The sequence below is a fragment of the Cryptomeria japonica genome, chromosome 7 (assembly GCF_030272615.1).
Source record: "Cryptomeria japonica chromosome 7, Sugi_1.0, whole genome shotgun sequence".
Lineage (NCBI taxonomy): Eukaryota > Viridiplantae > Streptophyta > Pinopsida > Cupressales > Cupressaceae > Cryptomeria > Cryptomeria japonica.
In genome coordinates, this window is record NC_081411.1 from 731,763,903 (window position 1) to 731,818,317 (window position 54,415).

The 54,415-nt window shown below is 34.0% G+C and overlaps 1 long non-coding RNA gene across 1 annotated transcript; it reads right to left on the reverse strand.

Annotated features, from left to right (window-relative positions):
* Positions 1 to 3,559: 3,559 nt before the first annotated feature.
* LOC131074600 (uncharacterized) lies at positions 3,560 to 33,593 on the reverse strand. Its single transcript, XR_009113080.2, has 4 exons — positions 33,474 to 33,593; positions 33,125 to 33,244; positions 28,942 to 29,054; positions 3,560 to 3,945 (listed from the first exon to the last, which is right to left on the reverse strand). It is a non-coding gene; the product is annotated as an uncharacterized LOC131074600 (long non-coding RNA).
* Between the last annotated feature and the right edge of the window lie 20,822 nt (positions 33,594 to 54,415).

The window sequence follows — 54,415 nt, forward strand, 5'->3', positions numbered from 1 at the left end:
TGGAGATTATTGAGCTCTCATCTTTTGGTGTATATTTTTCCTATGTATTTTTTCCTTCTGTGATTTGCTTCATTACTTCTCCTTGTAACAGGTTTTTCAGCTTGCAGAGATTATTTGGGCTCCTGTGGTGTTGTATTTTTTCAACTCCTATACATACAACATACTGACCCCAAGAAAAGTGAAACTACCTCATGTTTTGTGTTCATTATCCTTGGGTTTATTCCTCGACTAGGGGCTAAATCCTTGCAATAACGTGCTCCCTCTCTTCTCTCTCTCTTGGGTGTATCCTACCTTAAAGCAATCACTCCCGATAAGGCATGCAATCACTTCATGATACTTAAAATTATTTAGTGAACTTGGCTTTTCTTCATAATTTTGGTATCTTTTTCATGTCTCATAGTGAGGGTAACCTTGCTAGTTGTAGTCATGGTTTTCCCTTCTTGATCTTCCCTTTTACTTTGTCAATCGATGTCGTAAGATCCTTAGACCACTGGGGGCTTGGTGCATCTTGCCTCTTTGACATGGTAGAAGTCTATCAATATTGTTTCCTTGTACTTTACCGACAGTATTGGCATACGCTTATACTCTCGCTAAAGTGGGGGCTAAATGTATTGTCATAAAATTATGACCCTTGCAATTTGCGACCATATTAGGGTCTTCATGTTGGCGATTTGAATCCCCAAGCTTGATCGGAGACATGAGACTTGCTCAACCTCTGGAAACTGCCTTGTTCTGCCCTCCACACTACCTGAACTTGCTTCCTATCCTAAGAACAGGGGCATGTCGCCCTTGTCCTTGCCCTATTTTGGGGGCCCCTGTGTCCTATCCTTGCATTGGACTTTGCATAAAGCAGGAAAAAATTTCCTTGTGTCGATCTGTGACAAAAAAATTAGTCAATTAACCCTAATTGAAGTATATAAGTCACATTTGTCCTCTCATTTGCATGAAGTTGGATGAGTGGGAAGTTTACATGAGTTCAAGCAAATCAAACATTCAAGCATTCCTTTCCAGCATTGAGCATTCTCAAGTTTCCCTTCAAGGCTAGGTGTTGCATTCAAGTCAAGGATTCAACCATTGAAGATGAGATCCTTTTCAACATTCATTTCCATACAAGAAACCATATCTACAACCTCTCTTGAGGTGAATTACATTTCAGTCTTTTAGTTACATTTACTTGCAAGTACTTTTCTTTCATCATTTGGTTAATTCCAAAACTAGGGTTTGACCTGAAGACAAACCCCCATTCCCAACCCCTTTTCCTATTTTTTCTCTGTGTAGGTTGTAGGTGCACAACTGTGTTTGCAGATTCAGACTCCATTTGCAGAGGCGGAAAAAGGCAGCTTCTCCCGATAACTTTTCCTCAAATTCGCAGGGTAGCTTCGTCTCAACATATTGTATCAAGATCCAAATGGACAACTTCATCTCATGCTTATATCTTGAGTTATAATCAGTTCTTTGCTACTTTTACACTTAGTCTTATAACACATAATTCAATCATCTTCCATTCTAAAAGAAGGGTTAGCTTGTCATTTCTATCTCATTATCAATTCATTTATTATTCAATCTCTTCCCTAAGAGATTGGACTTAGTGAATTTCCCCCTCTTTTAAATGTAATTTGGATAAAGTGTTTGAAGGGAAATCCACAGTGAAACTTTCATCTCTCCTCAGAGGGAAGAAAAACTTTCCTCTTGATCTCTCCATCATTCACCTTTTCCACCATGACAACCTTTTGACTCTAGCTTGAAAAGTGTGTATGAGGGATTTCAAATGAGTGAAAATGATTGACAAAACAGTGATAAAAAAAGATTGACTAAAAATGAAGCCCTAGGAGAGGTGACCTTAGAAGCTTTTTTGATCTTAAAGCACAAGTGCATTTTTTTATTTATTGATACTGACAGTTTTCAGTTTTATGAAACACTTGATGGCAATAACAATGCAAGAAAACTGAGAAGGGGGGGGGGTTGAATCAGTTTTCCCCAAACTTAACAAATTAACCTCAAATTTAGATCACATCAAGAACAACAATAAAAAAGATAAACACCACATCAACAACATACATAACACACACTTATCATTTTGTGTTATCAAACCATTTCAGACATGAGAAAAGGGTATTCCTACCCTACTATCTCTTCAAGTCCCTTTCAAGGTCTCTCAATAAAAACAGTAAGAATCCCTCGAATTCGATGCTCCATTGTAGGTTTTTGCTGCTCATTTATGAGGACTGTAAAACCCTTGCCATGCTGGAAAACAAGAGGTTATCCGCTTCTCCAGGGAAAGGCAAGAGAAAGCTGGAGGGAGGGGAACCCAGCAAGGAGGAGGCAACCTTTAGTAAAAAAAGTAAGAGTGCCTCTGGGATGGAAGCCCATGAAGAAAAGAATGATACAGAGGAAATTGGAAAAGATGGCAGTGAAATGGATACAGATGAGTTTGAGTGTGAGGACAGCTGGAAAGATGAGGATGTGGGTGCAAAGGATGAAGAAGGTGGGAATGAGTCCGACAATGATAGCCCAATCCACAGTGCTAGCCCTGGCAATGACAACAACCAACCTATGGTGGATGTGGACGACAAGGATAATGAGGAAAAAGATGTGAATTATAAGAGGGAGAAGAAAAGGAACCTGAGAAGGATATGGCTAAGGACAATTTAAGTGAGGATAAGGAAAGTGCTGAAAAAGGGTTATTCTTGGAAAAACTTAAAAAACTCATTGAAGCTAGATTGGATTATGACAGATGGACATATGAACTTTTGAAGAACCTGGAAAAAAATGGGAAACAGATGGATGAGAAAAGGAAAGATTATGACAGGGATCAGATACAATGGAAGCAGGACATGGAGGAGAAAGTTAAATCACTGGAAGAAGGGAATGTGGCAATGAAAAATTTGCTGGGCATTATCCCGAATATCCTATCTGCTGTCACTAAAAACCTCAAGGATATTTCTAAAGTCCTTGATAATTCTAGATCTCCTAAACTGGTGGTGGACCTCGACATGGATGAAGATACTATCGAGATTGGTAGTGGTGAAGCTACTCCAGGTGGAGTTGCAAAGAGGACCATGGCGAGTGTCAAGAAAGTTGCTGCTGCTTCTGCTAAGGATATCCCTAATCTTAGGGAAAATATCAAAGACCTGTATGGGATTAGCAATAACCTGGCTAATGCCTTGAAAAATATTAATTAGTTTCTTCTTTCGAGTCTGGCTGGTTTTCGCTGGTTTTTTGGGGCTTTTGCTAGTTTTCTCTGGTTTTTTGCTGGCTTTTCATTGGTTTGTTCCTTTCGGTTTCTTAATGCTATTATCTTTTAAGGTCCTATTGTAAAGGGTTTTGGGGCCCCTTCAAAACCTATTTTTACCTTAATAAAAAACACACATAACACACAAATTTTTGACGTGGAAAACCCGGTCAAGGGAAAAAACATGGTGGGATCCTACCCAAAATATGATGATAATCTGCAGTAGAATTTATAAATATTACAATGGGGAATGCACATGCATTCATGTACATTACTCAAAAATAACAAAGGGCTACAACCCTAGGAAGACTCACTGCCTTACAAAGATCGGACAACAATCCAGATTACATGAATTGAAAGAATAACATCTCCAAATGCTTGATCACAGTTTTGGTTAAGCACATATACTCAAAGTCTTCTATTCACACTTCTACGCACTCTTTCACACTTCTTTTCTTTTCTCCTCTGCTACTGAAGGATCAAAACAATATTCGCACACGTAGATTACCTTTTTCAAATGAGTATTACATGTATTTATACAATTCATCAACCTATATTTCAAAGTTGGTTCAACACATAAGACCCAATTACAAAATTTCATCACACGATAGATAAATCAATATATAGACCAATACAATGTTGGCAAGCACATGGCATGGACCCAAATGAAATCCTCGAACATGCAACATCACTGAATATGACACCAAGATCATCTGCAACACGCAAGAACCATTGTGTCGGTCAGAAAGATCATATAACACGAAGAATACCACCAGACCAATGAAATATTCAATAACACACACAATGAATAACACGAACCAACAAAATGCATAGAACACAATCGAAGAACATCAACAAGCAATGTGAATTCCTCCGCAACAACTGCAACAACTCAAATAACTAGAATCGTCATCATTTCATCACCGGAGCTCAAGAACACCAACAACAAACTGAAAGATACGCTTGTGAAGTTCCAAATCATGAACCACCTTAACTGAGGACACACATGAATATCTTGAACAGTCTCCAAAATCCACACAAAATAAAGAATCAATTCTAGAGCAATACAAATCTGAAATCACAACTATGTAATACAGAATCAATAAAAAAACCAATCATCACACCAGATTACATAACTCGATCAAATCAGCTTCCAGAACACTGAAACTCATACTCAATGAACTAGAGATAAGTATCTTAAAACCCATTAATCTGCACTAGCATATCTACAACCAAACCAAATCTTTGTAACACTAAAGCACAATAAACACAGGAATATGTTGACATCAATGACAACAACACATTCCAACAAACCTAATATCCAACAATCTCCCTCTTTGGCATTGATGGCAACATATGAATATGAAAAAAAAATCAATGCAAAGAAATAAATCAATTCCAGCAATCTCTCCCTGAGATCATGCACACATAGCTCTCTATCTTAGATAGATAAGACAATTTTTCACATGCATCTCTCCCCCTTTGACATCAATGCTAAAGGCATATACAAATCATTATTATCTCCCTCTTAGAACAAACTTACAAATCTGAACAACTGAATCAAACACTGACTACTCCCCCTGAGTAGCAGCACCCACTCATCAATCCAGATATCAGGATAAGACTATGAAGTCCACTAGATTGACCCATCTCAATGCATCTAGTTCACACGAGGAGGCACAATCACCCCTAACTTCTCTCTTAAATATACAAATGTATATGCAGGCAAAGGTTTCATGAAAATATATGCAATTTGTTCCTTTGTAGATACATACTCCAATTTGACCTCTTTCTCAATCACCTTCTCTCTTAAGAAATGAAATTTGATTGATATATGTTGTCTTAGAATGCAACACCGAATTCTTAGAAATATTGATAGCAATTGAACTGTTGCAATATATAACAGTAGGCTCATTATAAACAACTCTAATATCTTTCAACATCTACTTCATCCAAATTACTTGAGTACAATTGCTAGCAGCAGCAATGTATTCAGCTTCTACAGTAGATAAAGAAATAGCATCTTGCTTCTTACTTGCCCAAGAAATCAACTTCTTCCCCAAAAAGAAGCTCCATGGGTAGTACTCTTCTGGTCATCAACATCACGTGCCCAATCAACATCTATATAAAGACTCAAAATGAAATCATCATTCTTTGGATACCACAAACCATAATCAATTGTTCTCTTCAAATATCTGAATATCCTCTTCATAGTAGTAACATGACTTTCCTTAGGATCAACCTAAAATATTGCAACAAGACATATAACATTCATAATGTCAGGTCTAGTCTGAGTCAGATATAGTAGTCCACCAGTCATAGATCTATATAGGGTCTGGTTAGCCTTCAGAGATCCGTTATCTTTTGTCATCTTGCATCCAACTACCATAGGAGTTCCAACAGGTTTGGAATCATCTAACCCAAACTTCTTCAGTAATTCTTTCACATACTTTGATTGAGATATGAAAATGTCTTTGTTAGTTTGTGAAATTTGCAATCCCAATAAGAATTTCATCTCTCCTATCATAGACATCTCAAAATCTTTTTGCATATCATCAACAAATTTCTTATTTAAATCATCATCTCCTCCAAAAATAATGTCATCAACAAAGATTTCAATAATCAAAATATTATCATTATCAATCTTGAAGCATAAGTTACTCTCAATAGTACCTTTACAGAATCTCAACTTCATCAAATACATGTCCAATCTAGCGTACCAACCTCTAGGGGCTTGTTTAAGTCCATACAATACTTTCTTCAATCTGCATACCATGTCTTCTTTATTTGTCAATGAAAATCTATTTGGTTGCTCAATGTAGACTTCCCCTTCCAATTCACCATTCAAAAAGGCTGACTTCACATCCATTTGATATACCTTGAATTTCTTATCAGCAGCATATGAAAGAAATAATCTAACAACTTCAATTCTAGCTACCAGAGCAAAAGTCTCCTCAAAACCAATACCTTCCATTTTTTGAATATCCCTTTCATACCATTCTTGCTTTGTTTATAACAATTTATCCATCTTCATTCAATTTATTTTGAAACACCCATTTAGTACCAATTACATTCTCATCTTTAGGTCTCAGACCAAGTTCCCATGTATTATTTTTCTCAATTTGATTTAACTCTTCTTCTATGACTTTTACCCAATTTTCATCTTTACAAGCTTCAACAACATCTTTAGGCTCAATTTTGGAAATCAAACATGTCTCTTCATCAACAATTCTTCTCCTAGTCATCACAACTTTATTTTCATCACCAATAATCTGATTCTCTAAATGATTTAATATTACATACATGGGGTCTTCAATTTGTTTTGATTTTTAGTCTCTTGAACTTCTTCACCACCAACAACATCTGGATTTACTGACTCTTCCAAATCACTTTGTTTCATTCTTGGAGTCTGCACTTGCTTTGAAGTAGAACCCCAATCATTAGATTCATATCCACATGTTCTGATTTGTTTCTCAGGACTCTCATCAACCTTCACATTCACACTTTCCACTATTTTTCTCAGTCTTTTGTTGTAACACTGGTAGGCCTTGCTCTTAGTAGAATATCCCAAAAAGATTCTTTCATCACATCTTGCATCAAATTTTCCTATAACCTCATCTCTTTTGATATAACATTTGCTTCCAAAGATTCTAAAATATCTAATTGTAGGAACATGACCAAACCATAACTCATAAGAAGTCTTACCAGAATCACCTTTTATATGCACCTGGTTGAATTTGTACACAACAATGCTAACAACTTCTCTCCAATATGCAGAACATTTCCTTCAATCATCATAGCAACATCCAAAACAGTTATGTTCTTCCTTTCAACAACTCCATTCTGTTGAGGCATTCATGGAGCAAACAACTGTCTCTAGATTCCATGCTCTTCACAAAAGGAATTAAACTCACCAGAAGTGAATTATCCTCCTCTATCAAATCTTAGATACTTCAGCTTCAATCATGTCTATGTGTCCACTCTACCTTTGAATATTTTGAATGTCTCCAGTGCTTCATATTTCTCCCTTAAAAAAGTGACCCACATCATTCTGAAATAGTCATCAATCAACAACATAAAGTATTTGTCGCCCTACAAGCTTCTCACCCTAGAAGATCCACATAAATCAGTATGCACAAGATCTAATAACCCATTATATGTATATAGTTTGCTCTTGAATGAACTTTTTGTTTGCTTTCCCAATTGACATTCTTTACACACCAGATTAGTAGGCTTCACTATCTTAGGTAAATCTCTAACATCTTGGGTATAACTTATCTTAATCATGTAGTCAAAGTTAACATGACACATTCTTGTATGCCAGAACCAACTTTCATCAATTTGAGCAATTAAACAACTTTTCTCACTGACATTCAAATGAAAGATATTACCTTTAGTTTTAGTTCTTGATGCAATTTCTATATCAGAGCTATTTAAGATCTTACATTTCCCATTCTTGAATTGTAAATCATATCCTTTATCAACCATCTATCCAACACTCAGAAGATTATGCTTCAAACCTTCAACATATAAAACAACATCAGTATTATGCTTACCATCAAGATAAATACAACTTTTACCACGAATTACATAAGCTTTGTTGTCTCCAAATTTTACTATACCGTCATCATACTTCTCCATATTCACAAATTTACCTTTACCACCTGTCATGTAATGTGAACAACCACTTTCAATCATCCATTCATCTTTCTCTTCAACCTTAGTAGCCAAGGCTTTCTCTTTAATAATGCAACTTTTAGAATCAATAGGTACCAGATCATCTTCCTTGATAGCAATGAACTCAAATTCATCTTCTGAATTCCCTTTCTCAGACTCATCATCTGTCACACCTTCATCAATGACATAATAACATTTCTTCTGATATCTATACTTGCGATTAGGATTGTAATGCTTATCATATGTTTGACACTCTTTCTTCTCTTTCAAGACACTTAGAAGCAAAATGTCTTATCTTATTGCATGAAAAACATTTCAAAGGTAACTTCCCTTCATACTTACTGGCCCCCTTAGGCAATCTTATGGTAATAAGTGCTTCAATCTCTTCCAATTATCTTTCATGTTCTTCCATCTCTCTCATTTCCTTTTCATATCTAGAAACCGTAATTGAATTCTCTCTCGGATCATACTTTTGCTTCCCGAATACAATAGTTTTAAATGTAGTCTCAACTTTGCCTTGTGATTTACCAAGTTCGCTCAATTCAAAAGCAGCAATAGCATCAACTTTGTGTTTATAAGCAAGAGGCAAGGATCTCAACCCTTTAGTTACAATCTCATCTTCTTCAAGGACTCCATCGACACATCTGATATGGGTGGGTGCAAGAAGTTGGGTCCCAATTCCGTGGAAGTCTGCGAGCAAAAAACTTTGTTGCTAGAAACAAGTGCCCTCTTTTTAAGAAACAGACCCCCGTTTAGCTTTGGGCCCCTGACCCATAAAAATAAAATGGGTGCACGTTTTGAAAAATGGGTGCCCGTTTAAGATCAGACCACCACAGAGAAACAAGTGCACAATTTTCAGAAATGGGCACCCGTTTCTCAAAATGGGTACACGTTTCCCGTTTCTAAAAATGTGTACACATTTCTAAAAACAGGCACACATTTCTTAAAATTCTACAAATTTCAAAACGTGTGCTCGTTTTTTGAATTTTAAATAATGGGTGCCCGTTTCATAAAACATGGACCAGGAAACACACCTATGCCTCGGTTTTGGTTTCGGGTTAGGCTTGGTGGGACCAAGCCTATGCTTGGAACTCCAAAAAATGGCTAAGGCACTGGAATACTAGATTTATGCCTTGCCGTTATTTTTTGAAGGTCTTCCTGATCGTATTTTTTGATGACACAAAACCCCATTAGAGTTCTCACTGTCCTGATTTAAAAAATCTAAATTTCATAGTGATATGATTACTTTTACTATTTTTGCATTATTTATTAATCAAAAGTGTTATCTAAATGTAAAATAGTGAGGTTCAGTAAAACTTTAATAACTTTTTTGTTTTTAGGTTTTTTGGAAAATAAATTATATGACATCAATCTACATACAATTCTTTTGAAAACTAAAAAAAATTAAAAATAGGAAATTTTCATCAAATTATGGTGGTCATACACCAAATGTTTTGAAAATGTACTTTATAGTCAATTAAAAATTAATTCAAAAAATATATATTCAATTAAAAAAAATAAAATAAAAATATTCTCATCAATATTTGGTGTCTTAGGTATCTTTTCCCTGAACAATTTGCAAAATTTCATTTACCTACATCAAAATATGGTAGTCGTACACATGTGTGGTATGGTCCTGAAACATGCATTTTGAAAAAGTGGTTTTTAAACATGCCTACTAAAAAGAAATTTCTACCATGTGGGTATTGAAATAAATTACATATTTGAAAATTAGACTCCGAGCACTATATTTTCTATTATTGAAGTTTTTTCAGATTCAATATCTAAGTGCCTCAAATTTTGACATCAATTGAAAGAAAATTTGAAAAATAAGGAAAACACTTCCACTTTTTGCCCAAAAGTGGGACTCAACTTCTTGCAGCCACCCATATTCAGTACAAGATCATTCACTTTAGCCATAAAGGATGAAATATTCTCATCTTCTCCCATTCTCAACAACTCATACTTTCCTTTCAAGCTCTGTAATTTAGTAACTTTCACATGTTTATCTCCTTCATATAGGGTTTCTAACTTCTTCCAAATCTCATGAGCAATTTGTAATCCCATCACATTAGTCATCTCTGCATCAGTTAGGGCACTTAGCTCTTATATTATGTTCAATATCCTTGATCTCAATTGTAGTAACATGACCATTCTGAGGAACATTGTAGGCATTCTTTGTGATCCAATAATCTTCTCCAAGCCATTTCAAGTGACATTCCATCTGGTCCTTCCATATAGTATAATTAGTTCCGTCAAATCTCAAACTCTCCTTTTTAAAAATAATAGTTGGCATCCCGGATCTCCTCATGCGATTAAGTTTCTTCCAGAGAATCTAGCTTTGATACCAATTGATGACAACAACAATGTAAGAAAACTAAGGGGGGGTTGAATCAGTTTTTCCCAAACTTAAACAAATTAACCTCAACTTCAAATCAGATCAAGAACAACAATAACAAAGATAAACACGACATCAACAACACATATAACACACAAATTTTTGTCTTGGAAAACCCAATCAAGGGAAAAACCATGGTGGGATCCTACCCACAATATGATGATACTATACATTAGTATGTGTAAATATTACAATGGGAAATGCATATTCATTCAAGCACACTGCCTAGAGCTCACTTATTAAAAACAACAAAGGGCTACAACTCTAGGAAGGCTCACTGCCTTCAAAGATCAGACAACAATCCAGATTACATGAAGTAAAAGAATAACATCTCCAAATGCCTGATCACAGTTACAGTTAACCACATATATTCAAAGCCTTCTCTTCACACTTCTGCACACTCTTTCACACTTCTTCGCTTTTATCTTCTACTACTGAAGGATCAAAACAATGTTCGCACACGCACATTGCCTTTTTCAAATAAATATTACATGTATTTATACGATTTGTCAGCCTATATTTCAAGGTCAACTCAACACATAAGACCTAATTACAAAATTACATCACACGATACATAAATCAATATGTGAACTAAAATAATGTTGGCAAAGACATAACATGGACCCAAATCAAATCCTTGAACACGCAACACCACCAAATATCACTTCAAGATCATCTGAAACACAATACATAAATCAATATGTGGACTAATACAATGTCGGCAAGGACATAACATGGACCCAAATCAAATCCTCGAACACACAACACCACCAAATATCACGCCAAGATCATCCGTAACACACAAGAACCATCGGGTTGGCCAGAAAGGTCGTATAACATGAAAAATACCATCAAACTAATAAAATCTTCAATATTGCGCACAATGAACAATGTGAACTAGCAAAACGCATAGAAGACAATCAAATAACATCAATAAACAACGTGAATTACTCTGTAACAACTAAAATAACTAGAATCATCATCATTTCATCACCAGAGCTCAAGAACACCAACATCAAATTGAAAGATACGCTTGTGAAGTTCCAAATCATGAACCACCTAAACTGAGGACACACGTGAATGTCTTATACACTCTTTGAAATCTGCACAACATAAAGAATCAATTTTGGAGCAATACAAACCTAAAATCATAATTCTACAATACAAAATCAATGGAAAAACCAATCATCACATCAGATTACATAACTCGATCAAATCACCTTCTAGAACACTTAAACTCATATTGAATCAACTAGAGATAGTATCTCAAAATCCATTAATTTGCAACCAAACCAACTCTCTGCAACACCGAAGCATAAGGAACATATGAATATGTTGACATCAATGACAACAACACATTCCAACAACTCTAATATCTAACGTCAGAGATGCGAATTTGATGAATTTGCAAAATGTTGTCCAAGTTTTCCAATTGTTGAGTGTGACCAAATCTTAATATTGAATGTCTTGTGGCAAGAAAACACAACAAATAATGAAGACACAATGTTTGAAGGTGTTTTTATCAAATTTTGATTGAATTGTGTGTCCAATAGGTCGAATCAACCCAATTTCCATGGGTCTAGCACAATTGAAGACACATCAAACATTTTTTTAACCTAAGGTCAATGTTCTCATGGTGGTAACTTCAACCCACAACTTGGAATCTCCGTCGACTCAAGTGTAGGGACACTTTGATGGGTGTATTCACTAATTTTGCCTTTTTCATGAGTGGACAACTAGGGGCCTCTAGGACTGGAAGGATGACCCTATCACCCTCTCCCCGAAAAGCTACATGTAGCTTATGCTTAGCCAAGGATTTTTTTCTCATCTCACGAGAGTTTTATGGTGAGTATCTTGGGGGGGAAACCAGCTATCCCCTTACACTAAAATTATCGCGATGTTAAATAAAAAAGGGTGGGCGACTACTCTAAAGGTGTCTAATTATATTTAGGCCATCTGGTGGTTATACATGCAACATTTCACTCAAATTAATGAGGACTCCCAACCCTTGTAGGTTTTACTCACCGCTATGGGTACATGAGGAGACAAACGTCGATACAACACATCGACACCAGGTGATAAAAGACTTTCATCTAAAACCATAATCTTTTACATAGCGGATCAAAATAAAATACCGCTTGGGTTGTTCCATCTCACAGGATGGGAGGCAGGCCCTCTAAAAGATAACAATTTTTCTTACACCCAAGGTCCAATGGAAGGCAAGGGGAGAGGATACTTTTGTTATCACCTTTAGGGTTCTAATCTAAATACAAGCATACCAAATGCACAAGACACTTCAAGCAAGGTTAATTATGTTAGATAGTTCAATAACCAAAAGACAACTGAGAGGGGGGTGAATCAGTTGTCATAGATTATCAACATTATTAGCAATTTAAAAATTTAATATCGAAACCCAAAATATTAATACCAGAATAGCAGTTAAACCAATTAAGCATAATCAATAATCACATAATAAAAACCATCCACATGACACCAAGATTTATACGTGGAAAACCCAATAAAAGGAAAAACCACGGTGGGAAGCATACCCACAGTCAGATAATACTTATGTAATAAGTATGTGAATTACAATTGAGGGGCATGCACTTGCAAAAAGACCAACAGCCTAGAGCGCACTGTTCATCACAAAAGGAGCCTCACTGACTACATAGAAATCTAAATTACAATCCAGAGAAGTGTTGAACTGCAAAAGATAACATCTCCTATGCCTGAGTACAGTTTCAGTTAAGCTCAAAACCAGGGGACTAAATCCTCTTACATAGACCCAATTCAATCTCCAATGATCGACCAAATCCTCTTTTTGAATGATATTACATTATTCGCACATTACATTACTTGACCATGACCTTTTTTTTTTAACAATGATGATCTACAATGAGATCTTACATCTATATATACAAACCTTCGACCGTAAACAATTAGCTAGGTCGGCTACTAGATAATAAATCAATTACATAATTACAAACCATGTCGACCTGAGACCAAACAAATAATATCCAACACATAAGAGATCCTAGAAATACATTGAGAGGTCCAATCCATACGTTACATTAAAGTCGGTCCATAACCTAGATCAATCAGAACCCAGTATAGATCCACATGTTACAACAATGATCTCCATCCGCCAAGTCTCGAACATGATCAACAACAACATTCTAAAACTCCACCAAAAGCTGCACCAACACCACTTATGCAATTCAACAAAGCTATTCATCAAAAGCTCTATCGGTGAAATCCTCACCGGAACCAGAAACTAAGCTTCCAAGCAAACAGGATAGCATCCGATCACCAGACCAAAACCAACTTATTGAATATGTGCATGATCATCATGAACATGCCAATTCCATCACCAAACTATACCAGAGCCTATCAGATTATATCAAATCCAAATCAACCAGAAACCACTCAACCTACTGGGACCAGAAGGGTGTCGGTAAAACATCCAAACTGCTAGTGTTGGAATCAATGATAAAACATCACATAATCAATTCCACCTAATGACCAACAATCTCCCCCTTTGGCATTGATGACAACACTAGATGTGAAAAACATCTAAGTACCAAGAAATGCCAAACAAGTCTCCCCCAATGGAAAATAACCAACAATCTCCCACATACAACTCTGAATGTCAATATATATCCCCTTTAGTTTTGTTATTCATATCTTTCCCTTTGACTTTTTTTTTCTTTTTTTTCTATCTTTTTTACATCAATATCTCTCCCCCTTTGACATCAATGCCAGAAATTTGACAAAAAATATTAAAGCAAAAACATAAACCACTGAATCACAAAGCTGAGTACTCCCCCTGAGCAGTAGCATCCCACATCGGTGTCAGAATGAATAGTATCTCTGATAATGCATGCTAGACTGATGCCAAATCATATCAATCAAGTCTCTACCGGAGGGGCAAAAACTTCCAATTTGTCTTGTAGGTACTCAAATGATTCCTTGGGCAAAAGTTTAGTGAAAATATCTACAATCTGCTCTTTAGTGTTGACATAAACCAGTCTAACTTCATTTGCTTCCACCTTTTCCTTCAAAAAGTTATACTTGATAGATACGTGCTTTGTTTTAGAATGAAATACCAGATTATTTGATATATAAATAGTAGCAGAGTTATCACAGTGAATAACTACCAGTGCATCATAATCCACCTTTATATCCTTCAACATTTGCTTCATCCATAAAACTTGTGTACAATTAGTAGCAACAACAATATACTCAACTTTAGCAGTAGATAAAGAAGTAGATGACTATTTCTTGTTGATCCATGAAACCAACTTCTTTTCAAGAAAGAAAGCTCCACCGAAAGTACTTTGTCAGCATCTGTATATGTACATAAAGTAAAGTTATCATCCTTAGGGCACCACAAGCCAAATTCTAATGTACCTTGCAAGTATCTACAAATCCTTTTCATCGCAATCTCATGATTCTCTCTATGATCACTCTGAAATATTGAAACAATACAAACAACATTCATAATGTCAAGCCTAGTCCAAGTCAAATAAAACAGACCTGCAATCATAGATTTGTATCTTGTAGGATTTATCGGTGCAGAAACATATTTTCTTGTCAATTTCTCACTTGTAACCATAGGAGTATTTACCGATTTAGAATCTCCCATACCAAATTTCTTCAACAATTCCTTAGCATATTTAGTTTGATAGATGAAAATACCTTTGTCAGTTTGAGCAATCTACAAACCTAAGAAGTTTTTTATCTCACCAATCATAGACATTTCAAATTCTTTCTCCATATTCTTAAAAAATTCTTATTACATACAAAATATTTAAAAGGTGCTTTTCCTTCATACTTACTTCCTATCGGTCCTTTAGATACTCTTCTAGCAAATAGTGCTTCAAGTTACTCAAACTCATCATCTTCTCTCTTCATATCTTCCAATTCCTTTGCATACAAAGCTTTCCAGTCTTCCTTACCAGTTGGAGATGTAGATGCATGAAAAACAGGTTCAAACTTCAGAGCTCTAGAAGGTCCAAATTCTTCAAGCTCAAAAGCAAATAGTTTCCCAACCAAAGTATCTCTATTGACAGATGTATTAGCCATTATTCTCAACTCATTAATAGAAGTAGCCTTCATTTTGTAAACCAGTGGTAGGGCTCTAAAGACTTTAGAAACAATTTCATCTTCACTCAGAGTTCCACCACAACATTGAATTCCCATAACAATCCCATTTACCCTTTCTATGAATGCAGTAATCCTTTCATCTTCTTCCATCTTCAGGTTTTCATACAGATAACCATCAAGTTTAACAATCTTCACTGTAGGGTCACCTTCATTAAGAGTCTCCAACTTATCCCATATAACCTTTCTAGATGATTTATTGGTTAATCCCATTATTTGCTTATCAGAAAGTGCATACAAGAGGGCTTCTCTTTCTCTACAATCGTTCTCAAGCTCCTTGTCTAGGTTTGCCGGAGGAGGATTGCCAGATCTCAGATTATAAGGTGTAACACCATTCTGTGTAATCTCCCAAATCTCCTTGCCAAGACATCTCAGATGAGTCTCCATCTGAATCTTCCATACTGTGTAATTTAATCCATCAAGCTTCGGAATATCCATCTGAAAGATAGCTCCAGAAGAACTGGATGAACTTGCACTGTTAGTCACCATAGGATCTTCCTCAAGCGGTTAAACTTTCTGCAGAGAGGAGTAAAGCTCTGATACTAATTGTTAGATAGTTCAATAACCAAAAAATAATTGAGAGGGGGGGTGAATCAGTTGTCATAGATTACCAAAACTATTAGCAATTTAAAACTTTAATATCAGAACCAAAAATATTAATACCGGAATAACAGTTAAACTAATTAAGCATAAACAATAATCACAGAATAAAAACCATCTACATGACACCGAGATTTATACGTGAAAAACCTGGTAAAGGGAAAAACCATGGTGGGAAGCCTACCCACAGTCAAATAATACTTCTGTAGTAAGTATGTGAATTACAATTAAGGGGCCTGCACTTGCAGGAAGGCCAACATCCTAGAGTGCACTGCTCATCACAAAAGGAGCTTCACTAACTACATAGAAATCCAGATTACAATCCAGAGAAGTGTTGAACTGCAAAAGATAGCATCTCTTATGCCTGAGTACAATTTTGGTTAAGCTCAATAGTGGAGGACTAAATCCTTTTACATAGACCCAATTTGATCTCCAATGATCGACCAAATCCTTTGTTTGAATGATATTATATTATTCACATATTACATTCCTTGACCATGACTTTTTTTTTTAACCATGATGATCTACAATGAGATCTTACATCTATATATACAAACCCTCGACCGTAAACAATTAGGTTGACTACTAGATACTAAATCAATTACATAATTACAAACCATGTCGACCTTAGACCAAACAAATAATATCCAACACATAAGATATCCCATAAATATATCGAGAGGTCCAATCCACGCGTTACATTAAAGTCTATCCATAACCTAGATCAACCGGGACCCAGTATAGGTCCACACGTTACAACAATGATCTCCATCCGCTAAGTCTCGAACATGATTACCAGCAACAACCTAAAACTACATCACAAGCTGCACCAACACCATTTATGCAATTCAACAAAGATCTTCATCAAAAGCTCTATCGATGAAACCCTCGTCGGAATTAAAAACTAAGCTTCCAAGCGAACATCATAGCATCTGATCACTAGAGAAAAACTAACTTACTGAATATGAGCATGAGTATCATGAACAAACCAATTCCATCACCAAACTATACTAGAGCCTACCGGATCATGTTAGATCCAAATCAACTAGAAACCACTCAATCTTGTGGGACCAGAAGGGTGTCGATAAAGCATCAAAACTGCTAGTGTTGGCATTAATGACAAAACATCAATGCAACACAATCAATTCCACCAAATGGCCAACAAATTAACCATCAACAAACAAAGAAAAAGATTAATGAAAATGTGTGAGCCTAATTAGACTAGGAATTGAAATGCGAAGACACACGCTAAGATTACCCCTGCAACAAATGATAAGTAGTTTTTGATAAATTACCCCCACTTAGAAGCACACTGCCTTCGACAAAATGATTTTTTTAGAAGCTTCAATTTTAAAAGAATCTTAAAAAAAAACACAACAAAAATATACAAAATGAAAAACTATTAGGACCTAAAACGCAAAAAAATGTTAGGATAAAAAAAACACAAAAAGCCTTTTGCAGACGTGACATAAAATAAAAATGCAACAAAAATCTGCAAAATAGAAAACTATTAGCATCAAAAGTGCATAAAACCTTATGCAGACGCAACAAAAAATAAAAACACAAAAGAAATCTACAAAACAAAAAACTATTAGGATCAAAAGTGCAAAAAACCTTTTGCAGATGCGACAAAAAATAAAAACACAAATGAAATCTGCAAAACAAAAAACTGTTAGGATCAAAAGCGAAGAAAACCTTATGCGGATGTGACGAAAATAAAAAAAATCTGAAATTTGCAAAATAAAAAATTGTTAGAATTAAAAGTGCAAAAAACATTCTATGGACGCAACAAAAAATAAAAACACAAAAGAAATATACAAAACAAAAAACTATCAGGATCAAAAGTGCAGAAAACCTTCTATGGATGCGATGGAAAATAAAAATGCAACTGAAATCTACACAATAGAAAATTGTTAGGATTTAAAGCGTAGAAAACTTTCTACAGGTGCGACAGAAAATTAAAAAATGCAATAGAAAGCTATTAGGATCACAAGCGCATAAAACCTTTGGCGGATGCGATGAAAAATAAAACATGCAACCGAAATTTACAAAATGAAAAACTGTTAGAATCAAAAGCATAGAAAACCTTCTTGAGATGCGACAAAAAATAAAAATGTAAAAGAAATTTGCAAACCAAAAAACTGTTAGGATAAAAAGTGTAAAAAACCTTATGCGGATGCGATGGAAGATAAAAACGCAACAAAAATCTGCAAAATAGAAAACTGTTAAGATCAAAAGTGCATAAAACTTTCTGTAGATGCGATAGAAAATAAAAATGCAAAAAAATCTGTAAAACAGAAAACTGTTAGGATCAAAAGCGTAGAACGCCTTCCGTAGATGTGATGAAAAATAAAAACGCAAAGGAAATCTGTATAGCAGAAAACTGTTAGATTAAAAAAAACATAAAAACTTTCTGCAGATGCGACAAAAATTGTTAGGATCAAAAGCGCATAAAACCTTCTACAGTTGCGATAGAAAATAAAAAAACAAAAGAAATATGTGAAACAAAAAACTGTTAGGATCAAAAACGTAGAACACCTTCTGTAGATGTGATAAAAAATAAAAACGCAAAGGTGATGAAAAATAAAAACGCAAAGGAAATCTGCAAAGCAGAAAATTGTTAGAATAAAAAAAACACAAAAACTTTCTGCGGATGCGATAAAAGCTGTTAGGATCAAAAGTGCATAAAACCTTCTGAAGATGCGATAGAAAATAAAAATGCAAAAAAAATCTATAAAACATAAGTTGTTAGGATCAAAAGCGTAGAACACATTTTGCAGATGTGATAAAAAATTAAAACGCAAAAGAACCTTGTAAAGCAGAAAACTGTTAGAATAAAAAAAATCTGCCAAATAAAAAACTGTTAGGATCAAAAGCGCATAAACCTTCTGCAGATGCGATAGAAAATAAAAATGCAAAAGAAATTTGTAAAAAAAAACTGTTAAGATTAAAAACGTAGAACACCTTCTGTAGATGTGATGAAAAATAAAAATACAAAGGAAATCTGCAAAGTAGAAAACTGTCAGAATAAAAAAAATACAAAAACTTTGTGCGGATGCAACAAAAATTGATAGGATCAAAAGCGCATAAAACCTTTTGCAGATGCGATAGAAAATAAAAACGCAAAAGAAATCTATAAAACATAAAACTGTTAGGATCAAAAGCATTGAATGCCTTTTGTAGATCTGATGAAAAATAGAAACGCAAAGGAAATCTGCATAGCAGAAAACATAAAAACTTTTTGCGGATGCGACAAACTGTTAGGATAAAAAATGCATAAAGCCTTCTGCAAATGCGATAGAAAATTAAAAAACAAAAGAAATCTGTAAAACATAAAACTGTTAGGATCAAAAGCGTAGAACACTTTCTGTAAATGTGATAAAAAATAAAAACGCAAAGGTGATGAAAAATAAAAACGCAAAGAAAATCTGCAAAGCAAAAAACTATTAGAATAAAAAAACACAAAAACTTTCTGAGGATGTGACAAAAACTGTTAGGATCACAAGTGCATAAAAAATTCTGTAGATGCGATAGAAAATAAAAATGCAAAAGAAATCTGTAAAACATAAGTTGTTAGGATCAAAAGGGTAGAACACATTTTGTAGACGTGATAAAAAATAAAAACTCAAGGGAAATCTGTAAAGCAGAAAACTGTTAGGATCAAAAGCGTATAAACCTTCTGCAGATGCGATAGAAAATAAAAACGCAAAAGAAATTTGTAAAAAAAAAAACTGTTAGGATCAAAAGTGTAGAACACCTTCCGTAGATGTGATGAAAAATCAAAACGCAAAAGAAATCTGCAAAGCAGAAAACTGTCAAAATTAAAAAAAACACAATTTTTTTGCGGATGCAACAAAATTTGTTAGGATCAAAAGCGCATAAAACCTTCTGCAAATGCGATAGAAAATAAAAACGCAAAAGAAATTTGTAAAACAAAAAACTGTTACGATCAAAAGCGTAGAACACCTTTCGTAGATGTGATGAAAAAAAAATGCAAAGGAAATCTACAAAGCAAAAAATGGTTAGAATAAAAAAACACAAACTTTTTGCGGATGCAACAAAAACTGTTAGGATCAAAATCGCATAAAACGTTCTGCAGATGCGATAGAAAATAAAAACGCAAAAGAAATTTGTAAAACAGAAAACTATTAGGATCAAAAGCGTAGAACATCTTCTGTAGATGTGATAAAAAATAAAAATGCAAAAGAAATCTGCAAAGCAAAAAACTGTTAGAATAAAAAAAATCTGCAAAATAAAAAACTATTAGGATAAAAAACGCATAAAACCTTCTGCAGATGTGATAGAAAATAAAAATGCAAAAGAAATCTGTAAAATAGAAAACTGTTAAGATCAAAAGCGTAGAACACCTTCCGTAGATGTGATGAAAAATAAAAAACGCAAAGGAAATCTGCAAAGCAGAAAACTGCTAGTGTAGACACCTAAAAATGGTCAACGCTTGCGGAGTCATACTTTAACATTTGCGCATTGCCTCATTTTAGGTTTTTGCGTCACATTAACATTTCTCCTATGATTCGCACTTGGTCTTTATCATTTGCGAACATCGAGTCATTCTTCTACATTCTTCATTCGTCTCGTTCTCAAATTTGGTCTCGTCGACAACACTCTCCAGTCATGATTTTGATCGATCTTATCCTATCGCATCAATGTGCCTGCTTATTTGTCATCATTTTGGACATCGTCAATCCTAATTAGGGTTTTGTCCTCTTGTCAATCTTGCGATCGATTTGTCATTGATCACTGTCCTCTTATCAATCTTGTCGTTTTGTCATCAATCCTTATCATTTTCAATCTTGTCGTTTTGCGATCGATTTGTCATCGGTCGTTGTCATGTTTGATTTTGTCATTTTGCGATCGATTTGTCATTGATCGTGGTCATTTTCAATCTTGTCGTCTTGCAACCTATTTTGTCATCGATCCTTGTCCTCTTGTCAATTTTGTCATTTTGCGATCGATTTGTCATCGATCGTTGTCTGTCTCAATTATGTCAATTTGCATCAATTTGTCATTGTTCCTCGTCAATTGACGATTTTATCAATCAAATCATTTAATCAGAATCATGATCGATATCAATTATCTTCAATCAAGACCTAATTGTCATTCTCGCATTGCTAATTTATCTTCTAGGGTTTTGTGATTTAATCATTTAACCTTGTGTGTCATTTCTTCCTCTAGGATTAAATAATTTATTTATTTATCCTAAGTCTTCTTCTCACAATTAAATATTCATTTAATTGGCTAATTATTCCTCTTTGTGAATTAATTAATAAATGATAAATTATTAATTAATTTACCTAATTCCTAATTCCTCTTTTTCCTCTTTTTCTAATTTCTTAATTCTTAATTTCAATTTCCTTCTATTTCTCTCTTAAATTCATGGGAATGACATAGAAATTTGTCATAAATTGTCATAAAATTCTTGACATAGAATTTGTCATAAATTGTCATAAAATTCTTAACATAGAATTTGTCATAAATTGTCATAAATTGTCATAAATCCTTGCATAGCAATTTGTCATAGACATGTCATAATTTTGCTATTCTTGATTTGAATTTCCATTCGAATCACTATCATGCTAATCTTGTCATTTCTCCAATTTATCTATAAATTGGATGATCTTCATCAATCAAGGCTAATAATTGCTAATCAGACTATTGAATTTCTAATCACTTTCTCAAATCACGCTTCTAGTATTCTTGTATCAATGTCAATCTTGCTTTCTCAATTAGGTTTATGCACTTGAAGGTGAGATCTACAACAAAACTATTTGGAGAAGAAAGAAGAACAATGGAGCCGCATGAAGGGAACATCTGGTTTGCATAATCTTTTTAAATGTTTTATCTTCATGTCTCTATTGAGTGTTGTTTAAGATAGATCATTGCAATGAATGCTTTTGTGATTGAGATAATGATTAGTTTTTATATTGTTTGTGATGATTCCTAATTTCCTAGCTACAGTTAGAATAAAAAAAAACACAAACTTTTTGCAGATGCGACAAAAACTGTTAGGATAAAAAAACGCATAAAACCTTTTGCAGATGCGATAGAAAATAAAAACGCAAAAGAAATCTGTAAAACAGAAAACTGTTAGGATCAAAAACGTAGAACACCTTCTGTAGATGTGATAAAAAATAAAAACGCAAAGGAAATCTGCAAAGCAGAAAACAGTTAGAATAAAAAAAATCTGCAAAATAAAAAATTGTTAGGATAAAAAACACAAAGGAAATCTGCAAAGCAAAAAACTGTTAGAATAAAAAAACACAAAAACTTTCTACGGATGCGACAAAAACTGATGAAAAACACGGCAAAAATCTAATTCGTCGCAAATTTTGGATTTTCAAATCTAAAACACTAAAATGTTAGAAAATAGGGACTAGAGCTCCACCGGACATGCCAAAATGTGTGTGGTGAAAAATGATGATGACAAACTATTGCAAAACCATAAAGATCGAACTACAAACAATCTTAGGACCACAATAAAACATTCACCATACACCAATGAAGAAACCTAAGAACATGCAAATCAATAAATGAAACAATAATACCATTCACATGCCAAGGAGGGTTCGATCTCCATTTCTCTTGTCTCCATTAATCTTTTTTGATATATTTGTTCTCAGATTTTGTATTGTGCACAAGAGCTCAACAAAAAATTTATTGTGGTTGTAAAGTTGTTTGATCACTTAAAGGTTGATTAACTGATTAGGTTAGGTCATTGATTAGAATTGAAAGGATGAAAGAAATCTCTTATATAAAAAATGGAGGGATAAAATTAAAAGGTAAAAAAATAAATGGTCAGTCAAGATTGAAGGGTAGGTAAGAAAAATAATAAAATATGAAGGGGATAGGTAGAAGAAAATTAAAAGATAAATGACATGTGTCATAGAGGGAAAAAGTTAATGAATTAATTAAATAAATAAAGATTTATTTAATTAATAGAGGAAGTGAGACCAATTAAATAAACAAAATATTTATTTAATTTAATAATATTTAGATAAATAAAAATATTCATTTAAATAGGGAAAGGGCTAGAAGAAGATAAGTGAATTAATTAAATAAATAAGAATTTCTTTAATAAATAAAAGATTTAATATAAAATAATTAAACAAATAAAATAAATAATTATTTAATTAAACAGGACAATTTTAGGTGTCTACATCAAGCACTGTGATTACTAATAGAATGCAGAATAACATGCATTTGGTTTAAATCACCTTGTGTAAATAAATAAAATTGAATTCCATCCAATAAATTGTGCAAACAAGGAATAAGTGTGGCAAGATAATTTTAGTCAAGACCAAATATATGCACAAGACACTTGATCTGTTAGACAAAAATCCTCTAACATAGCATAGATTTTTCTACTAGAGTATATAACTATTCATGAAATTGTATCACAATGTATAAATAAATCAATAAATGATGTCGAAATTCATGTAAATCTAGAATGATATTTTTCATTCAAACTAAGAGGGGAAAGACATGAAAACTTCAAGCAAAATAAATTTGACACAAATAAACTTTACCATTATTTACATTGGTTTTGATGATAGGTAGATGCAAGGTCGATAATGGATGAGATGGAAATACAAGCTAAGATAAATGCAAGTTTTATTTACACCTCTAAAAGGTCTTTCTAAAGCCGATGTTCTATTTATGCGATTAAAACTCAGGTAAATAATTATTTAGCTCCTTTAAAAATATAAAGATTCACCCATCCATTTGTCAATTAAGCAAGTTGAAAGTATACTCAGGGTTTGATACCTAACCTAGCAATTTAAGATCATTGTAGAAGAAGATTTGGGTTATGACAAAAAATTCTAATAAATGAATAGAATAAGAATTAAGTAAATTATTTTAAACCTTGTTGATATTAATTAAAAGAATTCACATGTTCTACTAAGGGATGGAGTTATGACATCTACAACAATTTTGGTGAAAGATGGATAACCATGCGACAAAAATATCAAGATGTTTCACCTTAAATAAGTAAACCAATTAACTAATCTAATAAAAAATATCTTCTTTTAACATAAACCACTATCAATTTTGGTTGAAATTTTTCTTCTTTTGACATAAATCACTAAAAAACATCTTTTAACATAGTCACTATCAATTTAGGTTGAAATTTTTCTTCTTTTGACATAAATCACTAAAAAACATCTTCTAACATAATCACTATCAAATAGCAGCCATATGAGCAATATGATGTTAACATATTTAGCAACTGATAAAACACATAAAGATTTACTCCCAATTTAATTAAATTGGCACTGAGAGATATTCTAGGGTGATTCCTTAATAAAATAATCTAATTTGCAATCCATCATATACTATCTAAAATGCCTAATCTAAACACCTTCACACCATGTGAAGTTAATATTATACTATTTTTTTACTATGAAGTGATTTAAAGGATTTCAAAGTTCTAAATTGATTCAAATTGAGATTAAGCCAACCACAACAATGGATGGTTATTTGTATTGCATTGTCATCATTTGTGTTTGTGGTGTAGGTCTCCAAAAAAATCTTAGAATTTTTTTTATGTTAATTTTAGTAAGAATGTTGTTGGAAGAATAAAAAATACAAATTACAAAATAATATGATAATTGATAACATATTTAATAAAAATAAGTTAAATATGACTATAGACAAAATATGACTATAGTTAAATATGACTATAGACAAAAGGATAGGAAAGTTCCTACAATGATAAGATAAAATAAAGATTCTTTTAATAAAAGCAATTTACATTGGCTAGGACAATATAATAAAATCATACTTTTATATATATATATATATATATATATATATATATATTTGCTTAAGCTATTGTTCATAAAAAAATTAAATACCCAATGAAAATTCAAATTGAATGCTACACATTTGATTCATGAAAGCACAAACTACACTATTAGAGTAGGTAGTCACTCCTAAGAAGAGATTTTATTCATACCTTGATTATCCTTAACAAAGTTCTGTTGCACCTTCTCTTTCAAGTAATCAATCTCTTGGGAGAAATAAAACTCGAGAGGTCGATGCTCAGCTATATTGGCATCAGACACATAGCAAGAAACTCTTTACACAGCTACAATGGACAGAACAGTATTGGCAGTAACGAAAGGAATCTTATTTCAATGGACCCATTGTACTCACAAAGAAGTCCACTGCCGAAATCTCGCAAGCCTCTCCTGATTTTTCATATCTTATCAGGAACTAAAAAACACATTAAAATCTTATTTCTACTGTCTAGTATGGAATACTTCAGGTATAAATTCTAGAGATTACAGCTAGTATTACCGCAATAATGGCCTGGTCTCTCTATTGGTGGGAGCGAATATAGGAGAAAGCGAACTAGATTTCATAGACAATTCTTTTAGCAGAACATGGAAAAGGCTTCTCTCCTCCTCATGAGCTTAGATCAAGACAACATTTCATTGGACTAGCTTTTGACTCTTCTGCAAATGAAACGAGAAATAGAGAAAAACAGGGGAGACAAAAACGAAAAGAAGAGGAGGATTTAGTGAGCATGATTCTGTCAATGTTTTATCTGGTTTAGGAGCCAAGAGGTATGACAGCACACAGAGTGTCACAAATTTAATTCAAACACAATGTAATTGTATACAAAGGTACTCTTCTAAGAACGACCTTCAGGAATAATTATTCTAGCATAAGATTGATTCTTAGGAAGTTTATATACTCATAAGAAGAGAAAAAACAAAATCGATTGATTCTTAGGAAGTTTATATACTCATAAGAAGAGAAAAAACAAAATCTGGGGTCAATATATTTGAAACTCTATATGTCATATATCAAACATGGGATTCTTAGGAAGTTTATATACTCATAAGAAGAGAAAAACCAAAATCTCGGGTCAATATATTTGAAACTATATATGCCATATATCAAATATGGGATTAGAGTATGGGAAATAAGATGGGTGTATATACAGGGGATATTCCTTGTTATATACTAAGTGAGAAAGGTATACAGGTGAGAAGGGTACTACTGGAGGCGTTAGATTGGAGAAGCACGTGGATGAATGCAGATGTGTTTGAACAGGGCATTTTTCTTAAGTGTACCCATGTTCATTAAATCTTTTGCTATTGCACAACATTCCCAGAGAGGACTGCACCCCGTTGCAAATTTTTGTAGTTTATGATTTCGGTTTTAATTTTATTATGGTTCTTCTTTCCACTTTGTATACAACTAAATGAGTCTTATTTAGAAATCTGTGAATGAATGCAGCTATATTTCGGACAGGTTTCAATAACTGGGACCTGTGTGTGCGTCAGATCTGTTGTTATTGCAAAAAGTTTAAATATGATTGTATATAAACCAGTAATATTAAGGGAGAGGTTGCAGTTAAAGGATCGGGTACAAAATGCTTGTCAGAGAATTACATGGGAGTTTTGTGTTAGTGATGGGTTTTTATGGAGTTATTCCAAGGCTTGGAGGGGTATTCTACCAGGATAGTTTTGTGTTTGAAATAAGATTCAATGATTGCCACTTTTGAACTTTCAAATGTAATACTAGTGTCTTAGTTGAAAAGATTTATCACAAATAAACTATCAAAATTATAATAAACAATTTATTAAAATTATAATAAACAATCTATTAAAATTATAATAAGCAATCTATGGAAGTAATATTTGATTCAAGTGAACTTTGTTGGTGCAGGATCACCCAGGTGCATCCGCAATCAACACCACCAAAAATAATTTGTGTCGAATTCATTTGCTTTAATTTTGGTTTAGATTTGTTTGGACATCTCTTCATCCGTTTGCAAAAAGTATTTCGGATCTTGTAACACAAATTGTTGCATTTCATGTCGAAGCAAAATGTGGAAGCTTGGACAAAGCAATGAACTGTTTGACAAAATGCCTGAAGGAAATGTGATCTCATGACAAGCAAATGCAATTGGCAGGCCTAATTCCATATTTTTTTGACAGCATTCTGCTTGCCTGTGCACAAAAGGGATTTTGAATTTTGTCAGATGTTGTAGTTGCGGCTGCCTTAGTAGACATGTATGCGAAATTTGGAATCATACAAAGGGCACGTTGACAGAATGGCCCTCAAATGATTGCAGAGTACGTACACAATAGATTTGTTGCAAGGCTTTAGACACTTACAAGTGATTGACAGGCTTAAAACCAAGTTCCACAACCTTCCCTAGCACTCGATTAGAACAGAGTGCGATATCCATCAAAGCACAAGTCGGTCTTTTGTTGCCACAAGTTTTGAAGTTGTTCTGCTTCCATAGAAGACATCTAAGCCGCATGGAATCAATGGCAAGGCATAGAACTTCGAACGTTGGGCAGAACAGGGGGAACCACGTAGTATAAAGAAGAATGTAGAGCGACACATGAGAGTAGAGCCCGCCAAAACGGAGAAGCTAAAAAGCCAACGTGGGAGTTAAACAAAGACCTCTATTTTATTGAAAGATATTGCTTCAAAACCCGATTCAGCTTCCAGGAGATTGAAGGGTCGATTGAAGTTTAAAAAAGACATCGGCCATTGTCCGTTCAAGAAGTGAAATAATGAAACCGTGTAGGTAGCAGCTAAGAGGGAGTGAGAAAAATTGTTGCAGTAGAGTAGGGTTGACAGGAGGTACTAGGTGTGGAGAGTCTGCTGAGGACAGAGAGAAAGTGAATGCAGATGAAAGAGTCAAATTCTGTTTGAGAAAAAATATCATTGTAAGCCATGTATGTAGTTGTTAATTTGCAGGTATAATGTGAATGTAAGTTTGTTATTGTTGCAATCTGTGAGTTTATTTCGAAGTAGACTTTGTTTTTGATTGAGTAAGTAGGGAGAGGGCCCTGATCCGTTATATTAGTAGAGGGTTTTTGCAAAAAATTTTGTATTGAGTTTGTGTTTTGAAAGCAAGAGGTATTTCTTGTCTTGCATCTTTTGTCCAATTAATACACATAAATCATGGTAAAAATTGTAGCATCATTAATGGTAATTTAGAAAATGGTCAATAGTTCATTTTTCACATCAGATCAGATTCAATTTGTCAATATATCATTTATGTTTGTAGTTTAGATCTCTGAAAAATCTTAGAAAAAAATTATGTTGATTTAGTAAAAAATGTTGTTGAAAGAGGGCCCCGATCCGTGACAATTACTTTTTTTTGTGTTGAGAAGTTTGTTATTGTTGCAATCTGACAATTTATTTTGAAGCAGAGGGTCTCTGCAAAATTCTATGTTGAGTTTGTGGTTTGAAAGCAAGAGGAATTCTGTGGCTTGCATCATTTGTTCAACTAATACACATAAATCATGGTAAAAATTGTAGCATCATTTTAATGGTAATATAGAAAATAGTCAATAGTTCATTCTTCACATGAGATCGGATTCAATTTGTCAATATATTAAATGTCATTTGTGTTTGTGGTTTAGATCTCTAAAAAATCTTAGACGAAATTTTATGTTAATTTTAGTTAAAAAATGTTGTTGAAAAAACCAAAGATACAAATTACAACAAAAATATGACAATTGATAACATATTTAATAAAAAATAAGTTAAAGATGACTCTAATATAGATGTAAGAAGTGGAAGGTTCATATAATGATAAAATAAAATAGTTTTAAAAAAAAATTGAAGAGAAATTTAAATTGTACTATTACTATGATTAATACTTGGCTCTTCATTTGAAGGTAATCCAATTTACATTGTCAACACAATATAATAAAATCACACTTAAAAAGTATATATCTAAGCATTGAATAACAAAGCTAATTTGTTTAAATTATTGTTTATTAAACATCAAATACCCAATGACAATTGAATGCTACACATTTGATTCCTGAAAACACAAGAGTAGTCACTCCTGAGAAGAGACTTTGTTACATACCTTGATACAGAACAGTATTGGCAGTAACGAGAGGAGGTTCTTTCAATGGACCCACTGTACTCACGAAGAAGTCCACACCCGAAATCTCGCCAGCCTCTCCTGATCTTTCATACCTTAGCAAGAATTAAAAACTTATTTCTACTGTTAGTATGGAATACTTCTGGTTTGAATTCTAGAGATTACAGCTACTATTTACCACAATGATAGCCTAGTCTCTCTATTGATGGAAAGCCCATTTAGGGAATTGATCAAGATTCCAAGAGAAAGCGAAACAGATATCATAGACCAATTATTTTATCATTACATGGAAAAGGCTTCCCTCCTCCGGATGGAATTAGATCGAAACAACATTTCATTGGAATAGCTTTTGATTCTTCTGCTATGACATGCATCTTAATCATTAAGTCACAGAGAAAAACAGGGGAGACAGAAACAAGAAAAAACATGGTAACGAAAATGAATGCTTTCAAAAGACAACACACAATATTGAGTTCAAGTTACAAACATAAAACTATAACCGCTGACTTTAATTAATTACCTCTGACCCAACTGGCATTAGTTTGTCTTGATTGAAGATGACACGAAATAAATAGTAGCCAGGTGGATGATAATTAGGTAGCACATGGATCTCGGACTAGGAAGCAGGTCTACAGTTTTCCCTTGCAGACAAATTTGTCTCCAACAGGGTAAGTGGTCTATATTTATGTTTGGTGTAGTTACATTGTAGAATTCTAAAGAAGAGGAGGATTTAATGAGCCCGATTCAGTCAATGTTTTACTTGGCTTAGAGGCCAAGAGGTATAACAGCACTAGAGTGTCATCACTTAATAAATTACAGATTAGGTGTGCAATATGAATGCACACAAAGGTACTCTTTTAAGAAACGGCCTTCAGGAAAAATTGGTCTGGAAAAAGATGTGTATATGCAGGGGATATTCCTTGTAATTTATAGTTCCAAGTGTACAGGCGAGAAGGATGCTACTCTAAGTGAAGGAGGTTTTAGATTGGAGAATGAGAGAAGATATTTAGAAGCGCATGGATGAATGAAGGTGTGTTTGAAGAGGATGTTTTTACCAAGTGTGCCTATGTTCATTAAATATTTTCCTATTGCACAACATTCACACAGGGCTGGATCCCGTTGCAAACGTCTGTAGTTTATGAATCGGGTTGTAATTTTATTTGTGGTTCCTGCCACTTTGTTTACAGGTAAAAATAAGTGTACCAGTGCAAATGAGCCTAAAGAATAAAAGATGGACTGATAAATTTGAAGAATAAGTGAGACTATTTAGCAGCTTTATTATGGACAAGTTTTAACAACTGGGACCTCTGTGTGCGTCAGATATGTTCTTATTGCAAAAAATTTAAATATGACTGCATGCTGTTGGACAGGTATATAGATTAGAATTGTGGCAGCAGTTCTATAATTGGATTCAATTTTTTTTGTCATTTTGTTGGGGAAGAGTTCCTTAGTTTTATTACAGGCTTTTTCAGCTAATCAATATCAGAAAAGTCTATAGTGAGTGTTACGAATGGGAAATACAAGTTCAGAAAAATAATAGTTCTTGATTAAATTTGATGCCTCGTTTGATGATTTTGACAGTTCAATAAGAATTTTTTGCCCATTAACAAGTTTCTCGGAGAAGATTTCTCCTCACAACTTAATTGCCATCAGCCATAATAGGATTCTACTCCTATGAGAAATTTCCCCTCCTCAAAGAATTTACCTTCAACAGTTTGATTCACTCTTGGCATGAGATTAATCATTGTTTATCTTTCATTTTCATAGATGGAACTAATTTATATCAAACAACTATAGAACCAACCTAGCTACCATACATTTAAAATGGAGATATGATCAGCAATTACAGAGTGCATCAAAGCATTTTCCATCTGATGCCAAAACCTTATTTGATGCTTGCAACCCTTTGCAAATACCCTTTCCTATGTTGGTTTTCTTGCACTAGTTGACTCTATTGTTAGCAAATTGTCTATGGAGGTTGTTTAAGTGAATTTGACCTATTTTTGGACTTCATTAAAAGTGAAATTAGAGTTAAGTATCGAAGAAGCAACCTACAATTAAAGAAGAGTCTACCCGAATGAATAAATAACAAGTAGGTCCTAGGATACCACAAGAGTTACTAATGTTGATTCTACTGTATCTTCTCACTGTTATCCTGGGGAAATATAGGTTTGTTCATAAAGGATGGAAATACCTTCTTTCACAACTAGTAAATACCTTCAAAATAATTTTATCGATAATACATGTAATTCCCCCCTGTATTCTTGGAACAAGCCTACATTTCTCCTACACGGCGAACTGTGTGTTTAAGGAAGCAAAAAAGACTACTTCGTTTTAGACAAATCTATTAGCAGAATATGGAAAAGGCTTCCCCCTCCTGTTGAGCTTAGATCAAGAGTACATTTCATTGGACTTTCTCTTTGACTCTTCTGCCATGACATCATCTTAGTCACAGAGAAAAAAAGGGGAGACAAAATAAAAAAGAACATGGTAACGAAGATAAATGATTCGGAAATGGATTCCTGAACTTCATTGGAGAAAAATAAGCGCGTCAGATTTTTAATACAAATGTGTGTTTGACAGTAAATATAAATTAATTAAAATTCAAAAGAAAACACGCTACTGATATGGAGCTGAAGTTAAAAACATAAAATTATAAAAGCTGACTTTAATTAATTACCTCTGACCCAATTGGAAATCGTTTGTCATCATGATTGAAGAGGACACCAAACAACTAGTATCCAGGTGGATGATAATTAGGTAGTACATGGATCTCGGGCCTAGAAGCAGGCCTACAATTTCCAGTTGTAGACAAATTTACCTCCAACAAGGTAAGTACTTCGGTCCAGAAGGTGAAAGCATGTATTTATGTTGGTGTAGTTATATTGTAGAATTCTAAAGAAGAAGAAGTGGATCTAATGGGCCTGATTTAGGGGCCAAGAGGTATGACAGCACATAGAGTGTCATAAATTACATATTAGGTGTAAATTGAAGTCAAAGTACCATGTGATTGCATACAAAAGTATTATTCTAAGGATTGGTCTGGTATAAGGTTGAATCTTAAGAAGTTTATATACTCATAGAGATGAAATAAACCAAAATCTAGGGTCAATATATTTGAAATTGCATATGCCATATATCAAACATGGGATTGGAGTCTGGGAAATAAGATGTGTATATACAGGGGATACTCCTTGTAATTTACAGTTATAGTTCGAGGTATACAGGCGAGAATTTTACTGCTCTAAATGAAGAGAGTGCTACTGCCAGACTGGAGAAATGACAGGAGATATTCAGAAGCCCATGGAGGAATGAAAGTGTGTTTGAACGGGATGTTTTTTCCTAAGAATGACCATGTTCATTAAATCTTTTGCTATTGCACAACATTCACATAGGGCTACACCCTGCTGTAAATGTTTGTAGTTTATGATTTGGGTTGTAGTTTTATTTATGGTTCTTCTTGCCATTTTGTATACTGGTAAAAACAAGGGTGCCGGTGTAAATGGGTCTAAAGAATAAAAGAGGTGGTTGATAAATTTGAAAATAAGTGGGACTATTTAGAAGCCTATGAATGAATCCAGCTGTATTTTGAATAAGTTCCAATAACTGGGACCTCTGTATGTTAGATCTGATGTTATTGTAAGAAGTTTAAATAGTACTGGGGCCTGTTGGACAGGTATATAGACTAGAATTGTGACAACGCTTCTGTAATAGAATTTGGAGATTCCACACATTCAAATAAGGAGGAACCTAAAACCAGCAATCTTAAGGGAGAGGATGCAAGGACCGAGTAGAAAAGGATGGATCGGATATATGGCTGGCTATTCTTTCCAGAGTATCAAATGGGAGTTTAGTGTTTGGAGGGGTCGTTTTTTATGGAGTTAGTAGAGGGGGCTTAGAGGAGCATTCTACCAGGTAGTTTCATCTACTATTGGAAAGATGTGTAAAAGGTGCAAACATCTACAGCGCAAGTGTATCAAGGGTTTTGGGTTTTCTCACAGATATTCTCCCAGTCGCAGGATTTCATAATCATTAAGAAACATTAGCATCTCCAATTGATAAAAAAATCTGTACATATATGCTATGTATGAAAAAGCACCGTCTCATCTTTTACTTGTGATTTGAAACTCTGTTGGGACAGAGAAAAATATAAACATCTAAATACCTTGGAGATATTTGCAATTATCTATCATCTCTTCTGACGAGAACCAGCAAAACATCAATGAGCTTGAACTAGAAATCAATCGGTCGCCCCACTCCACACGACTTCAAAAATCAACTCTATCTACAACCAGAAAATGACATGCAGGAAAGACATAACAATTAACCAGTTTTCATCTTCAAATTTAATGTATTGCTATTGTAACTATTTAACATTTTCCCAATTCTGAATCTCACCATTTTGGCAGTCGAAAAATTTGAAGCAATGACATTTAAGCAGCGTGTAAAATGTAATAAAATCACAAGAAATAAATCTATTAATCTCTTCCGAAAACATCTAGTAAAATTCATACCAGGAAGTGGAGTAGCACACGAAATTCGTAGGAAACAAAGACGAACAGCTCGTTCTCGAAGCCTAAAATAAAAATGATTAATAAAAGAGTTGCTTAAAAAAGAACTTATGGAGGCCGATGTCATTGCCAGGTAACCGTTGGAGAGGATCAACGGACCGATGGACCTAACCGTTGACGATGGACGACCAGAATTTGAATTTACAAGCTCTGTATTTGCTAAGGAATTGAAGGGCTAGCGTCGGTCGTGTGCAGGTTTGAATTTAAAAATTCATAACCGTTTTGATTTTTAAAATTTAAAAATTTATAACCGTTTTGATTTTTGAATTTAAAAATTCATAACCGTTTTGATTTTTTTAATTTAAATAACAATGCCACTTAGATTGGTTGAATAACTTAAACGCTTGGGATTTTCTGGGTAGCGGGAAATTCAAAGCATTGAGTTTTGAATTTTAGTTTATATGAAGGTGCACCATATTTTACTTTTTCAGTCTTGTGTTTCAAATTGGTATTTGCCTATTATATTTATTTTTATATTTAAAGATTGGAATATGAGTGTAATTAAATCCGTCTCTAGAATTCTTTGGTAATTTTGTCTTCTAAATTTAAATTATTTTCATATTTATTTATTTTTATTAATTTTTGGTTTGATTGGATTAGTATTTGTTAATTTATATGTTAAAATATTTGAATTGAATATTTTTTATTGTGTATTTAAAACAATTTTTAGAGTATTAAGTAAATGATTGAGAATTTATTTATCATTAACAAGATTTATGAGAGCATTATCAAGTAGTGGTATAAGGTGTTGCATCAAACATCGACAATTACTACACCTCCACATTCTATATCATGTGTCTTTGTGTCTCAAAGCTTGTGTAATTTGTATCAAGGTTTGACTTGGAGCCAAGTAATTTTTATATTCAACATTCTTATAGTGAATCATGGAAGGTGCTTCTCGGTAGCATACTATATTTTAAAAATAACTTCGAGTGAGGACAAATTAGTTGTAATTGAGAATAATTGTTAGGGATGAGATCACACATGTTTGACATTATCATGCTAGTGGAACAAAATGACAAATGCAATTTTATCTTAGATATCAATATTTTAGGTATTTGTTTCTTTTTTATAATATGAACAACATGTTAATATCAATTTAAGAATATAATTCTATTTTTTTACAACATATCACGACAAAAAGGTACATTCAAATATCTAAGAATTATCCATCCTTCTCATTTCTATTTCAAATTTATCAATTACATGTTTTAGTCTCAACTTTTCAATTAGTTTATGATCTAACTAATGTGTTAATTGTTTGTTGACTAAAACCTAGAAAATATATAAATTGATGTAGGGTGCATTTTATTTTCCTACATTTTGGTAATGCCTAGTTGATCTTTTACTCCAATCGGGTTATATTTTGAGTTATTTTGCTTCCCCCCTTCATAAGTGTTTGATTGATTATTGATTCACAGACTATGGATGACCATCAACCCCCATTTTTAGCTTCTATTTATGCTTATATCAAGGATTTCAACGTGCTCTCATACTTTTTTACATCTTATTCTTTCATTTGTGTATTATCTTTCTTTTCTTTAGAAGATATAAAGTTATATTTATATTTATGAATGCTTTCATATTAGATTATAGTCGACCCACATAATTGGTGAGGTATGTTATTAACTGCACTTCTTTCTATTTGTGTTGAATGTGCATGGTGTCTTTGTTATTATATTTGCTAAATGATAGAAATATAATTAGAGAGAATGAATTAAGATTCTTATAGAATAAATATGTAAACTAGAGTAGATAAATGATACACTTTATTTAATTGATATAACTAAATTATACCTTGAATTGGTTGTTAATGGTATCCTAAGGAAGGTTGTAATCATAGTTTTCTTGTCATCCATTTCATATGTTTCTATCCATGTAGGAGTTTTATATTGGTGCCTTAAATATTTTGAGAAGTTTAACAAATGTTTCATAGCCCCTCTCACTCTAACCCTATTATTGGTCTATTTTTGTGTCTTGTGCAAGTTGAAATCCTAGTGGCTAGGTTCCCAAGACTTACATCCAACTATTTTTTGGTGAATTTTGAATCCTAAGATTAGCTTAGTCATAGAAAAACCCTTGGAGAAGTTTGAAAAAAGGTCTTCAAAAAAATCTAAAACAAGGCCTTGAGAAATCAGTCCTAAAAAATCCATGTCCAAGGTACTTAAATTGTAGGACTACAATGCATTTTTTGAGACTATGACATAGTGTGTTGGTGTCTAGTTTGTGTCATGGAGTCAAGAATATGTTATTATCCTCTATCATTAGATAATGGGAACTTCTTGGCCTTTTTCAAAGAAAACTTTTAAATATAAGTTAGTCTCATTGGCCTACTTAGTCTTCCTATCATTCCACTTTGTCAAGATGTGTTATGCCTTGTGAGATATTTCCTATTTTACATTGTGAACCGTCTCTTGGAACAAAATTATATAGTTAAAAATTCAATTGGATTTAAGGTCTTTTAGCTCCTCATTTTGTAATCCCTCATTCATAGGACCAAGGCAAAACTCAACGAGACTAATTTTTTTTGAAAAAACACCACCACCACCAAAGATGCGACAATAAAATGTCATACTTGCACTACAAAACACACACAAGTAGCATATGAAGCATTACAACGTAAAGGTAAAGATGTCTAGAATAACCTCATCATTGCATACATAAGGTGACACCGAGGAAAGATTAAATAGTCATGGGACAAAACCACCATGACGAACCTATGAGAAATAAATAACACCATTTTAAAGGTGATGAAGTACAAACTCATGATCATGCTCTCTCATGACACCACACAATGATAGGATGAGAGGATTATCAACCTGAAATCCATACCAAGCCACACTTTTAAAACACTTACAACATACCCAATAACCAACACCAATAATGATTGTATAAGAGACAACACAACTCAATTAAACAAAGACACTATCAATTTATGAGACAATGAGTAGGAAGCGAATGCAATCACTTCTAGTCCATTTAATATGGAAAAAGATGATCCTCAACACAAAGGCCAACCTATACAAGAGGTTTTCAAATTAGGAGGCCTTACTCCCTCTTGACCCTATTAGGCTTCAGTGTTTTGGTGTTCTCCTTATTTCATTCAAGAACATGCAAACCACAAAAAAGGAAGGTCTGAGGCGTAAGGTCCAATCCTCTTGGAATGCCACAAAAAATTCTTAGGGTCAGTGATCAAGCTTATTGCTTACCCCTACTAAACTAAGATACATGCAAAAAGATAAAAGTAGGATGTTTGATGATTGTTGTTCCATATTGGGGTTTTGGAGATCAAAGTTCCAAGTTGCCTCATTCACAAACTCTAAAGTCTGGAGGACCAATGAACACTAAAAAATCTAAGGGAGGACGGATCGAGATCAAGTCTCAGGGTTTCAACTCACCCCATTCACATTTCTAAAGCCAAAGTTTATAACATTGGGTGTTTGATGCAAAATGAACTTAAATAAAGAAGGGGCCTTAAGGTAAACTCTAGGAGTTAGGGTTGAGGTATTGACTTATCCATTTTACTAACGAGTTGAAAATAAAAATGTGAAAGCTCGATGCCTGATGTTCATTAATTGTGAATGATGCAAGTTTAAAAGTTACACTTCAAGGGTCGACGATTGGAATGAGATATTCCTCATACCACAAGGAAAGTTAAGCATTAGTGCAAAATCTTGATATGTGATGCCCAAAATACTTAGAGAATTTCACTAATTAAGGGGAGGCTATTGGTGATTGGGGTTTGGGGTTAAGACTTACCCCTTTCACTAACTTAATGAAAACAAAAGAGCATAGGCTTGATTCACAAAGCTCGAAATATTTAGAATTTTTTATAATTTTGACTATGATCACTAAGGTATTTATTAGTTATGTTGCAAAAAAGAGGTTCATTTTTAATTCAAAATGCAAGTTCCTACATTCATTTTATATCTAAATTAAAAAGTGTGCAAGTTTAGTTTACCAATTTTACCATAAAACATATAAACAACTTAATCAAATCATTAAGAAAATCATGCTCACTTCCAACACGAAGTCATGCAATCCAATTTAGTCACTAGCATACTCCATCGAATACCTACCATCTCAATAAAGAGGTCCAATGAATGAATATTACAAATTATATTAAATGAGGACTTAATGTCCCTCTAATATACAATTTATATTAAAATAAGAAAATGAAACATAAAAACATTATTGTAGTCACAATTATACATTCAGAAACGATGGGGAAGACGGGAGCGGGAGGAGTTTCCTGCGTAGGAGTTGCAGAAGATGGGGAAGATGATGTTGTGGATGAGGTTGATTTCATCCCTCTCCTCCTTTCACCTTCTATGTCATCTGATGGGGCTCTTCGTGGCTCTTCTTTGCTGGAATGGTGGGTGGAGGAACTTGGTACTGAGGAAGGAGTGGAGGCTGTGACAACGATGGAAGCGTTTTGGCAAGGGTTTTTTGTGGCCTCTATTTTTGGTCATCAGGGGTGTGTGGTGGTTCCTGTCATTGGCCTCTTTTCTGCTCTTTCTTTGGTGGGGGGTGTTTTCCTGTTGGTGTTTGGGCAGATCTGGGACCCTGGCAGATCTCTTGTGAAGAGGCTCTATGTGTTCTCTCCTCTCCTTTGTGTTGAGGATTTGTTGTTGTTCTGGCCTTTGGCGCTCTGGTTCTTCAAAGGAGCTTCCTTTTTCAATTCTTCTCTGTTAGGCTACTCTCCTATGGAGGTGGAGAGTTGTCTTTGGTGTGAACCTTTGAGAGGGGTTTCTTGGCTCTTGCTCTCTTCCCCTCCTTGTCTGTTAGAGGTGACCATATTTCCTATGGAGGTGGATTTTTGGTGGAGGGGAAAGGGCTAGTTTTTGCTTGCTGCTAGAGAGTGTTGGTTGTTGTCTTTCTGCTTCATTCTTCATCCTGTAGAGATGGAGCTCTTTCCTATTGAGGTGGAGAGATGGAATGTTGGGGATTTTCAACTTTTGGTGCTCCTCTTGCAGAGTTGTCCTTGGTGTGAACCTTTGAGAGGGGTTTCTTGGCTCTTGCTCTCTTCCCCTCCTTGTCTGTTAGAGGTGACCATATTTCCTATGGAGGTGGATATTTGGTGGAGGGGAAAGGGCTGGTTTTTGCTTGCTGCTGGAGAGTGCTGGCTGTTGTCTTTCTGCTTCATTCTTCATCCTGTAGAGGTGGAGCTCTTTCCTATTGAGGTGGAGAGATGGAATGTTGGGGATTTTCAACTTTTGGTGCTCCTCTTGCTGCTGGCTATGGTTGCCGGTTTCTTCTCTCTTGGGAGTCTCCTTGGGTGGGGTTGGAAGTTCTTTTTTCCAGACTCATAGCTTGTCTCCTGGACTGGTTCCCTTTTGTTGTTTCTTGGTTTGGCCTCCTTCCTTCGGGTTTTTGGGGTCTTTGTTCCCCCTTCATCTAGTTGTGGGTTCCTAGTTTATCCTATAGGTAGGACGGTTGCTAATAGTTTTAAAGGGCATAGTTTGTATTTTTGCTGTCTTTGGTTTGGGGAAAATCCCGTGTTTGGAGTTCTAAGCTCATCATTTAAGGTTGAGGGTGTTTGGAAAAACCCCTGGTTGCTGGTTTTGGGTTCCATTTTAAAACCCAGTTTGAAGGTTGAGGGAGCCTTTCAAAACCCCTTCTGGCCAAATTCAAATTGTATGAATATCCGATGTAATCTGGTGTTGTTATTGAAGGTTAGGGGTACCTTTCAAAACCCTGATAGTTGGCTGAGGGTGCTTGGTATACCCTCGATTATTACTGTTTTGTGCTATAGTTTGGAGCTGTAGCTTTGTTGGGTGTGGCGTGACTATGCTGGTTGTTGTTGGTTTTAGTCATCTGTACTAGATTTTGGCTGTGGTTTTTCATAGTTTATTTCTTTTAGCAGCCTACTTTGTTGGGTTCTAGATCCTGGTAAAATCTATTGGGTTTCAAGTCCCTCCAAAACCTGTTGTATGGGGTTTCGGGTCCCCTCAAAACCTGTTTTTCCCCTAATCAAAAACATTATTGTAGTCACATAAATCTATCCACTTAATTAAATGAATATTTAGTATTTATTTGATTATTTAACCATCAATCAATAATTAATTAAATTAATATTTAATTAATTCATCTCAGCTCTCTTCTCCTATTAATTAAATAAATTATTCAATTTATTTGATTTAATTCACTTAACCAAATTCAGACCATTAATTAAATAAATAAATCATATTTGTTTAATTAAATCTTCTCTCACATTTAAAATAAATTAATATTTATTTAAATCCCCCAAAATCCCATTTCTCGCATTTAAATAAATTAACATTTATTTAAATCACCTTTATCCTCCACCCATTTGTATTTTCCTACAAATGCAAGTTGCACAACTATTTTAAATAAATAAATAATTTATTTAAAATCCTATTTATCCTCACCTACTTGAAACCTTTAATGGTTTCCCTTAAAATCTTCAAACTTAATGGCTTCCTTCTAGAGTCTTCTCAAGCCTTTAATGGTTTCCCTTAAAGTCTTCAAACTCAATGGCTTCTTTCTAGAGTCTTCTTAAGCCTTTAATGGTTTCCCTTAAAGTCTTCAAACTTAATGGCTTCTTTCTAGAGTCTTTTTAAGCCTTTAAAAGTTTCCCTTAAAGTCTTCAAACATTTAATGCTTTATCTTCCTTTTTCTCATGTAAATAAATTAAGATTTATTTAAATAAAATCCAAAATTCACATTCACATTTAAATAAATTAATATTTATTTGAATACCTACCCAAATGCAAATTACACCATTTAATTGAAATAAATGATTTTATTTTAATTGAAAATCCCAAAATTCCTCCCACTTGCATTCTACTACAAAATCCACTTGCATACCTAAATCCCTTCTAGATTCTTCTAACTTTTCTAATTAGCTTAATCCTATCCTAATCATTGTCACATTCCTAAATAAAAGGAAGTCACTTCTCAAAAGCCTCCAAAGTCTTCAATAACCATTAAAGGTTTTATGTCTTCAAATGGTTAACCTCTAAAGTCTTCCAAACCATTAAAGGCTCTTACATAACAATTTATGGTTAACTCACCTTTTACCTTTGGTTAGAGACTTTCCTCTAACTTAACCATCCTTTTGACTCATGGGTCTCTTCAAAGCATTTATTTCTTTGACTAAGGTAGCCATTTAACCCTTGCACGTTCATTTATCCCTTGGATAAAAGGAATATCCATTAACCTAACCCTAACCCAACCCCCAGGGTAACCATCATGTCCCCTCAATCATTTAATGCTCCTTATCTCTCCTCTCAAGCCTCCTCATGGTGACACTTGTCAACATGGGATTGGGTTGAAAGTCTCACATGGATTGAATATCTTTCAATCCTAGCCCTTGTTAAGATTGCTCAATCTTAACCCTTCATTTCCCCATTTCTTCTATAAATAGAACCCTTCTCCTCAAGCAAAGAAGGAAGCATTCAAGTATTGTTGCTATACTGGTATTAGCATAGAGATTTTTCATAGCATCACTATCTACACTTGCATAGTATTTAGTTAATCATCTTTCATCTTGAACCTCCATAAGGCATCCATAGTGCAAAAAGCTACTAAGAGCTACACTAATTTGGAACTTGGAGAGGAGAGGAACAAGGGAGGAGGAGCTACAAGCATGGTGGAAGGCATTTGGAGATGTCTTCTTGCATTCATTTTTCATAGTTAAATGCTTCATTATGTTTTTAGTGTCTCTCTTGGTATGCTTGCTTAGATTAGTCTTTGGTTGATTAACACTAACATTTCTCTTTGTTTCTTGTGTTTCTTATGTGTTATACAACCACATGTTTTTGTCTAACATATCCCATTTTGCAGAGCATCAATTATTACCATTGGTAGGAACATCATTAGTCTTCCTCCATGATCTTCCATCCCCAATTATGGTTTCCACATCATGCAACCTCGTCAAATCATTAGATCCACTTCCACTTTGCTAGGGGATGGTCACATTGGCCACAAGAACACTCACAACAAACACATAGGAAGAGGGATTACACACATGTCATACACAATTATATACACTCATACACATCATGCAAGGAAATTATCAATAACATCAAGGGACAAGTACAATTATTCATTGGTAATGAACACAAATGACCCAAAACCAAACACTCATAGTGGGCACATTCACCAATCGAGGGAAGTAATACATCATCATTGGACATGATCACCAATGGCACAAAACCAAACACTTGCACATGCAAGACACACGAGGAGTATATTGCATCTAATCACAAAACTCTCACAATACCCAAGAACTAGAATTCATGTCATTCAAGTATCCATCAATAAATTCAAAACCAATAGGGAAGTAACAATACATCTTTCAAGAAGCCTTAATGATCTAATTGGTATTGCAAGGAATGTGATTGTGGAGTCCTTTTGTATGAATAAGTGGGTGTTCCATGAGATCAATAATATCAACCTTAAACTATGTTCCATTTCTAATAGACAAGAGAATAGGGAGCCTCCCTTGGATGAAAATGAGGGCAAAACTCTAGTGGAATCCCTTCAAAAAGTGGTTAAGGATGTTCAGATAATGAAATTGGATTATGAAGGCATAATCTCAGTTCTAGAAGACAAAATAAAGCACATTAATGATAACCTTACCACTCTGATCTCCTTTCAGCCACAAGGTGGTTAAGAGTAGTGCAAAAAGAATTAACACAATGGTTGATAGAGTCGAGAAAATATATCAGAGCAAGAATCAAGTGGTGGATGTGGATGTTGAGGATAAAGGTAAGCATCTGCTGCAAGATGATTTGGGAATATGTAAAAGAACTTGTGGCAACCTAAAGAGGGTTGGAGATAAACCTGCTCGAGAGATCCAAGATTTCAAGAAAATTGCAATGAATATGACCTAACTAGAAGTCAAGGTTTTTGAGGCCTTAAAGAATCTTAACTAGTTCTCTTTAGGTTTTTGATGGAAATGTTTTGTAATTAGGGTTTTGAGTCCCTTCAAAACCTATTTGTTGCTTAATAAAAACCAATACATCTTTTAGGTGCCACTAAAACTACACAATGACTAGAAGCTAGAGAGATAGTTAAGGAGTGTCATCATGGAGCACCAAAAGATATCTTCCATGTGAAACTGAATACTCTCTCATACGGATGATGATTCTCAATAGTACAAGTTCAATGCTCCTAGATCGTACATCTCTTCCCAAGTCATCCTTAGCTTTAACAAACACTCAAGGTATGCAATCGACAACCAATATCTTGGTTTTAAATTAATTACCCATGTTTCGTTAATTTTCACTTGATTAATCTGCTTCCGCATGTGATTACCTTTCACAACCACTTTGGGTCGAGGTCACACTGGGAGACACTCCCATAACACTCTTTAGTACCTACATCCTAGGCTCATTGCATTCAACAATGAATATAGAAAAAAAGCAATAATGTATAATTTTCCATTTTCACATTACTTCACATCACACATTCACTTTCATAAAATTATTCACACATAATCCAAATGGATCTCTTTTCAATATACATTTATTTACATATAATAATCTGTTATAATTCATCATAAATACTCTTTTTTATTTCAATTTTCACAATTTTATCAAAATAAATAAATAATTTCTATTAAACTCCATTAAAATAGCTTTAAATTTCATCAAATTTTAAATTTTGAAAAATAAAAGCCTATAATACCCTTTGGTTATAAAAGTATCCAACACCCCTCTTTAACATAAAATCAAAATTTTGATCAATTCCTAGAAATTTGGGCATAGTAAAGTTGCATAAAAAAAAATTACAAAAAATTCACAAATAAATTCATATACGCCCAAATTGAATGAAATAAAGGGAAAGAATCAATGCTAACATCTTCCTCATGCAATCGCAGACTTTTAAAACAATTAAAATAAGAATAATGAATGATTAAATAACAAAATAACACTTTTCGACTAACTGAATTTAACACAAACAAAGCAACCACTTCCCCTCCCAATTCCTAACCAAATGCAACTGATCCCATCCTATTTGGTGCACAATTACTCCCATATTGAACAAATCAAATTTCCTCTCAAACATGTTTGTTTCTCCCCCATTTTTCTCCCCAAAACTTGGTAAGTGCAAAAAGAACTCTAATTTGCTTTTAACCCTCTAGATACTTTTTAAAAATCACTTATAGGTCTCTACCTATTATTAAAAATAAGGATCATCTAAAATGGTGAGTTTCAGAGCCAATAATATTAAGAAAAATGACCCCTCAACCAAGTCATCCTTAAGCTCTGAGGACTAGTCCTTGAAATGCCAGAATAAAGTTTGAAAACCTCCAGACATAGGGAAGAGTATGGACTCCACTTACGGGAGACATCTATGAGGTGATATTCTCTCAAGCACTATTAGCTACTTTAGTTTTGGCATTTCAAAAAGCCACCATTCCTTGATATACCTCGCAACCCTGGCTATAAAATGAAGGTCCCACAACCCATGGGAGTTAATGGAAGAAGAGAAATATGTACCAGAGAAATAGCATCCTATCTAGCCTTCAATCTAAATAGACACCTTTAATTTAGAGAAATTAGTTCTTAATAATAGTTACTCACCTATAAATGAGTTAAATAATGAAATGAATCTTAACACTCATTCATGAATTGTGTATCCTAGAATGTTAGAGCACTTACAAACCTCCCATGGAAGAATACAATTGATGACACTTGACAATACTTTATATCTCTAGATATTATTTGATGACAAGAGATTAAGTTTTTTCTTTCTATAGCATTTCGTGTTATTTGGCTTTCTAGTCATTTACTATATAGCTATCATCTGATTGTGGTTATGTTGTCACATTTATCTCTTCTATGTGGCCTCAATACTTAGTTGATCAAATATATGACTTCACCAACCAAGAATTATGGGCTATCTTAAGCATTACTAATCATTCCTTTAGAATTAATAATGTATATGGCTAGAATGATGTGGTAGAGAGATCTACTCTATAGAGATGAATTGTAAATTGAATGTTTGTTTCCACTTGGATTTTATGTAGTGATTTTAATAGAATTGAGATATCTTATGATAAATATGGAGTGTTGTTTATGCATTAGAAAACTAGTAAAAAAGAGGCATAGTACTTTATGTATAAAAACTGAGACTTTGTAATCCCAATCTTTGTTGCCACCATGATCATAGGATGTGATGCATGTGGAGAAAGCTTGATACTAACAAGGTTGTTAAGTGACTTGACAGAGTCATGTCATTTTCTTAATCTTTATTTTGTTTTTGTAGTTGTTGATCTTTTCTTATGGAGCCTCTATCATATGTTATTCTTTCATATCAGTTTCTAATATAACTTTTTATTGAGTGGCAACTTGCCAAATTGAAGGCAATGGAGACACATTTTTCCTAAGCATGTCAATGATCATTCATAAGGTCACGTTAGCTCATTTTTAATTTGTTTAGATTCTAAATCCACATCCAATGGAGGAGACGTATCAGATAGATTAGTGAAATATTGTCATCAATCACACCAACTATTTTTTATTTATTTATGGGCACTATCTTGCTCATCTCAACCATGGATCTTATGTTGCCACCACCTTTAAGCTCTACCAATATACATCACTTTATAATATTAGTAATTCAACTCAAAATATTAACTATGTGTGGTTATTCTTCATCAATAGAAGTTGGTTACAAATGCCTACTCTACTTGTGGTTCTCAAATCAAAGCTATGCTTCATTGGATTAAAATTGGATAGAAGGTCACCAAATATTTGTAACCAATATTGTCTCTAAATTTTTTGTAGTCTTTGCAAGATCATTACACTCTCAAGCCATTAAGAAAATAAAGGAGGGGTAACAAATATTTACTGGGCTTTTAGGCATTCTTCAAGCCTTTACTCAATATTATGATCAAGTTTTTACTATTCAAGAATATACTTTAGCTCATAACATTAGTCTTTAACAATGCTTAAATGTGGTTCCTTGTCAAGTTTCCACATCTCAACATATTATTTGTGATTAAATTCTCATTGAGGTAGAATTGTGTAAAATTGTCTTCTCTATTTTTTGAGAAGGGTAGAATGGCCCCAACATAAACTTGCAATTTTCATCAAAATTGACTTCACCACTTGATCTATAACCACATTGAATGGTCTTTTATTCTTCTATTCTTTGGGAAATTGGATTTGGATAATTTAGTTTTTTTTATATGCCATTCTCCAATGCCTCAATTTTGTATCACCATTAATAGCTAATAATCCAATAATTTTTATAATTTTGATCTATTTTCTAAGAATTTCCTTTCTAGCTCATATACTTATGTGCTTCTTGTTGAAGGCTTTGGTTATCTTTTGAGCTATGTGGTCTCTTAAAAGTTGGTTAAATGTATCGTCTTGTCCAATTAATATACTCAACTAGTCAATGAAAATTTTGCTAATGATTGTCTTCTCACAATTTGTTTTTTAGGATGAGAATAAATCAAATAGTCTCATCTTTTCTATGATTTATTCTACCAAACTTGTAGTTCAAGTATTCAATGGTAAAAGTCTCAATGTTACAAAAAAAACATTTTATTCTCAAACCTAGATGGTTAAAATCTTTTAGTTGGAGACAGATTGATTATGAGGAAATATTCCAATTACTAGGTATTCCCTTTTCTTTTCAGGCCTCACCTACTAGATCATGGCAAATTTTCAATACCATAATTTAAATAAATTTAAGTTATTCAATCACTAAGCCTCTTTGTTTGGTTGGAAAATTATAGGCGTTCTCTAAAATTTTAGTTTTTACCCATGTCTACTATTCTTCTTGTTGGGTCCCTTCTAAGGTCTCGTATTTTAAACCTCGTAAGCTTCTCAATGATTTTCATTAGGCTTATGTGAATGAGAATAAAGTTTTTCATTGTGCTGCTTGGGAATTTTGTTGTCTCCCTTATGTTATGTTGGTGTCTTATTACATATTTCAATTCATTGGAAAGTCATTGTATTTGTGTTGATGTAATTATCAAATATTTAGAAGGGAATAATAATAAAAATCATAAGGAATTATACTACTTCAAGATTGCCTACTAGATGATCAACTCAAAAAATCTTTGGTCTCTACACTCTTCTCACCACTAGAGGACCTATTAAAATTCAATGCAGTTTTATTATTAAAATAATTTTGAAGTCATATGAATCCATTAATTCTTAGATTATTTGGGCTAGTAACGACTTCCACATTATCTTATCAATTAACCAGTAGTTTATTTTTTGTGGTCTCTAGTTTGATCCAGTTAAGGTAATCTGTCTCAAAAAAGCTTTGGTATCTACACTTTTCTCACCACAAGAGGGCCTATTAAAATTCAATGCACTTTTATTATTAAAACCATTTTGAAGTCATATGAATCCATTAATTCTTAGCTTATTTGGGCTGGTAACGACTTCCACATTATCTTATCAATTAACCAATAGTTTTGTAATGCCTCGCCAGGAAACCCCAAAGGGATTAAGCTAAAACACAAGAATAAAGTGCAATCATTTTTTTTTTTAAAGTTAAACACAACACAATGATACAACGAGATATCAAAGTTCAGATTACATAGTGGAAGACATCAACTAACACCTAAAGGGTTTCGCAACGTGATTACTTAATTCCACATTTAACTTAACTCACGCTAATTAATCCAATAAGCTGATTATTTAAATAACAAGATAATACTTTAAACAAGGATAATTTCTTTTAGTAAGATAAAAATATGGATCACATGATAATGTTCATCCATTAAAATTTATTCATACCTTACGTTCAATCTTTCATTAAAATATAAGCCATGCATCTAATTTTATAACACACTTAAATTTCATCATAAACTAATGAGTTCTTTCCATGCATACTTAATTTCCTTAACAATAATTGAATATATTCCATTATTCTAATCTACATTCTTTCATGATCCAATTTATTGCATTTAAAAGACAACTGCATACAAGCATTTATGATTAATTTCATCTTATCCATTTTATATATTCTAACATAATGTCATCCATACATACTAAAACTAAAAAGGAAACATAAGAGAATAAGCATCACATAACACCAAATTGATATCGGAGTTCACCCCTAAAGGGCTACATCTTTGGGTGTGCTCAGCTGTAAGACCTCTCTGGTCATTAATTAAGTTAAGAATACATAAGGTTCACATCATTTATAATCCTACCATCAAGGCGAACATAACCAATATACAAACGACCACATCGGTCAATAAATACATAAATGATCCCTGAATAGAAGGGATCCAACTTAACATAAAAGAAGCAAATACAAAGGTCCACTGGAGCATCCGCAAAACTAAGTCATCGCAACCCAAGGTCTAGCATGAAATCAGGTACTCACAAGGGCATAAGCAACAAAATGACTCCATAACCGTGCTCCTATCAAGACGACACAACAACACACTAGTGAACATAGGGACAAGTGTCATCATATGACCTAGTATGGTTACCATGGCAGGTCTTCATAGGTTCTGGCCCCATCCACTGGGTTACCCTGGCAACCTAATCCGAACCTTCGGCCCATCCAAGCCTCATGTGGACCCACACATCCTCTCGTGAAGACAAGGATGATGGTTTGCCATTTCAGACCTTCTCACAGCATGTCGAATCTGTGTTAGCACTCATCCCATGTGTGAGACACAATTATCTTACTTAGTGATTCATTACTAACTCTTACTAATCTACTATTAGGTTATCACTTTTTAGACACACTTTCGATGGGTTACCCAGCAACCACTTTGGGCGCAGCCCCCAATTGAAAGCCACTTTCCCATATGACACTAGACTATACTCAAACAAACTCAAAATGGAGGAAACAACCATATGGTCAAACATGACTTCATATGAGGTGCACTGATTGACGATACTCTAACTAGAGACCTGACCAGCTATGGTCAACCACCAAACATCATGCGACACCCACATTAAGGATATGACCAATTACTACACCACAACAAAATAATAGTCAAACTCGAGACCGAGGACAGAATCAAGTACCCCAAATCAATCCATACGATAGGGTCCAATCAGACAAAGCATGACTTGCCATTACTTAAGCAAAAGCAAATACAAAAATTAAACTTGAATAGGCAATAACTGGTAGAGACAATCTTTTCCCATGTTGATTTAAACATAAAAGTCGATCAAGTTTTCTAAATGATCTAAGTTTTCAAAATACATTGATAGAAAAATCACCATTACAAAGTGAATACAATACCACAATTTCAATAGTCCATTCGCCTATGTCTCAATACAGAGGAAGAATATAAACTAAACCATTTATTTTAATCAAAAGAAAATATCATTAACTCACCAATATTCCAAACGATACATTATTAAATTTCCAATATTTCCAATAGTATATCGTTTAAATTTTCAAAATTTCCAATGATAAATATTTCATTTTATTCTCAATTACTCAAATAATATATTCCTGAATAAAATATCATTTAAAAATTATCAATTAATAAATATATTTTATTTCAACAATTATCCAATTAAAAAAATAATATTTTATCTTTTCCAATTAAGATACTTTCTGCAAGCACCTAAAAAAAGAAAATACAAATTAAACATTAATATATATATATATATATATATATATATATATATATATATATATATATATATATATATATATATATATATATATATATATATATATATATATATATATATATATATATATATATATATATATATATTACTCATTGATTAAATATATGCATTAATTAATAATTTAATAAATAAAATTTAACATTAAAACTTTATTAAAAATTTTCATTTAAATAATATTAAATTATTATTATATTTTTTTTTTGCAATTAAAAAAAAATATATGAAAAAAATCATTTATAATTTTAAAAACAAAAAGCAAAAAGGGGGGGGAGGGGGGTACCCACGTGGACCCCACGTGGCCCCCCTTGGTGGCTCACACTACCTTTGGTAGCAGTCCGCTACCATTGGTAGCGCTGCTACCCTTGGTAGCGTGCTACCTCCCCGTGGTGGGGGTTTATTCCCCGCCACGCAGGTTATCATATTTTTTTTAATTTTTTTTTTTTTTTAAATTTACTTACTGTGAAATACACAACCAAAAAAATCCGTCTCACAGAGACTTAATTTTTTATTTTTTTTGAAAGTCTAGATCCAAGGAAGGGAAAAATCTCTTAAAAACAAGCACTAGATTGGCAAAATAAGAAGGATTAACATCCATTATCCAAACCCTTCTACCAAATTGACTAAAACATCTAATTCTCCAAATTAAAAGTTAAATCAGAGAACATTCAACGGAGATTTTAACAAAGTTTATTGGAACAACCAAAATTCAATATGGGGATTGGAAAGGGAGCAAGGAGAATTTAATTTCAGAAATTAATCTACAACTTCTTTCATTTTCCCCAAATAAATGAGATTTTCAACAACACAACCATATTTCTTCCAAAAAAACAACAAATTCTAATAAACAAAGAAACCAAAGATATAAACCAAAATCTTACCTCATATAGCAATCCTGGAAAAGATTTAGTGAGGAGTCCAACCTGCAGGCTCAAGGAATTTCTTCTCCTCCAAAACCCCCAAATTTTTCATCCCAAAAATATTTTCCAAAAAAAAACCTCTCATATTTTTCCAAAAAGCTAGGTTAAATGGGAGAAGTTTGACCAAAATTTTCATTTTGGATTTAAAATATTTTTATAAAAATAAATCCCCAAAAATCATTCTTTTAAACTATATCAATAAATTAAATTTGCTTTTCAATTTAAAATTGATCTTCATAATAATTTATTTATTTTAGAAAAAAAAAAGAAAACTGCGAACACATCTGCGAAAGGCAGAATCTCTTCAACGAAACCCCAGCGACTTCTACCCGGGTTTGGGAGGCATCTCGGGCAATGGAAGAACAGTTTTTCTCCTCTGGAGGATCAAAATGGTGCTACCTGCCTAGAGAATTGTCTTAATGTCCTTACCCCTAAAGTTACAGGGGCTAATTTAACAACTCTAAAGCTCAATGAAATTAGTAGAAGAGCCCTGGGGGTTTTGTCCGGCCGTTTCCCTGCCCTAACTCATTCAGAAGCTCCCTCAGCTTCTCCGGTGGTGAGTACACGGCAACAAACTACAACAATGGTAGAGCCTCCCTGTAAAACTTAGAAAACTACTTTATTTCAGAAGCAAGAGGCTCCCCTCAATTACTCAAGAGATATATTATCATCTGGATGCCCTAACAAAACAAGATCTCCTATCTTGTAGACAGAGACTCTCTCGAGGAACCATGTAAATCTGGCTTCTGGAGCAAACATAACCAAACTTGGGGTTAGAAAACCCTCATCATATATCCTAAATTTTTACACCAGAAGAAGGGAGGATTTCTACCCTAAGCAAGGTCCTTTAAACTTTCAAAAAGCCATCCGGCTTCAATACAGATAATATTATGATTATAAGTAATAATCATACCAATGAATTGTGGGAATGTTACAACGCTTGTGGGCTCTTTGGCAAATGGTTTGGTTTTGGCGCTTCGTCCTCGGAGATCCAGCAATGGCTGAAATCCTTCACGGGAAATCAAATAAGTATCATAAGCTTAGAGAATGATTTTTTATTTATCATTTGCAATACTACGGATCTTAAAAACAATTTACTTAAAAATAATCATAGGTATTTTAAGGGCTACTGCTTCAAATTTTTCAATTGGAAACCTAATCTTTCCCCTAAAGATGTTGAGAAAATTAGGATTCCAAAGTGGATTCGATTTCCTAATATGCCGGTCGAATTAATCCATAATAATGTCCTTAAAAAATTAGGAGATTTTATAGGAGGTTTTGAGGGTTTGGAGGATAACTATCTGGAATCCTCTGATATCAAAATTTTAGCCAACATTGAGATAGGTAAATCAACATTTGATCCCATCAAAATTATCACAAACCACTCAATTTATGAAATCAAACCAGAGATCCCCGCGAAATACTTCACTCCAAGGACTAGAATCTCCCCTTTTCACGGGTCTAAGAAAACATGCATTAAGGCATCTATGGGGGTGGATTTGAACATTAAATTCAACCCTATGGGAGGTTTCATGTTTAACAAACAATATCTTGGGTCTATGGAAACAAATAACACACACAAGATATCAAAATGTAAGGAAAATGAAATCTCACTTGCTGCACCAGTTGAGGAACAGAGGAGGATAGCTTCTCCGAATAAACAAAATTTATTGCCGGTTTCCACACCAGCAACCGACATTACTCTTATTGATTTAAACATTGAAAGGGAAACTAATGGCTCCCTTATCTCTGAAACCACCCCCATTCACTAGGAAGCTTTATCAGCTCAAAATAAGATCACATTGGAGGAAAACAAAACACTAAGAAACCTGGCTCTAAGTATGAAAGATAGGGATAAAAATAAAAAGTGAAAAGAAAAGAAAAAGAATAAGAACAAAAAAGGGAAAGGTAGAAACAAAAAATGAAAGAACAAAAAGGGAAAAAATCACACAATAGATAATAGTTCCATGGTGATGGGTGTAGATGAAAGAAGAGCCCTTGAAGATAAATGCATACTTGAGTATGTGGGTAACTCTGTTACAAATGACCTTATTGAGTTATTTATTAACGAAATAGCTGATGAGGAAGAACTTGCACTGCAGAAAACATTGTTAGCCAGAGAGTTGTGCAAACCCATCTATGTGGATATGGCCATCCCCCCCTTTTGTGACGTGGCAAGCGAAAATGTGGATTGCCTGGGGATCGCTAACGCTATGGAGCACTGCTCCCCCCCAGACTTTGCTGCTGACCAAAAAAAGCATGGAAGGAAATCCATTTCTGAATTACTCACCAGGGCTAGTAGTGTGGTGGGTCAGACTAAAATTACTAATCTTTTTGAGGTAGGGAAGGGGAAGATCCTTCCCAATGAACTATGAAACTCCTTACATGGAATGTTAGGGGCATGAATGCTCCTAACAAGCAGTGTATCGTAAAAAGATGCATTGCCAAATACAACCTGGAATTATTCTTAATACAAGAAACCAAACTAAATAACAGTGAATTGACAAACTTAAAGAGAAAAATAGGTATCAGAGAACTTGAAGGGCAAACTGCCTCTGGAGCATCTGGTGGACTGGCCATCATTTGGGACCCGAGGCAAGTTTCCTTCAAACTTATAAGAAAGACCCCGAATTGGATGTGTGGAAGGGTTGTAAGCATCAAAAGAAACTTAAATTTCACATTAATTAATGTTTATGGCCCCACACAAACACAGGCAAAAAAACAAGTCTAGGATGAGATTGAGAATTTCCTTCTAAATGAAACTAAACAAACCTGCCTAATTGGTGGGGACTTCAATGCAATTTTGGATCCCAAGGAAAAGTGGGGTGGCAATAACAAAATGACTCAATCATGCTTAGATTTCAGGAATTGGATGCATAAATGTAACTTGCTGGAATTAATAGCCAGGAGCGAAGCCTTTACCTGGAACAACAGAAGACAAGGCTTCTGCAATATTGCAGAAAAACTGGATAGATTCTTCATGTTTGGAAATCTATCACAGTCTTTTGAAACCTCTGTCCTCCCCCTCTTCGGATCAGATCATTTCCCGGTCCAACTAATAATAACAGAAGCTCTAAAACCGACCAAAACCCCCTTTCGCTTTGAAAAAATGTGGCTCAGAGATGAACATCTATTACAACTTATTGAAAATTGGTGGAATGACACTAAAGTCTTAGGTTCCAAGACTTTCAGAGTAGTAACCAAACTTAAAAAGATTAAGCAACAATTAACATTGTGGAATAAAGAGCACTTTGGAAATATCTTTTCACAAAAAACAGAGTTTGAAAAGGAGATGGAGATTATCAATGAAGAGGTGATCAAGTATGGGATGAACAATATCTTATATCAAAGGGAAAAAATCAATCTAGCTCGTTATGAAGAAATTTTAGCTCATGAAGAAATTTATTGGAAACAGAAATCATGGGATAACTGGCTTGAAGGCGGTGACAAAAATATGAGTTTCTTTCATAATAGCACTAAACGTCGTAGAACTATAAACATAATCAACAAGATCAAATTGGCATCGGGGGACTTTACTGATAACCCTGAGCTTATTGCTGAAGCTGCTGTGGGGTATTTTGAGACTATCCTTAATAATAGGGAGGGCTCTAAATGGACTAAGGAGAGTGACTTTTTTAAAAATATCCCGAAATTAATATCAAAAGAACATAACTTAATGCTTAACAAAAAATTAACAATAGAAGAAGTAGAATCAACCTTATTCCAAATGGGTCCAGATAAGGCTCCCAGTCCTGATGGGTTATCGGCTCATTTTTATCAAAAATGTTGGGGCTTCATGGGTTTGGAAATTACTGAGGCCTTAGAGGGGATGAGAAACTCTAGAAAAATTCTCAGAGAAGCTAACAATACATTCATAGCCCTAATCCCAAAGAAGGAGATTGTGGATAGTTTTGAGGACTATCGCCCAATAGCCTTATGTAACACTCTCTATAACTGACTCACTAAAACAATGGCAAACAGATTACTGACCCTCCTCCCCATAATAATCAGTGAGGAACAGACAAGTTTTGTGCCTAATAGATCCATTTATGATGGTATAATCATTGCTGAGGAAGCTATTCACACAATACAAAACAACAAAGCACCTAGTATGCTGATTAAATTGGACATCAAGAAATCATATGATAAAGTTGATTGCAATTTCTTTGCAAATGTCTGGATGCTTTTGGGTTTAATAGGCAATGGATTAATTTGGTCTTTGAATGTATCACTACTTCGAGGATCTCAATCCTTGTCAATGGGGCCTCAGAAGGCTTCTTTGAAATTTCTAGAGGCCTCAGACAAGGGGATCCCGTCTCCCCCTTCCTCTTCATTATAATGGTTGAATCTCTTGGAAGAA